Source organism: Callorhinus ursinus, unplaced genomic scaffold, assembly GCF_003265705.2.
Source record: "Callorhinus ursinus isolate GAN/ISIS: 27379988/994484 unplaced genomic scaffold, GSC_fseal_2.0 scaffold6, whole genome shotgun sequence".
Lineage (NCBI taxonomy): Eukaryota > Metazoa > Chordata > Mammalia > Carnivora > Otariidae > Callorhinus > Callorhinus ursinus.
This window is the reverse complement of record NW_027397068.1, coordinates 10,648,746-10,720,834: the sequence shown is the minus strand read 5'-3', so window position 1 is coordinate 10,720,834 and position 72,089 is coordinate 10,648,746. Positions and strand designations below refer to the sequence as shown.

The following is a 72,089-nucleotide window of genomic DNA, read 5'->3' as shown; positions in this document are numbered from 1 at the left end:
TTGGGGGACTCTAATTAACTCTAGGAATAGTTCCTGGCTTAGCTTAAGTAATGGCTGAGAACATTTAAATATTAGTGGTTATGGTAATTATTGTTAATTTTACAGTTTTAAAACATGCCCCTAAATTGTGTCTCCTGGGTTAATGTAGCGACATGGGACAGGAATCTCATCCCGGCCCTGACACTTTATCTGTGTCTCCTCAGACAACCCAGGTTCTCATCTATGAAATGAAATTGGACTCAGTTATGTCTAAGACCCATTCTAGAATAAAGATACCCCCACTCCCCCACCCAAGGATCCCATCTTTTAATTATCCTGCTTAACTGCTTCAATAAAATACTTTATTTTTAAAGCATGGTTTGGTAGTAAAACATGCTTTCCACTTTGATTTAGTTGATCACAGAGGGTGAGAAGAAAGGACATAGTACACTCTAGATTCTGATTGTTTCTTCCCAGCCCCATTTTCCTTTTGCTCTTTTATTTTCTTTTTAAATGTCATTTTCCTTATTTCTGATTTTTAAATGTAATACATCATAAAAGTTTACTCATCTGTGAAATGGAAACAATGGTACCTCTACAGCCATCGCACAGGTAGTGTGCAAATTAAATGAACTCAGTATAATGTAAACACTGGAACAGTGCCTGGCATGTAGTCCTGTACGTACTCAGAAACATTAGCTGATATCATTGGGATTATTAGCATTTTTTTACATGTCACCCTAAAAATCAAGAAAGTCAGCAAAACACAAAAATAATAAAAATTATTTATAGTTTCTGATCTCATCGCTATGATTATTGCTACGGAATAGTAACAATATGGTGGTGTGTGTGCTTCCAGACTCCTGTCTGTCTCTCTCTCCCTGGATGTAGGTATGTTCATGTGTGTGCTACAAATGTAATCTGTTTGTGGCCAGGCCCCCTTTGTGGCTCCCATGAGTGTTCTTTTTTCATCTTTAGGCCAGACCAATCATAAAATTCCAGTGCAAATCAGTGATGATGATTACAGTTTTTACTGAATGCTTTGAAGGGAGATAAAGACAGCATTGCATCCTACCCTACAGTGTAACAGTTCCTTCAAGTGTTTCAGCATTTCTCTTTCTCTCCTAGTCCCTCACCATCTAGCAGGGCCTCGTGTCTCCCCTCCTGCACGCTACTTCCTCCACAGCCACCCCAGCTGCCTCTGGACCCTGCTCACTATTTTCCTCAAAGCATGCAGACTTGGCTCAGCAGAACCCTCCAATCAGGCCTCTTTTGGACAAACCTCAACCATCTGTTGACTGTACCAGGGTGAGTCAGTTCTTCTGTGTACATGTACTTTGACACATACCAGTAGGAGAGGAGAGAGAAAAGAAAAAGAACCTGGCAAATCCAACCGGTTGGGCGTCCATGCACTGATTCTCTGACCCCCAAAGTGGTCTGCTTGGTCGCCATCAGCTCAGCAAAGCATACCCCAAGAGTTCTGGGATGAAGGTCCCAGGATGACCTTGATAGCACCCTGGTCCCTTCAACGTGTCCTTTGGATCTCTTAACCCAGGGAAAGCCCTCTGCTCACCTCTCTTCATTTACAAAAGTCTGGGGCTATGATGTGCTTTAAATGAAAATAATAGACATTACAAGTCCCCAGTCTCTTCTGTGGTTCTTGAAATACTGTGAGCATCTGTAATTTTGTGATGAGCTAAACAAAGCAGGTGCATCACCACCATCAAATTACTTGGGTTGTGATGTTTTAACTGGAAATATCGCCTCTATTCAAAAGTGATATTGTGATGATGCTTCCCAAGGTGAACCTGGTGCCACAACCCGGTGCCACATCAGCCCTTGCCAATCTGCTGGCCCAGAATTTTATATAATGGGCTGTCTTTCTATATCGATGTTGTGCAGATATCTACTATTTTAGTCTGCTCAAGCTGCCATAACAAAATACTGGAGACTAGATAGCTTGAACAATAGAAATTTATTGTCACACAGTTCTGGAGACTAGAAGTCCAAGATCAAATTGCCATCAGGGTTGCTATAGTGAGGCTTCTCTTCCTGGCTTGCAGACAGCCATTTTCTCACTGTGTCTTCAAATGGACTTCCCCCGCCCCTCGTGATCGGGGGCGGGGGGTGGGGGGGAGAACTGCTGGTTATAAGGACACCAACCCTATTAGATTAGGGCCTCATTCTTATGACCTCATTTAAACTTAATTATTCTCTAAAGGCCCCATCTCCAACTACAGTCACATTGGGGGTTAGGGTTTCAACCTATTAAATTTTTTGCGGGGGGAAAGCACAATTTATAGTTCATAACATCTACCAAACACCAGTAGTCCAAGATAACTATATAGCAGCAAAGCAGAGGATTTGTTTTGAATCAAGATCTCATTACGAGCTATAATGTTAAATATTTCTAAAAAGAGACATCTAAGGGACGCCTGGGTGGCTCAGTCGGTTAAGTGTCTGCCTTCGGCTCAGGTCATGATCCCCGGGTCCTGGGATTGAGTCCTGCATCGGGCTCCCTGCTCAGCAGGGAATCTGCTTCTCCCTCTATCCCTCCCCCCTGCTCATGCGGGCCCACCCTCTCTCTCTCTCAAATAAATAAATAAAATCTTTAAAAAAATAAAAAGAGACATCTATAGTAAACACATACACAGAATTAGACAAATTCTTCATAAAAGCTTTCCAAGTATTTTCCTTGAGAAATTAAAAATATACACTTATGATAACATTAGAATTTAAAGTGTTCATTTCCTTTCAAGAGAGCATTCCTTAAAAATTCTGTTTTTTCTTAGTGATAAATGTGAATCAGATTAAAGTGTTCCTCAAAAGTTGCATTTTACAGTCCTATTTGCTCTAATAAGTTTTTTATGCCAAGTAACTAAAATTTAATTATTGTCATTATAAGCTGCTTGACTTCACTAAAACTAGCTTCCTTTGTTATAAATGAATTTGGCTTATGAAAAAAGTTCATTCAAATTGAATTATGGGAGAAGAGATATTTAATTCAATATTTTAATTTTTTCAGGCAAATATGATAGCTGGCCAATTTTTAAAAAATCTAGAATGTCACTTATCATTTTAGAAAAGCAAACATATTATTCATTGCCTAATTTATACCAAATGACAACAAGGATGGTCTCGTGTTTTTTCTTATCAAATATCAGTTTATAATTGTACTGAAGTGTTGTTGTTACCCCAATGTTAGTTTCTTTCTCTGGTAATACATGACCATTCAGAGATCTGCAATTATGAGGACCCGCAATGTAGATCTATCATGTTGCTGTGAAAACTTTAAAACCCAGATTTGACTATAATATTCAACATCAGAATTTAACACAGAACCGGGTCGCCTGGGTGGCTCACTTGGTTGAGCGACCCACTCTTGATTTCAGCTCAGGTCATGATCTCAGGGTCATGGGATCAAGCTGTGTGTTAGGCTCCATTCTAGGCATGGAGCCTATTTGACATTCTCTCTCTCTCTCCCTCTCCCCCTCTGCCCACCCCCTCTGCAGCATGCACTCTCTCTTTCTCAAAAAAAAAAATTAAAAATAAAAAAAAGAATTTAGCGCAGAACGAAATTACTTGTGTAACAGTGTATACCACTATATTTGAGATGGGAATAAAAGGCTTAAAGTTATTACACTGGAATATCCAATGATTTACAGTCATCACTAAAAGAGACAGATCCTATGCCACATAATTTTAGAATACTAGAGAAACTATGAGAAAAATACAATGAATAATGCAATGTGTTTGAAGCAAAGGGGGGGGGAGGAAAATAAACTATGCAGCAGTAAAATTTTTTACATTGTTGTAGTCTTATTTAAATTTTTTAAAAATTAAGTCTGTGATAAATAAAATACACACCAAAAAAAAAAATATATGCATTTTTAGCCTGTGGATCACACACTGAAGGTGAAGTTAAAGAAAACAAACTATAAACTATATAAATAAATAGAATGACCACAGTTACCAATTCATGACCTAACCAGTCCATTCGTCTGCTTTCAATTAATGACTAAATAAGTTTCATGCAAGATCATATTAAACCTGAGTTTCTACATTGCACAATAGGATCATCTATCATAGCTGCTAATCTAAGAGAATTTGATCTTCAAATACCCAAGGCTGTGAAATAAACAAACTCCACATACTTTAACCTGGATTCCAGTTTCAAACCCAAAATTCTACGAAGTGCTTCAGATGTCCCCTTTTGACTTTTGAGTACTAATATTCCCATTAGCTTCATTGTATATTTTTAAATCAATAGAGAAACTCAGCAAGTGTTTGTTAGTCACCTTTGGTTGACTTGGTATCTGAAACAGTAATAATAAGTAAAGCTTCAGTAGTATTAAGGCTGGTGCATGCAAGGAAATTACATTGCTCTACAGATAATCAGCTTAACCAGTCCACCATTCTGACCAGACAGCAAGCCTATGGAAGTGGAAAAACCTTGAAAGCTGACAGAAACATCTTATGAAAGTATCAATTGGTCTGTAAGGTAAAAATATTATAGCAATGGATTCCACTTTTATTTTTTTAAAGATTTTATTTATTTATTTGAGAGAGAAAGAGGGAGAGCACAGAGGGAGAAGCAGACTCCCCACTGAGCAGAGAGCCCAATGCGGGGTCCATCCCAGGACCCCGAGATCATGACCTGAGCCACCCAGGCACCCCTCAAAGGACTCCACTTTTAGCCTCTGCTACTCATACCAGAGAAATTGGCCACCATCCCTTGCTATATGGCCACTTTTTTTTAAAACTTATGATGAAATATAGAATTGATCAAAAGAGAAATCTGTTCTGAGGAAATTTATAAGATTAACAAAGTATATAATATTATATTTTATTTATTTATTATAAGTATATAAAACACCGAATTTTTCTGAGTATAGAAGTATATATCTGGTTAGATAAGTATATCTGGTAGAAATGATATAAAAGATTAAAGCATCATGTGGCTATATATGTTTGAGAAATACTTTGTGTATTAATATGTTAGAAATAAATTGCACTGAATTAGCAGAGTTAGGTGAACATGACTCATTTGGTAAGGATGTGTCTTGATCAGCAAGATTCTTGGAAACACAGGTCTAACAAAAAGGATGAGACTCCACAGTTTGAAATTCCTGTAACCACAAAAAAAGAAGTGAAATTTGGGAGGAATTTATGCAAAAAACAGTGATTAAGATCAAGGAGAAGGGTCAGATTTGTGGATAAAAGGATGTTCCTGAATCTCAAGAACATTTGGGACATAGTGGGTGTTGTTTTTCCTGGTGCTGTGGTTACAACAGCATAAATAAACTAAATGTTCCTGGATAAGCATTATTCTACCCGTCCTACCCACAGGCAGATATACCGCACAGCTTAATGAAGCTTAAGCTTCAAGGCCCAAAAAGGGCTTAGAAATGGTTTCACATGATCATATATTTGAGTAAAATTTGAAGAAGATATTTTAATCATAGTCAGTTAAGACCACTATCTCTTTCCATTCTGACTTTCCCTCGGTCATGTCACATTGGAATGGCCATAAGCATGTTGGGATCCATTTAACGGGAAGTTGAACTAAGCATACATTTGGTTTGGGTTTAGCAGAATATAATTATGTGTATTGCAGTCCTTCTGTGTAGAGGAAAGTATTGCTAGCTGTCCAGGTGTAGAAATGGCTTACAGGAATATCCCTACTGTCTGCTACATCAATTCTCCTGGCATCCCGTCACATGAAGGTGCGGGGACAGAGGTCATATTGCAATGTGACCTTATCCTCCAAAGCACAGCACCGTAAGTATGTGGGTAGAACGGAAGAAACAAGGTTTGAAATTAATGGAGTTTATTGGAAGTCAGTTTATTGGAAATTCTTCCAAACACTAGATACGCAAAATTGTTAAGAAGGCAAGAGTCTGTTTTCATCTTCCTAGTCAAAAAAGAAGTTCTATCCTGTCAGTGATATACTCAACAATGCAATGTATACGATCACAAATGTATCATCGTTTCTCCCCCCTCTTTTGTTGGAGATTGTACATAATAGAATTTATCAGAATTTCTGTGTCTGTCGCATACAAACTTAGCAGGACTCTACACAATGAGTACATCTGCCTATGAAGCCATATGTTATATATGCATTGCAAAGTTATTGGATTGTGTCTTAGCATACCTGATGCATCTGCTCTTCACAAAGGCTGATGACAAGTCACTCAATGGGAGAAGATTTAATTGGCTCTTGATTTAATGCAAAATACTGGCATCAATAAGGATAATATAAAGCTCACTATATTCCACTGAGACAGGACATGGCAGACAAACTTGTTGGTGACTGTGTCCTATTCAAAAAGATTTAAGGTTTATCACTGCCCAAGAAAACTTGAAATGTCTTTAAATCTTACAGCTCATATGTGACAGAGGCTTTACTATATTTGACAAGAATTTTAAAAATATACATGACATTACTAGTCATGAATTATGAAGCTCAAAAAACTTTTCCAAATTATCAATAATAAAAAAACAAGTTTAAACAATCATGCTAAACTAAATCATCCTTATACAATCATCCAATATTACAAACCATTGTCATATGAAGAAGAGATCAAGGGTGCCTGGCTGGCTTAGTCAATAGAGCATGTGACTCTTCATCTCAGGGTTGTGAGTTTAAGCCCCATGTTGGTCATAGAGATTATTTAAAAAAAGAGAGAGAGAGAGGTGTGTGCCTGGGTAGCTCAGTGGATTAAGCATCTGACTCTTTAGCCCAGGTTTTGATCTTAGGGTTGTGAGTTCAAGCCTCACCCCATGTTGGGCTCCATACCCATCAAAAAAAAAAGAAAGATCAAAGTCTGTGGAGTAAAACAAAAAAGAACTAGTATTATAGAGAGATCCCAGGTACCTGTAATATATACTTTTTTCTGGATTTTCTGATATTTATAATATTTATCAACTTTTAAAAATTTAAATTTTTCTTTTATTAATAATCTCTATGCCCCACATGGGGTTCAAACTTACAACTTGAGATCAAGAGTCACATGCTCTATCAACTAAGCCAGCAAGGCACCCCAACTTTAAACAATTTTAACTGACTATTTCTATTCTTTACTTTTGTACCTGTAGTAATAACTGTTGGCCTCCTGACCTAACTCCTCTCAGCAAGACAGTGTACCCATCCCAGCTGCTGCAAGTGATGATCACTAAGGACTCACATCTGCACCCTGCTGCAGCCGACTGCCCATAGCATCGGGGAGCTGCTTTCCCAGAAATGACTGGGATGATGGACTTACCTCCATGACTGACTGATGCTGGGATGTAAAAGCCCCTGCCTTATAGCAGGGTAACACACATTCCAGAGCTCCCCAGGAGGTCAGGCCAAGGCTAGATATCTTCTGAAACCACATGTTTGCCTAGCTTCTCTGGCCCTCTCCTGCATCCCTCACTCCCCAGCAATTTCCTGAGAGCCAGCCTCTGATAAATTACTGCTCAAGAATCCCAATCTCAGGCTCTGCTTCTAGGGAACCCCACCTAAAAGAGTATCTAATTTTGTATTCCTTTTTCTCAGACAAATGCCCTAAACTGCAGAAGCATTAAGTCCCCCAAATTCTAGATTTATTTCTGGCCCTACTTATTGGCATCACTGCACCGAGAACACTCTGAGCTGGAAGATGGGGATCCCATTCAAGTGCTTTGAGGAGCAAGGTTGGGTTGCTCACTATTTTAGCAACTTTGAGGATTGTTCTCCCTGCCTCTTGCCACCACCAAAGATTTGGTTAAAGGGGTAGGATAAAAGGTGAATCAGCTAAGATTAGGTGCAGCAGCATTTAACCCCAAAACCCAACTTATAGATTTATTTCTGGTGTTAGGGCAACTCTGCAGCCACCAGGAACCAAGGCTCCTGTATCGCTGCTCTGCCATCCTCACTATGCAGCTTTCTTCCTCAATGTTTCCTCATGGGTTCAAGATGATTCCTAGTATTCCAGCCCTCACGTCCACATTCCAGGCAGTAAGAAGGGAGAAGGGTAAAAGGAGTATCCCTCATCTGAATCGGACCCCTTTAAGGGGGCATTCCAGGGGTCTCTCATAGCATTTCCCCCTGTGTGTCTTTGGCCAGAGCTTGGGCATGTTGCCACAACTAGATGCAAGGGAAGCTGAGAAAAGTTTTTTCAGAGAGGTGATTTGCTGCTAGAATACAACATGGAAAATGGCAAGCAGGTGGAGGTGTGGAGACTTCACAAAGCAGAGAAAGCTGAAATTTCAGACTTCCAGTCAGAAAAGCCAAAAAGCAAGACAAAACAACTGTGACATCAGAGGCACCTGTCACTTTGAAGTGACAAGATTAGATGTTAGCCCATATAAGGAGCAGCTAGCCCTCCAGATGCTGGCTCTAACATGGCAGAGCTGGGCAGCTAAACCTTTCCCATTCCAACAGAAGAAGACAGGTATTCTCATTGTAAAAGTTAAAACAGAGCTCCATCCTCAGCTGGATATTTTAGGGAAGTAAGGCATATGGTAAAATAGGGAGGTTAAGTTAAATTCTATGTATTGAGTTGTAAGAACCTTTAGTGCCCTGCCCCTACTCAGCTCTTAGAATAACAGCAGCCAGGCCTGTACCTTCTGCAGGAGGATAGAAGGGATCTCTCTCCTGAAAAATAGAACAACAACAATAACAACAAATTACCAAAAAACTAGCCCAGGAGACAAAAAGCCACAGATGCTAATATTTGAGTGCCTACAAAGTAAAACCTAAGTGTAAGTACAGTACAGTAAAGCCACCAGTTAGCACATTCAGCCAAGCTTCCCATCCATTTTTTTTGGTGTTTTTCTCTTAAATAAAGACAGAGAGCCAAGAATCACTAGAGTTTTGAAGACTTTCTCTGCCAGATCAACCCTATTGCCAATCTAAGGGCCTGTGAGCATGAATCCTTGAGATACCAGTAACAGACACCTCTTCTAATCCTGAAGCTCTCAGTTCAAGGGCATATGTTGGCTTCAGAGGCTGCAGGTGATTAAAAAAAAAAAGATTGTTCATGCTCGGTGGTCTGTGTTGGACAGTGCTCTATCTTGTTTATCATTCACTCCACGATTGATGGGGTACACCTAGTTCTCATGAGATGGTCTCTGAGACATATCAGGATTGGCTTAAGTGCAGAACTACTCCAGTCTCTCAGCAACTAAAATTACCCAATGCAGCCGCTCACCACTTTCCTACTGAAAATGAATTACTAGCTTACTCAACCACACACTGGTTGAGACCCACCACTATTGAGGGATGCCTATGACCAAAAATTCCAATACTTTTCTGGGTGATACAGAGAAACAATGGAATAAGCAAGGATCGACTCAGTCAATCGCATTGATTTAATGTGATTGATACATTCAGGAACATGTGAGAAGGCACAGCATGGGAGAGCTCTAGAGAATTCATGGGCCAGAGGCATCTACCATCTGGGGATGACATTGTCCCCATTGCATGCTCTCTCTCTAACAAAGACTGATGTTCAGAGAGATGTGACTAAGCTTCATTTATTGATGGCAATGTCCACATTAACTACAACCCTAGTAATAGGAGGCAAGAGGGTCTAGTTATATATAGTATGGCTGCTTGTACATTCCAATGTCTTTGTTTAGTTTCCCCTGAAAGCAGAGCCAGGGACTCATAAGTGCAAGTGACTTATTTGGAAGATAATGCCAGAAAACAGGGGAATGATATGGGCAAAAAGTGAAAGCCAATAAAATGTATATTACTGAATCACTAGACATAGCTAGAGATCAGTCCTGCCTGGGACCCTCTGAAGAACTCTATAGAATCCACTTGGAATTGTACACTATTGACAAACTATGCATATAATCAAATAAAACACAGTATCCATACTATGCATAAAGAAAAATAAAGTAAAATAGCTTTATAAAATTATATGAAAATAATATTTATAAAACAGTATTCTGAGGGGGCTCCTGGGTGGCTCAGTCAGTTAAGCGTCTGACTCTTGACTTTGACTCAGGTCATGATCTCAAGAGTCCTGGGATCAAGCCCCACGCTGGGCTCTGAGCTCAGCGGGAGTCTGCTTGAGGTTTTCTCTCTCTTCTCCCCCTCTTAAATAAATGAATAAATCTTTAAACAAAAATAAAACAAAACAAAAACCATTATTCTGAGAATTAAAATTCTACTGGACGTTACTTTGATCAAAGGAACGGTCCTTTAAGTAATATTTAAAATACTGATGAATGAGATTAAAAATCCTTTTGAAGAGATATCATTTTAAAAGTCTTGAGTTGGGATGCCTGGGTGGCTCAGTTGGTTAAGCATCTGCCTTCAGCTCAGGTCATGACCACGGGATCCTGGGATCAAGCCCCACATCGGGCTCCCTGCTCAGTGGGGAGTCTGCTTCTCCCTCTCCCTCTGCCCCTCTCCCTGCTTGTGCTCTCTTCTCTCCCCCTCTCTCTGACAATAAAGAAATAAAATCTTTAAACATAGATAAATAAATAAAAGTCTTGAGTTTCTGATGTTGGCTCCAATAGGTCATTCATTTGAAATTTAGATTAACTTCAAAACAGCACCAGTTTTTAGGATTCAGAGGTGGAGGAGAAACTCCAGCCCCAGAAGGGGGCTACCCATAAGTGCTTCCCAGGAAATGAGAAGGAAAATGAGGTCTCCAAAGGGACCATTTCCTTGAAAGAGGGATAGTAATGAACCTCATATTGGAGCGTAGGTGGGTGAATGTGGCCTTGGCAGCTCGGGAGGCCTGAGCAGAAGGAAAAAGCAGCTCACCTTTCAGACCAAGCCCACCCTTTGGAGGGATAATGAGGGAGCTGTTGGCTGGAAAAGCTTATTGAGATGTGACTCCTCGCTTAGTGACCAGGTCATTCTTATAACTCCATCATTTCTTCTTGCTTTGCGTGTCTGGATCTTTCTTCATTAAGTTCTTTTATGAGGGAAATAATTTTCTCCTTCAGGTTAGTTTGTTCTCTTCCACTTTCCGTAGGTGTCCACCAGGCTCTGAATTTTTGATGACCCTTTTTTTTAGGCCAGTATCCTCCAAAGATGGCTCAATACCTGCATTCCCCTTTTGAACAAAGTCAGGCTTATCAAGGAGTTGGCACTATCTTGAATTACTGCAGCTGGTGTTTTTGACATGTTGAGCCAGTGTTTGTGAAAGCAGCATTCTCTATTTCACATAAATCCAGCTTCTAGCCAACTGGACAAGTCTAAATTAATACGAGACCCACCAAAAGGCCAATGACAGATGCACACACCACTGACTCCCCACTGGAGACCACAGAGGGCAGGGTCCAGATTCCCATCATCCAGCCACAGCTCTACCACCACCACTTGTGGTTTCCAAAGGACGCCTGAAGCCAAGTTCTACAATGGCTTGAAGCCGTTTCATGGCACTGAAAGCCTAGAACAGAGTTCTGCTGAGTTATCATGTCTCCACCAGCCCTCCCACTAGCTCCATAACAAACTCCCCCTAGTAATACCTGTAAACATTTTGTACTGCCAACCTAAGCAGTCTACCAGTGGAGCTAATCCAGGGGAAGGAAAGATTCAATTTAAAAAAGCTTCTTGTTGGGGCACCTGGGTGGCTCAGTTAGTTAAGTGTCTGACTCTTGATCTCTTGATTTCTGCTCAGGTCATGATCTCAAGGTCATGAGATCAAGCCCGGCCTCCGGCTCTGTGCTGAGCATGGAGCCTGCTTAAGATTCTGTCTCTCCCTCTCCCTCTGTTCCTCCCACACCCACTTCCTCTCTAAGAAAAAAACAAAAGGTGATCAATTAGGTTTGTTTTTTAGTATAATTATGAACTTGTACACTTAAAAATATTTGATATGTTTTAATCCATTGCAGTTATTACTCTTATTGATATTTAAATTGTCCCCTCTTTAGCCAGTGTTGTCTTTTGAATCCTTTTCACATGACCCCAGAAAACTTTGACGGCTTCTTTCTTTCTGATGTGACAAAATATCCCAGACTTATCTTGTTCATTTCCTGCCCTAGACCTGGCATTAGCCCCTCTTCCAAAGTTATGGTTCCTTTTAGGAGAAAATAGTAGAGACTATAGTGTGGGCTATAGGAAGGACGAATGCTCCTGGGCTGGTCATTGTTTTTAAGTCTTTTCAGTGGACAAAGCTAAGAAATATCTTTTTTAAAATTAAGATATAATTGACATACAACATTGTGCTAGTTTTAGGTATATAATATAATGACTTGGTATGTGTATATATAATGAAATGATCACCACAGCAAGTATAGTTAATATCCATCACCACACAGTTACAAATTTTTGTTCTCTTGTGATGAGAAATTTTAAGGTCTACTCTCTTAGCAACGTTCAATATACAATACAGTATGGTTAACTATAGCCACCATGCCGTACATTACAACCCCAGGACTTATTTTCTTATAACTGGCAGTTTATACCTTTTGACTCTCTGCACCCATTTTGCCCAACCACCATCCCCTGCCTCTGGAAACCACCAGTCTGTTCTCCATATCTATGAGCTCTATTTTTTTTTTTTTTTTAGATTCCACATATAAGTGAGATCACAGAGTATTTGTCTTTCTCTGATTTAAGAAATTTTTTTTAAGAGAGAATATATTACAGGGCGCCTGGGTGGTTCAGTTGGTTAAGCATCTGCCTTCAGCTCAAGTCATGATCTCAGGGTCCTGGGATCAAGCCCCATGTCAGGCTCCCTGCTGAGTGCAGAGTCTGTTTCTTTCTCTCCCTCTGTCCCCCTCACCACTCAGACACACTCTTGTGCATGCTGGCTCGCTCTCTCTCAAATAAATAAAATCTTTAAAAATATATGTATATATATTACATGCAAGAGACTTTTAACTGATCTACTTGTAACAAGCTCTATTTCACTATTCCCTGAGATGTATTCTATGCATCTCTGTCAGAACCATCCTTATAAAACATAGATCTAAATTTCTTAATCCCCTGTGTAAAAACTTTTGATGACATCCCATTACCAAAAGAATTAAGACAAAGCTCCTTGGCATACACACACACACACACACACACACAGAACCTCTCAAAATTTAGCTCCTTATCTCCATTCCAACCTCTTTAGGAGAGTCCTTCTTCCTTCCCCTCTTAGTTCAGCACACCACACTACTCCTACCACACTGTGCCTTTGCTCAGCTAGTTAACTTTCTTCGAAGTGCCCTGTTTTTACCGTTCCTCAGTGAATTTATATTCACCCTTCAATAAATGGCTCAAACATCAATTTTCTTTACAATGACTTGCAGCCTCCCTTCCCCACAGAGAGCTAATCTGTTTCCATCATGTTCTACATAGTACTCTGAAATCTTTATGTACCACTAATGAAACTGTACTGTAATGATTTGTTTACACATGCATCTCTCCCTAGCTAGAACGTCTCCCAAAAGGTAGGACACTCAGCCATTAGTGGTACTATGGATGGTTTTATGTGTTACACCGATGCGGCATTAAATATCATTAAATATTGAATTGCATAGGATGAGAGCTGGTGCCCTTTTAATAATCTACATTAGGGAAAACATTTTAGTTTGGTGCTTGGGTGGCTTTAGCATCTCTCTATTGTGTGATTAATTTCCCTTTTTAAGAGATAGCAGACCTCAGTCTTGGAAACTTTGTAGATAAAAGTAATAGGCTAGAATTTACATGTTTTTTTTCTAAAATGATATTTTGTAATGATTACCCTCTGTGAAACTTCTAAAATTAATATTGGTGATAGAATGTTCTTTTAAAATAAAAGTAAACTAATTTAAAGAAAAATAATAAGCCTATTACAGTAAAGCAGTACATCATGGCAAAAATCTCGTAGGATATATGAAAATGACTTAAGTCTGGGAAACACTGGGCTGAGTCTTTCAGAATTATGAAGCGTAACTTCTTTTTTCATCCCCAGTTCCTAGTACTATGGTTAACGTACAATAGATCATCACTAAACATTTGCCAAATTAATTAGGAAGAAGCACACACCTCTAACATTTTCAAGACCAAGTGTCATTTTGGGGAATATGCAGCTAAAGTGATGGGCCTTCTGTAAGCCAATGTTTCTGAAAAAGTTAAATACTATCCATTGTTATCAAATAAATGACCTTTTAAATTATTTCCTATAGCTGCCGTGGAAGAAATCAACTTCATAAGAGGATACAATCATAGATTTTTCAACTGGATTGTGTGGAATAATGTTTTATAAGCCAAAGTTTGGGGCAATAGAAGAAAGTTTACAATACATTCTACGCCAATCATCACATCACTCTTCACCTTCAAGGTTATCCATGGTACATTTTAAGAAAAGGTAGACCAGAGCAGCTCTAACTAGAGGAGAGCTAGCACCATCTGTTGGGGAGTGAGTTCCCAGCATAAGAGGGAGTCACAATCAGGTGACTTCATTAATTCTGAATTTGTTTTTTCAAAGTGCTTTTCATAGCACAGATTTTAAGACACACGTACCCAAGTACAATTTAATTTTCAATCACATTATTTCTCTTTTGTGGTGAGGATAGACTGTAATTTTAAAAATGGATTAGATGGAAAGGAAGCAGTTGCTGCCAAGAACAATATATTAAACTCTGCTGTAGAAGAGGGGCTATAGTTATTCAACAATTGTCAGATTTTGCCAGTGGTATACTCCTTGGGAATTTCCTGGAGATTTAGAAAGAACATTAACTCTCCCATGCCTGTAGGATACCATTTGGTGCCTCAAAGCAATGATTAATTTACTAAATGGCACTTAGCTAAATTCTAGGACTTAGGGTAAATATGTATAGATTTGTGAGTCTGGTGACAGGCAGGGTATTTAGTCTTGACCTAAGCCTTTTCCCTACTTCTTTAAGAGTACTTCAAAATGCCAAGGAAAAGACAAAGTATAGTTTCATCGGTTACTCATCTCAACTGGTTTGATGACCTGGTCAAGACACTGGCCAAGCCTAGCATTGTATAACCTTCTTCAGTTGTCCATGCCTGACCATGTCCCTCCTCAGGTCTTCCAACTAGAAAGCAGATTACTTACACTTCTTTATACTTCATATTCGGAAACAAGAAAAGCATACATTTTTATGTAATATAAATAATATGGCTCCACAACTAAATTAGTAAATAAAAAATGTACACATTTAAGGTGTATATTTAAGGTGTATGATGATTTGATATATATATATGCAGTGAAACGATCACTACAGTCAAGATAATTAACATGTCCATTTCCTCACAGTTACCATTTCCACAACTTACTTTAAATCAATTCCAGGGGCACCTGGGTGACTCAGTTGGTTAAGCAACTGCCTTCGGCTCAGGTCATGATGCTGGAGTCCCGGGATCTAGTCGCATGTCAGGCTCCCTGCTGAGCAGGGAGTCTGCTTCTCCCTCTGACCCTCCCCCCTCTCGTGCTCTCTGCCTCTCATTCTCTCTCTCAAATAAATAAATAAAATCTTTAAATCAATTCCAGCTTTTTAAAAGGTATTTATTTATTTGAGAGAGAGAGAGAGAGAGCACGTGCAAGTGGGGGGGGGCGGCACAGAGGGAGAGGCAGAGAATCTCAAGCAGACTCTCAACCCCACCACCCTGAGATCATAAACCTGAGCTGAAATCAAGAGTCAGACACGTAACCAACTGAGGCACCCAGGTGCCCCCAATTCCAGCTACTTTTAAAGTTCAAGATTCTAAATGAAGCTTCTTTCACAGTTTAAAGCCCTTTCCTCAGATACTTCCATCAATAGGAACAGGAAAAAACCCACTCCTCATGCACTGTAAATCTTTTCACATACTCCTACAAAAGCTTTTCTTCAAACTATAAAGGAACTTTGTAGGATTTTTCCAATTATAAAATGGATTTCAAAAATAATCTGACAGTACCAAAGATAAGAAGAAGAAAGTAAAAATCAGAGTGTAATGCCTCCACCTAGAAAAGAATCCCATTTATATATGGACATATATATTATTTTACAAAATACATATTTTACATACATAATACATATTTTAGATACATAACACATTTTACATACATAGTACATATTTTTACAAATACATATATTTTTAACTACATAAGGTCACAGTTTAAAGATTTTTTTTTAATTTATTTATTTGACAGAGAGAGAGAGAGAGAGAGAGAGAGAGAATGCACAAGGGCGCAGGGGAGTGGCAGGCAGAGGGAGAGGGAGAAGCAGGCTCCCCACTCAGCAGGGAGCCAGATGCCATCCCAGGACTGGGATCATGATCTGAGCCAAAGGCAGACACTTAACCAAATGAGCCACCCAGGTGCCCCAAGTTCATCGTTTACATGAAGTTTTTACCCTACTTAATATTCAGGGAATAGGTTTATTAATAACTCATTTCCCACCAAGTCAACTCTCTTTTCTCCACAAGATCAGTATAGTGGGTTGAATGGTGGCCCCGAAAAAGGTACGTCTAAGCCCTAACCCCTAAATATGACCTTATTTGGAAAAAAAGGTCTTTGCAGCTACAATTAAGGATCTTGACATGAGATCCAGCCTGGATTATCTGGGTGGGCTCTAAATCCAATGACAAGTATTCTTATGAGACAGAAGAGAAGGTCCCGTGAAGATGGAGGCAGAGACTAGAGATATGTAGCCTCAAGCCAAGGAATGTCTAGAGGCAGCAGGGACTGAAAGAAGCAAGGAAGGATTCTCCCCTAGAACCTTCAGAGAAAGTATGGTCCTACCAACACCATGATTTCAGACTTCTGACCTCCAGAACTGTGAGAGAATAAATTTCTCTCTCTTTTTTAAAAAAAGATTTTAAGTAATCTCTACACCCAACATGGGGCTCGAACTGACAACCCTGAGATCAAGAGTCTCATGCTCCACTGACCCAGCCAGCCAGGCACCCCATAATTTTTCTTGTTTTAAATCACTGAATTAGAAGTAATTTGTTATGACAGCCCTAGCAAACCAGTACACTCAGCATTCCAAATTTCCCTACTATAAACCCAGCCTGCTCTCCAGCCTCACTTTCCTGTTCTTCAGCTTTTTACTCCTGATTGCCTCCTTTCAGTCCTATATTGCCTCAAAGTCTTTGCACATGCTATTCCAGTACATGGATTGCTCTTTTTCATTCTTCAAATACCTCCCCAAGACTTCAGGGAAAAGTTCAGTGACCCTCTAGCCCTGTTTGCCAACCACTATAAGGTCCCCTTTCAGCAGCATACAGCTCTTACCATAGTTTATGTGTTTATTAGTGTTATTAGATTCTGCCTCCCTGCCAAACTGTAAGCTCCATGAGACTAGGAACCCTGCTCACTCCCTACCTTTATATTCCCTGTCTAGCCCTGTGACTGCTGTGCCAAAGCAATTCCCTTTTGAATGAATGGCCACTGTTCCAGAAGTGTTTCTAGACCTTGGGAAGCTGTGAGCTGTGTAGGATGACCCTATTATTTATCCACCAAAATCGACCACTTCTGGGAATAAAAAGGGGTCCTATTAAAAATTACAAGTCACCTGGTTACGGTTCTGGGTAATAGGCTGTGCCAACCACAAGAGCAAACCTGAAGGAGGAGGATAACTAGAAAGGGCTGGGTTACATTTTGGAGCAAGGAAAAGAGGATACTTTAAATTTGCTTACTTGCCACTGCATTTTCAGTGCTTTCTTCTATATCATGTATTTATTTGTTCATTCGTTTATTGTTGGACCCTCTCTCTACAGTGTAAGCTCTGAGAGTTGGGACTTGGCCTGTAGTGTTCACTGCCATATCCCACACCTAGCACAGTTCCTGGTGCATAGTAGACACTCAATAAACATCTAAATGAATGTACCCAAAGCTTTTGAATAGTATGCCCTAAGGGAATAATGGATGAAGAATCAAAACACAGACAAACAAAACCCGAATCCTCACAGTTTGAAATCTTATTAGGATCAGGCCTAAAGGGACAGGAGTGGGAACAATTGCTAAGGACTTGGACTGAGGATGCAGGGACGAAGGTCCCGGTGGCCATCCAGCTGTTCAGCAGTTAAACTCAGTCTTCATCCCCACTCACTCCGACGACGCCCGTCATCCCCCCTCCGGATCCTTTAACCCCCAACTCAGCTTCAGCTCCTAGGACCCGTCTGGCCTCCACCGTCCAGACACACTCGGACCCCAGCCGCCCCGTCCCTCGATCCCTCGGACTCCAGCCTCCAGGCCCGCCCCTTCCCCGGATCCCCGAGGACCCCGGCACCGCCCCGTCCCCAGATCTCCTCGGAACCCGGGGACCCTCCGCACCGCCCCGTCCCGGATCCTCTCTTGCGCCGCCCCCTTCTTCTCAGATCCCCTCGATCTGCGAGACGCAGCTCGGTCCTCTCGCCGGATCTCTTCGGACCCTGGGACTCCCGCACAACCCCCTTCCCGGATCCCCGCGGACCCGGCACCGCCCCCTCCTCGGATCCCCTGCATCTTCCGGACCCCGCGCCGCCCTCTCCCTGTATCCCCCTCGGCTAGGGCCCCGCCCCCACACGGTCCGCACGGACAGGCTCGCGCCGCGCAGCGTCCCCCCCCCCCCGCCCCCGCGCCCGCCTCTGCGGCTGCGCGCTCGCGGGGCCGAGGCCGAGGGGAGGGGGTCGCGCCAGGGGCTGGCTGAGCTGCTGTGGCGGCAGCGGGAAACGGAGCGAGCCCGACGGCCGCGGGCAGGCCCGGAGGCAACTGAGGAAGCGGTCATGTCGCGCTACACGAGGCCCCCCAACACCTCCCTGTTCGTCCGGAACGTCGCGGACGCCACCAGGTGAGCGGCGGCGGCCGCCGCAGGTTGGCGCGCGGGGGAAGGGCGGGGTAACGGCAGCATCGCAGAGCCCGGTTGCGGCCCGGCGGCTGTGCCCGGCGCCTCCCCGCCGGCCCGGCCCGGGCCTTCAGCGGAGGCGCCCTTCCCGGGGGCGGTGCGAGCACTCGGGCTACTCGGGGCAGGGACGGGACTGGCTCCTCCGCCCTCCCGGCCCGCGTTCCGTCCGGGCGCAGCGCACACCCGCGGCAGGGCCCGGCGCCCAAGGGATCGGTCACCCATCCGCTGCTCGAGCACCGGCGGCGCGCAGGCTGCCGCTTTCCCGGTAGCCAAGGGCCCTCCCTGCCCCTGGCCGAGAGTGTTTTCGCTTGGCCCCTTTGTCGCCGGGCCCCGATAAAGCTGCGCGTCCTCCGTCCTAGATGAAGAATTGGGGATGGTGAGAAGGTATAAAATAATGCGTACCTTGGGCCTTATAATTTCGGTTCCCTCAGTCTGGTCTACTTACAGAGGATGCCGGTGACATTTTATTTGTTACACAATGCAAAGGATGGCTTCAGTGAATGAGATTTCAGTGTTTCTCTATAAAGTTCGGAATTCAGTATAAACACCCATGATAACGGTTTGGATAGACTTCCCTGGTCAAGTGTGATGCTCTCAGTCTACACAGTCTCCTCCCCGCCTTGAGAATTTTTTGTCTACATAGTGCTTAAACATAACTATTAAGGAATGACTACTTCATAAAGCACTTTCTCCCCTAATAGACACCAGAGGGAATGACTGAGTGGGACAGGGACATTAAGAGACGTTTCCATTTCACTGGGTTTCCTTAATTTACTCCCCGCTCAGCCTTCTTAGGTATGCAGTATTATCTTTATTGTACATAGGGAAAAGCTGAAGCTCAGAGTTTTAATGATTTACCTGGGGCTTCATGGCTACAAATATATTGGAGCCCTTGACTCCAGAGCCATATGGAGTAGTCATAATTTACCTTAGAGGAGTGAATTTTAAATATTTTTTAATTTGATCCCTACTATTATGTATGTCACAGCTATAGACTGTGAGTTATTATACCTTAATTAACATCTAAAAGATGCCTGTGTTTATATTTCTCCTCTCAACCTGTTTATCAATACATTACATAGAAAACAAGCAAAATTTATAATTTGGACAGGGTAAAAAAAAATTCCCACAATTAAACAGACCACTTGAATGCTAAATAAGCATCAAGCCTCCCCAGTGTGTCGTGGAAAAAAAAAAGAGGTTTCCAATTCTGATGGCCACCAGCCGGGGTAATATGAATGTGTGAAGTTGTCAGGTTTTAAGGCAAAATAGGATGGTGTGGACTTGTCGGGTCATAAGGCACAATAGGATGGTGTGGGCTGTAGCAAACAGAAGGGAATAGGTGCCATCTAAAGGGGACAGCAGCTGGTACTACTAGCTCCAGCTAATAACTACCATGTAGACATTTGGACTTGTTGCCACATCATCCTAATTTTCTAAAGAAGTCAGAAAACTGTGTATGTGTAAACTCTGTTTCAAAATGTTGGCGTTTATTAAGTTGAATCATACGAGATTCCCATGTTTGTTGATTTAAAAGCTATAAAATATTGGCAGTTTTGTATTTCAGCACACCTTAAAAATTTTTTAAACATTGTGCTGGCCAAATAAAACACATCAGCGGGTGACACATGATCTCTGATCTAGATAATCCACCATGAGTAACGAAGACTGAACACTGAGATTTGTTGATTTTCTTTTAATTTTTCACCACTTTTTAGCATTGCCCCTGGGGGCAATCACCTAGGTTTGTGTTAATGGAATAGTAACCACTAACATTTGTTGAGTATTCACTGTGTGCTATTCACTGTACTAAATACTTTGTGTATATTGTCTTATTAAATTTTGACAATAACCCTATAATGTATATTCTTCATTAATCTCATTTTACAGATTAGAAACTGAGGCTTAGAGAATTTTTTTTTTTTTAAGAATTTATTTATTTGAGAGAGACAGAGAGAGAGCATGAGCTGGGAGGAGAGGGAGAAGCAGGGAGCACTGAGTAGGGAGCCCAACTCGGGACTTGATCCCACGACCCTGGGATCATGACCTGAACTGAAGGCAGATGCTTAACCGACTTGAGCCACCCAGGTGCCCCTAGAAATTAAGTATCTTAGCTAAAATTACACAGCTGCTGAGTAGTTTTGTGAATGTAGAATCATTACATGTAACCTATATCAAAATCTTTTGGGGGGCTCCTGGGGGGGCTCATTTAGTTAAGTGTCAGCCTTCGGCTCAGGTCATGATCCTGGGGTCCTGGGATCAAGTCCCCCATCGGGCTCCCTGCTCAGTGGGGAGCCTGCTTCTCCCTCTGCCTTCAGCTCTCCCTGCTTGTGCTCTTTCCCTGTGTGCACGCTCTCTGTCAAATAAATAAATAAAATCTTTAAAAAATAAAACAAAAGCTTTTTTTGTATGAGATGGCATGCAGTATAACTAGCAATATGGCAACTAGACACATTTTTTAAATTTATTTTTTAATTTTTATTTTATTTTTTTAAGATTTTATTTATTTATTTGACAGAGAGAGACAGCAAGAGAGGGAACACAAGCAGGGGGAGTGGGAGAGGGAGAAGCAGGCTTAACGACTGAGCCACCCAGGTGCCCCGCAACTAGACACATTTTAAATTAGCTTTAACATTTAGTATGCTTATAAAGAAAATCACCGGGATAAATGTTAAAACAAACGGCATAAAATTATCTATATGGTGTGATTTCAATTATATTAATATATGAAGAAAGGAAAAACTATAGAAAATGAGCCTGGAAAGAAATCCATTTGAGTGGTTTTCTTTTTCCTGTTTTCCTGTTTTCAAATTTTATTTAAAAATGTTAGTTTTATAACAAAGCCAAACTTCATTTAAAATGTTTCTTTGCAGTAGCCATTTTAATATATGCCATAAAGCACAAGACATTAAAAGATATTATGGCTTAGCATAAAATTTGTTAGGAATGAAACTGAGTACAAGAACCAAAGAAAGATTTAAAAATTTTTAAAAGGACGCCTAGCTGGTTCAGTGGGTGGAACGTGCAACTCTTGATCACGGGGTTGTAGGCCTGAGCCCCACGTTGGTTATAGAGATTACTTAAAAAAATAAATACAATCTTTAAAAAAAAAAACATTTTATGATATATGTTTTTCTTTTTTTTTTCTTTTCACTGGTGAAGCAAAATCTGGATCAGGAAGAATACTTTAATATCTTTGCTTTTTTACCATGTAGAAGAGTAATTTTTTTAAATGTCAGATACAGTTTTCTAATGGAACAAAGTAATGTCCAAATCCCAAATATAACATTCCCATTTTGATGCATAATATCATGTCGGGTTGGGGAACAGCCATCAGATACCTTCTTTTGGACATAGCATTTTTTGGTTATAGTGTATGTAAGGATATTGATATTGATGGTATAGAAAAAGCATTAAACAGAATTCAGCAAGATTCATGAGAAAAAGTGTCAGCAAATTACAAATAGAAGGGAACTTCCCTAGTCCAATAAATGGCATGTATGAAAAGCCTATAGCTGACAAGATACTTAATAGTAAAAACTGAATGCTTTCCCCCTAAGATCAGAACAAGCCAGGGGCATCTGGTGGCTTAATTGGTTAAGCGTCCAACACTTGATTTCAGCTCAGGTCATGATCTCGGGGTCGTGAGGTCCCTGTGTTGGGCTCTGAACTCGTGTGGCATTGCCTTGAGATTTTCTCCCTCTGCCACTTCCCCCGCTTGCTCTCTTTTTCTCTTTCTCTAAAAACTAAATAAATCTAGGGGCGCCTGGGTGGCTTAGTCGTTAAGCATCTGCCTTTGGCTCAGGTCGTGATCCTAGGGTCCTGGGATTGAGCCCCATGTTGGGCTCCCTGCTCCGTGGGAAGCCTGCTTCTCTCTCTCCTGCTCCCCCTGCTTGTGTTCCCTCTCTCGCTGTGTCTCTCTCTGTCAAATAAATAAATAAAATCTTTAAAAAAAAATAAAATAACTAAATAAATCTTAAAAAAAAAATAAGCCAATGATGCCCACTCACACAACCTCAATTTATCATTTTGTTGCAGGTCCTAACCAGTGTAACAAGGCAAGAAAAATAAATAAAAGATATAAAAACTGTAAAAGGTAAAGCAAAACTTGCCCCTATTCTTAGGTGACTTGTGTACATAAAAGTACAGTAACTAATGAGTTTTAGTAAGTTATTAAGATACAAGATGAACTTATGAAAAGTCTATATATTAACAGCAAACAGTTGAAAATAATGAAATTTTTAAAACAATTATTGCCTTAGTATCAAAAAACAGACTTAGGAATAAGTTTAAGAACAACAACAAAAAAAGTAATAAAAATCTACAATATAGTGCCCCAAGAGAAATTAAAGAAGACTACATAAAACTACAATACAGTGCCAAGAGAAATTAAGACAACATAAATTGATAGACATACCATGTTCTTGGATTGGAAGACAAAATATTAACTTATCAGTTTTCTCCCAAATTGATTATATTATAGATTCAAGGCATCCCTGATCAAAGGCTGTTTAAAAATTAGAAACTGCCTGGCTCAAAAGAGTGTGCGACTCTTGATCTTGGGGTGCTGAGTTCGAGCCCCACACTGGGTATAGAGATTAGTAAAAAAATAAACTTTTGAAAAACAAAAAAATTGACAAGTTAATTCTTTTTTTTAATAGATTAACCTTTTAATTACATTTTTCTTAAAAAGCTGTGAGATTTCCATTTCTTCGGGAGATATTTTCACCACTGTGTTGTTCAATTCCACAGGTTAAGTTTTCTTCATTATTATTAAGAACTTCATACATGGTAGAGAGATTGCCATTCATTGCTTTTTCATCTTTTCGAAAAGACACAGGAGGAGACTTGCTAGACTAAAGCTGACGTCTTTAAAGGAATGCAACAAGAATATTGCCACAATGATTGTAAAGAAGCCACTCAAAGTACCAATGACATCATCAACAGGCATATCTTGCCACTCCTTAAAAAGAATAGCTGAACAAGTTAAAACTGATGTTGTAAAGAATACATAATATATTGGAGTCACAATGGAAGTATTGAATATATCCAGGGCCCTGTTCAGGTAATTAATCTGTGTGCTCACACAGACTATAAGGCTCAGCAGCAGAATCCAGGCCAGGGGATGTCGCAGCACAGGCTTTCCAGCAAACAGCTTTTTGATAGCAATGCCCAGGCCCTTAACACAGGAGATGGAAAATGCTCCAATTACAGAGCAGATTGTTATGTACACAAGAATGTTTGTCCATGGTGAGGTCCCACCACGAAGATGAGTATCAATGACACAGTGACCACAAGTGTTGCAAAGACCACAAAACCTGGATCTCCCAGCTTGTGGGACATTTCATTTAAAGTCTCAATTTTCTCTTCTTTGGGAGCATGAATGACCATAACTGTAGATCCTAGAATACTTAGCAAACATACAATTTTCCCATGAAGATTAAGTCTTTCATTTAGGAAGTATGAAGAAAGAATGGCACTTACTAGTACGCTGAGAGCTCCTAACGGAGTCACTAGGGTGGCTGGTGCAAAGGCATATGCAGCAAAGTTGGCTACCTCACCTGCTCCCATTGATAGCAATCCAGCCCACCACAACCATTCTTTAAGATGTGCATGGCCACCTTGACCTGCTCTCATGGAGCCTTTCCTGGCAAGTCGCAGAAGACCTTTTTTTTTTCAAAATGAAACTCCCGCCAATGAAAATGCTGGAGCTCATAGCCAATCCCAGACCAATGTAAAAGTCATATTTTCCATGCCCCTGGATCATTTCATTTATTACTAAAGAAGTTCTTGTGAGTCACATTGATCACAAAACAGAGAAACCACTGGTGCTGGAGTCAGGATTATGCAATCTTCAAATATGTAAGTTTAATATGGTCTCTCTTATGAAAAAAGTCTGGAAGCAGTTAGAGATGACTTATTCACTTTCATTTCCTTGTAAATACTCTTTATTCTCATTTAAAGTTTTAAACCCTGGCAGAGTAGCTCCGGCCCCAGTTGGAGGCCGGCCATGCGGCTTCCCCTCCACTATCTGGCGCTGGTCACCTCTGCTTACACGTCCACACAGGCTGCACGGGCCGCCGCCTCTTGAGCTCGCACGGCCAGCGCCTTCGTCGCCGTACAGAAGGTGAGAGCACCCAGGGCTGCAGCCGTGAGCGCCGCCTCCTCACGGGGGAGCGCCGAGGAGAACCTGCCCCAGACAACCTGCGACCCCTGCTGCAGCCGGGACCAAGGGCCATCGCCGAAAAGGACAAGTTAATTCTAAAATATATTGATATACAAAGGATCTAGAATACTCAAAATGATCTAGAAAAAGATCACTGAAGGTGGAAGACTTACACTACCTGACATAAGACTTACTAAAAATATATAGTAATGAAGACAGTGTGATATTGGCCTAAGTATAGACAAATCAATAAAACAGAATAGAATCCATAAATAATCCACACTTACAGAGTCAAATGATTTTTGACAAAGGTACCAAAGCAGTCCAGGGGAGGAAGGAAAAATCTTTTCAACAAATGGTGCTGCAACAACTGGATTCTTCATACTGGGGAAAAAATGAACCACGGCCTCCACCTCACATGATAATTTGAGCTGGATCATCATTTGAAATGGAAAAGATAACAATATTAAGCTTTTAGAAGAAAACATAGTATATCTTCATGACCTGGGGATAGGCAAAGATTTCTTATGGACAAAGAAAGCAATGACCATAAAAGAAAAAAGAATACGGATAAATTAGATTTCTCTAAAATTAAAATTTCTGTTCACTAAAAAAATACCATTAAGAAAGTACAATAGGCAAGCTACAGATGAGAGAAGATATTTACAAAACATATACATTGGGGCGCCTGGGGGGCTCGGTTAAGCATCTGCCTTCGGTTCAGGTCCCGATCCCAGGGTCCTGGGATCGAGCCCCGCATCGGGCTCCCTGCTCGGTGGGGAGACTGCTTGCTTCTCCCTCTCTGCTGCTCCCCCCTGCTTGTGCTCTCCCTCTCTCTCTGAAATAAATAAAATCTTTGAAAAAAATGGGCAAAAAACTCCAGCAGACACTTCACAAGGAAAAGTAGCACATGAAAAAGTGTTCAACATCATTTGTCATTTGGGAAGTGCAAATTAAAACCATCGTGAGATTCTACTTAATACCCGCTTGAATGGCTACAATTAAAAAAAATGACAAGTTTTTTGATAAGCACCAAGTGCTTACAAAGATCGGCACAACTGGAACTCATACATTGTTGGTGGGAGTATAAAATGGTACAACCACTTTGCAGAACTGTTTGGCAGTTTCATAAAAATTACATATATACACATCCTATTTAACTCAGAAATAACTGCTGGTAGGTATTAACAGGAAAGTATTGGCCCATACACATGAAAAGATGTTGTATCTAATTGGTTGTTAGGTAAATTAAAATTAAACAACAATAAGATACCCATTCACTTTTCATCCATCAGGATAAGAATTAAAAATGTTAATGAGGAAGTGGAGCGGTAGGAATTCTTATGCAAATGTTGAGTATAAGTTGATTTGGTCACTTTGGAGAATGTGTAGTGAAGCTGAAGATAAGCATACTCTCCAATTCACCAATTGCATTGTGATACATGCCAGGCATCTCACAGAGCTCCCCAAAGCACATGTATTATAATGTATGCTGCAGCACAATTTGCAATTAAAAAAAAAAGGCAGCATCTTAGATGTTTATCCACAGAAAGATGGACGAGTAAATTGTGGTTTATTAATAATACCAATACAGTTAAACTGAGTGAACTAGAACTACATAGAGAAATCACAAGGGAGGAGAAGGCAAGGAGCAAAATTATACAAATTGTCTGATACTATTTATATGAAATTTGATATATAAACATTTAAGTATGGATATAGTCATTTGCATAAAAGTAGAATTATGGAGGGATGCCTGGCTAGGTCAGTAGAGCCTGTGACTCTTGATCTTAGGGTTGTGAGTTCAAGCTCCATGTTGTGTATAGAGATTACTTAAAAAATAAAATGTTAAACAAAAATACAAAGTTACGCAGAGGAATGATGAACACCGATGATTGTTTCTAAGGTAGAAGAATATAAATGTAAACGTCTCATTTTAAAAAAAACAATTACTGAAAATGATGACAAGTGTTGAGATACAATAAATGCCGTTGGTGGGTACATAGGTGTTTGTTTTATGCTCTATTTTCTGAATGTCAAAATAGATGACACCAAAAATACAAAAATGAGAACAAAACAATAGCTAACAGGTGTAGGAGTGGTGACAGTGAAAGGGAACCAGCTCTTTTGAGAAGTTTGGTTCCTTCAGACTCCTGTCATCCTTGGCTTCTGGGATTCCAGTCCTCCATGACACACATTGCTCCAGCCTCCTTTTGTACTATCTAGGATCCTTTCCTTATCAGCCACTCATATTTGTTGATGGGATTGTCTCAGAAAATATTCACTTAAATTCTAGCTTTGCTGCTGGCTCTGTGTACCTCTGGGCAAGGTAATTTCTCTTATTCTCAGTCTCCTTGACTATTAAATGGGTAACAGTAATATCAAATGGTACTCTATTTTGAGTGCCTACTTTGTGCCAAACAACTACGCTAGGTACACTGGTGAAGACAGCCATTTTAAAAGTGATCCTCAACACTGATTCTCAGAATTGCCTGTGAAACCCTTAAAAAAATTAAACCTAACGGGGGCCCACCATGGGAGGGACTAATTGGGTCCAGGGTTAATGCATCAAGCTGGAATACCTTTTCTATAACATTTCCTTCACAAATGATTCCAGTATTCAGGAATGGTTGAGAATCATTACTCTCTTGCCCATGTTCCGTGGTAGCAGGAATTGTTTTCCTTGTTCTCCATCACATCCCTAGAGTTTGCCCATAGTAGGTGCTCAGTAAGTATTTGTTGAATGAATAAATGAAAGAAAAAGACATTGTCACTACCCTCTAAAGATAATAGTTTCAGGGAATGCGGACAATTAAATATTTTATAGTAAGTATTAAATAAAAATAATAAAAATATAAATTATGTTATGTCAATTGCACTGCCTTGTATATAGTGGACATTTAATCATAGTTGAATTCATATCTGTAGCTTAATTTTTTTTTAAGATTATTTTCAGAGAGAGCACAAGCAGGGGGAGTGGCAGGCAGAAGAAGAAGCAGGCTCCCAGCTGAGCAAGGAGCCCGATGCAGGACTCGATCCCAGGACCCTGAGATCATGACCTGACCCGAAGGCAGATGCTTAACCGACTGAGCCACCCAGGTGTCCCTCACATCTCTAGCTTTAATCACTGACTTCTAGTCTGGAGAAGAAAATAAAATTAATTTGTATAATCACAATTTTTAGTTGTTTACAGGACTCTTTTTTTTTTTTAAGATTTTATTTTTTAAGTAATCTCTATACCCAACGTAGGGTTTGAACTTGGAACCTAGAGATCAAGAGTCATATGCTCTGCCTGCTGAGCCAGCCAGGTGCCCCTGTCTATAGAACTGTTATGGATGTTCTACCATCACCTCAAATGCGGCTTTTCTCTCGCCTCCCTCTTCAACTTTTCTTTTCCAGCTGTCTAATTTTTGTCACTGCTACCATGTTTCTTCCATTTGCCCAAGCTAGCAGCTTTGCAGTCATCTTTGAGTCTTCTTTCTGCACAATATGTTTTGAAGTACTCTTACTTCTTCTGAGCCATGTTTTGTGCTCATAACTTGGTGTTGAACCTCTAAGATCTCCATGAGGCAGTAGGGCATAGTGGTTAAGAACATAGACCCAACCTTCGGCTCGGGTCATGATCCCAGGGTCCTGGGATTGAGCCCCGCATCGGGCTCCCTGCTTGGTGGGAAGCCTGCTTCTCCCTCTCCCATTCCCCCTGCTTGTGTTCCTGCTCTCGCTATCTCTCTCTCTGTCAAATAAATAAATAAAATCTTTAAAAAAAAAAAAAAAAAAACATAGACTAGTGTCAGGTTGTGGGAGTTTGATTCTAGTTCTGTCATTTGCTGGCTTGGTGACCTTAGGTGAATTCATCTGTCTCTGCCCTCATCTGTAAACAACCATAGGGTTGTTGTGAGAATTAAGCGGTCTTAAGGTGAGCAGTGGCTCGATTATAAATGCACTATAATTGTCAGCTATAAAAGCTAAGTATTTTGTCTCTTGAGTTAGATTGTTGCTCCATGAAGACAAATATGCTAAATATTCCTTTCGTACCCCCTCTTTACTACCCTATGATATATAGGAGGTTTAAAAATATTTGTCAAATTTAAGAATACAGTAGTTATTTTGCTTTATGTTTAAAAGTAAAACATCCATTTTTCTTTAAAGCCTGAGAAATAATTTTAGGACTTCTTTAGAATCTAATTCTTGCGATCTGAAAACAAAATGAACATAAACATGAAATTACAGTGAGGTAAATGAATGTGTTCTTAATGAAATAGGGTTAATAGAACTCTTTATTATTGACAATTGAAATATGGTGTAATAGAAATAACTTCCAAAGATGGATAATAACTTTCCTGGGTCATTGTTTCCCCAATCTGATTAAGCATAACAGCCACCTGGAGTGCTTATAAAAATACAGATTTCCAGCCCCTAATCCAGATCTTTTGAGTCAGAACCGCCAAAAGTGAGGCCTGAGGATTTTTCTTTTTTCTTCCTTTCTAATCCCTGGGTGATTCTTACGACAATTTTAGATAATACTAGTCTAGATAATATACTTTCTTTTGAAGGTTTCAACTGGATTTCCATAGGCAAAATATTTTAATCCAGATATTCATATTTCTTTGCCTTATTTCTAAAACACTTCAGGCCTGAGGACTTGCGCCGTGAGTTTGGTCGATATGGCCCTATAGTAGACGTTTACATTCCACTTGACTTCTACACCCGCCGCCCAAGAGGATTTGCTTATGTTCAATATCCTTTGTTTTACTGTGTGCATGTGAATGTACTGTATACGTGTGCAGATACGCATGTGTATTTAGGAGCATATGTTATATGAGATTAATATTGCCTAATTGTGTTTATTTCTTTATCTCAGAAAATCTAAAGCAGTCCACAGTAGCTGGCAAGCGCCCCCCAGTTTGAACCAACCTGTTAGCTAGAATCCAAGCATAAACCGAGCAGGCGAGAAAAAAGGCACCTAAAGTTCAAGCATCAAGGAGTAAAGAGGGAGGGTGGACACAGATATAAAGACCTGGAAGAGGGGAAGTCTTTATCAAGCAAAAGACAAAGCCAACACCAGGTTGAGACTTCGGCTTTCCTACATTTATTCAGAGTTCCAGAGTCAAAGCCAAGTCTGATTTTGTTGGTTCTTCGTCTCTTATAAAGTCCATCTTGCAAGCCTTAAAGAGTAAAGGTCAAGGTTCAAGATCAAGTGACATTGAGGTAATTGCCAAAGTCTCATTTTGTATTGCATTTCTTGAGCTTTTTCTGTTTTCTATTTAAAAAAAATTTAACCAGTGAACAACCTCCTGAAAGATAGCTATTTAGTCATTTTATATAGTTTATTTCCATTTTAGTTAGGTTTAGTATATAATTTATGTAGATAAGGAAGTTTAGTGGGATATTACAAACCAGTATATGTTAATTCCAGATGTTCACAAATTGCTTTTGTGTTTTTTTTATAATTATATCCCAAGCAGTAAGAACATAAAAGTATTTTAAAGTAGTAGGTTCAGAAGTAAATATCATTTTTAAAGGTATAATGTTTTAGGTGACATGTGTTTGTGCAGTTTTGTTTGTAATAAGTAATTTCTCCTAAATGTCATAATTAAAACACTTTTTAGTGAAAGAGTAATTGTAATTTCAGAATAAAGGATTTTGCATGCTGATTTTTTTCCATGAAAAACCTGAAAGAAGGGAGTGAGTCCTGTACAGTTTAATTATTAATACTAGCCAGGGTTGGACTTACTTTTTCCTCATAACCTGTTTCACATTATATATGCATACTGCAGCTACTCTAATGTGTATATTAAAAGTATAGTTACACGTTTGTTTCTGTTCTTACTTTTAGATAGATTCTTCTCAATCATAAGGGGGCATTTGTTTTCATAATAAAAGTGAAATTCTTTCGGATTATATATATATGTATATAGGAGATGTAAGTTTAATACTTGGAGTTGTTTTTCCTATTAATTTCATGTCACGTGTAAATAATTCTTTAAAAATAACATTTTTACTTGATATCTGACGTTCAAAGTATCCTTAACAGCTAGTCATATTTGAAGATGTTCGTGATGCTGAAGATGCTCTTTATAACCTCAATAGAAAATGGGTATGTGGCCGTCAAATTGAAATACAGTTTGCACAAGGTGATCGAAAAAGTAAGTGCGACTAAACATTAGATCTTATTTATTCAGCAGAATGAGTTTTAGCTATGACAGATTTTTCTTATTTCAAATTCTTTCAGAAAATACTACTACTAAAGTACCTGTTACTGAGGTTTTCAGGTAATAAATTATTTCATATTCTAGCACCAGGCCAAATGAAATCAAAAGAACGTCACCCTTGTTCTCCAAGTGATCATAGGAGATCAAGAAGCCCCAGCCAAAGGAGAACTCGAAGTAGAAGTTCTTCATGGGGAAGAAATAGGAGACGGTCTGATAGCCTTAAAGAGTAAGTACAAAATACAAGAGGATTGAAAACTTAATTTTCGGGCGCCTGGGTGGCTCAGTTGGTTAAGCGACTGCCTTCGGCTCAGGTCATGATCCTGGAGTCCCAGGATCGAGTCCCACATCGGGCTCCCTGCTCGGCGGGGAGTCTGCTTCTCCCTCTGACCCTCTTCCCTCTCGTGCTCTCTATCTCTCATTCTCTCTCTCTCAAATAAATAAATAAAATCTTTTAAAAAAAAAAGAAAAAAAAAAACTTAATTTTCTACTTTTTCTGGAAGACATTTTAAAGAGTGTTCAGAAACAGGCCACAAGAATAATCTTATTCAATATACATAAAGATCAACTTTTGTTAGAAAAATATGCTCTTAGGGTGCCTGGGTGGCTCAGTCAGTTAAGCATCTTACTCTTGATTTTGGCTCAGGTCACGATCTCAGGTTTGTGAGATCGAGCCCTGCATCCGTCTCCATGCATCCAGCTCCATGCTGAGTGTGGAGTGTGCTTAAGATTCTCTCTCTCCCACTTCCCCTTCTTCCCTGCCCCCCCTCCTTAAAAAAAAAAAAAGATATGCTCTTCTCTATTTGAAATGTATTGTTACTTAACTTGGGTTTATTGGATACCTTCCAGTGTTTTTAATTCATGGCAGATTTTAACTTTAAACCTTTTTAATAGAAAAATAATATGGGCTGAAGAAAAAAACAAATTTTAAAATGTGTACTTGACAAATAAAATGAGGAATTTTATTTTATTTTTAAAGATTTTACGTATTTATTTGACAGAGAGAGAGCAAGCACACAAGCAGGTAGAGCGGCAGAGAGAGGGAGAAGCAGACTCCCCACCTAGCAGGGAGCCCGATGCGGGGCTGGATCCCAGGACCCTGGGATCACGACCTGAGCCGAAGGCAGACGTTTAACGGACTAAGCCACCCAGGCACCCCAAGGAATTTTAAATAAATAAAATTTTCCTAACTGAACTCAGTAATTAAGAATCTTAAGTTCTGGGGCACCTGGGTGGCTCAGTCATTAAGCGTCTGCCTTCGGCTCAGGTCATGATCTCAGGGTCCTGGGATCGAGCTCCACATCGGGCTCCCTGCTCCGTGGGGAGCCTGCTTCTCCCTCTCCCACTCCCCTTGCTTGTGTTCCCTCTCTCACTGTGTCTCTCTCTCTGTCAATAAATAAATAAATAAATAAAATCTTTAAAAAAAAAAAGAATCTTAAGTTCTGATGATTAAAAACTCATAAGAAATAGAATCACTTGTGAAAGGAGGTTGAACCTAAAATTAATGTAAATCAATATATTTATAAAAGGTAAGTTATTTTCAAAGATAAATTCTAAGTATGGTATTATAAGAAGACATGAAAATAAAAAGTTTTTCGGAAAAAGATATTTGCGGTTTATCTATTTTGTTAGCCAGGAGTTTCTGTTACAATAATAGTAAATCACAATGGGAATTACTTGGTGAAGCTATTTAAATAATAACTGAAATTGTATTAGCATACCTAAATTCTTAAGTAATTGTATTTACCTTGAGTTTTAATGCTATAATTTTTTCATAGACATGTAGAATTTAAAGGTAAATTCTGTCCTTGCAGCGCCTGGGTGGCTCAGTCGGTTAAGTATCTGCCTTGAGCTCACTTCATGGTCCCAGGGTCCTGGGATTGAGCCCCACATTGGGCTCCCTGCTCTGCAGGAAGCCTGCTGCTGCTTCTCCTTCTCCTCCTGCTCCTGCTCTCTCTCTTTCACTCTCTCTCTAATAAGTAAAATCTTTTTTAAAAAAAGAAAAAAAGTAAATTATGTTCTTAAAGATCAGCACTGGGGCTCCTGGCTGGCTCAGTTGGTGGAACATGTCATTCTTGATCTTGGGGTCATGAATTCGAGTCCCATGTTAGGTGTAGAGTTTACTTAAAAAAAAAAACGACAAAACAGCATTCACACTAATATTCTCTTTCTGTGAGTAATATGCTTAGCTGGGGAGGGGCGCCTGGATGGCTCAGATGGTTAAGCATCTGCCTTCGGCTCGGGTCATGGTCCCAGGGTCGAGCCCTACATCGGGCTCCCTGCTCATTGGGAAGCCTGCTTCTCCCTCTCCCACTCCCCCTGCTTGTGTTCTCTCTCTCGCTGTGTCTCTCTCTGTCAAATAAATAAATAAAATCTTAAAAATACACTTAGCTGGGGAAAAACAAAAAATGTCTGTCAATTGTCCCAAATCACCATTGGAGTATCAGGAATATAATGAACCACATCTTGTAAGACAGTAATACTGTTTTGCTTTCTGCTCATTATAAGATCATTGCTTAACCTCCCTGACCTCAGTTTTTTCATTTGTAAAATTGTATTATAAAGAATACAGATCTTGGGGCGCCTGGGTGGCTCAGTTGGTTAAGCGACTGCCTTTGGCTCAGGTCATGATCCTGGAGTCCTGGGATCAAGTCCCGCATCGGGCTCCCTGCTCAGCGGGGAGTCTGCTTCTCCCTCTGACCCTCATGCTCTCTCTATATATATATCTCATTCTCTCTCTCAAATAAATAAAATCTTTAAAATAAATAAATAAATAAATAAATAAAATCTTCAAAAAAAAAGAATACAGATCTTACCTAGCTCTCGTTATATTCATAAGGATCAGATTTTGTGTCTGCATATGTGTATGTGTATATATGTAAATGAAGCAGAATTTGTATAAGCCTAACAAAACGATAAGTAAATACAGTATATGTGGTATTACCTTAGACTAAAAAGAGGTCTCTTATTTTGTTTTTAGTGGATATGGATTAAAAAACAAACTAGTGTTGCTATCCACTGGATTATGATGAGCTCTTTGAGGAGCAAGGACTTTTGTCTTATTCATGCTTATATCCCCAGCACTTAGCAATAGTCCTAGCTTATGTTAGTTATTCCATAAATTTTTGTTGAATTCATACTTCAATGAATGTATATATATATTCCTGAAAAATTGCTCCTCAGCTGCCTTTAGCCCAAATACAGCATCTCCGCCCTCTTTTCTTTTTCTATGTTAGATTTTTTTCTGAAGGATAATTTTCCCATTTGGCTTTCTACAACAGGAATGAAATTTAATAATTTCTTTCTTTTTTTCTTTAAGAGAGGGAGAGAGAAGGTGGGGAGGAGCAGAGGGAGAGAATCTTAAGCGGGCTCCACATTCATTATGGAGCCCGATGTGGGGCTCAGTCTTACCACCCTGAGATCCTGACCTGAGCCGAAATCAAGAGTCAGATGCTTAAACGACTGAGCCACCCAGGTGCCCTGAAATTTAATAATTTCTAAAAGCCTGTGCTCTTATTCCAGAATATATTTATACTGTCCAGTGTTCTTTATTCCTTCCTATAATTCCACACTTCTGAGATTCTTTTAGCCTAAAAAATTTTTAGTATTTCTTACAGTACAGGTCTGCTGGCAATGAATTCTTTCAGCTTTTGTTTATCTGAAAAAAATCTTCATTTTATATTCACTTCTGAAGGATTTTTTTGCTGGGGATAGAATTCTGTGTTGGCAGGGACTTTTTTTGTATTTACGTAGGTACATATGTAAGCAATCTCTACACCCAATATGGGGCTTGAACTCATGACGCTGAGATCAAGAGTTGTATGCTCTACTGACTGAGCCAGCCAGGCACCACTTTTTCCCCACTTTTAAAAATAATATTATTCTATTGTTTATTGAGAATTATAGTCAGCTGTCAGTCTTAATGTTGCTTCTTTGAAGGTAATGTGTCTTATACTCTGGTTTCTCTTCAAATCATATAAATCTTTCACCTTTTACTGAAAGATTTCCATGGAGACGAACAACTCTGGGTCTTAAACCAATTTTTCGAGGCCTTGTTTTAACACAGCTGTAAAATAAATAGATAAATAAAGGTAATGTGTCTTATTCTCCAGGGTTTACTGAACTGCTTGAAATTGCAAGTTGATACCTTTCATTAATTTGGGGAAATTCTAGGTCATTATCTCTTTAAATATTGCTTCTGCCTCATTCAGTTTTTCTTTCTGACTGTGTGACTGTGTACTGCATATCTCTTATGCTCTGTTATGGATTTCTTAAAATTCCTTTTCTTTCCTTGTGTTTCAGTAGATATGTTTTTCTAATAATCTGTTTTACAGTTCAGTTCACTTTTTCTTCTGCTGTATCTAGACTGCTGTTAAATTGATCTAATGACCTAAATTTCAGAAATATATTTTCAGTTGTAAAATGTCCATTTGCTTCTGTCTATAGATTGCAATATTCTCTTGAACTTTCTATCTTTAAATCTGTTTTGCCTGTCTTTTCTTCCTACTTGAACATACAAGTCATAGTAATTTTTTAAAATTCCTGTCTGAATAATGCCAATACCCATATTACTTTGGGTCGGTTTTTTTTTCTTTTATTTCCTTAGCTTTTAGTAATTTTTATCTATTTTTCACATACCTCATAATTTCTTTATTGAATGTTGGACATTGTTGATGAAAACTTACAACACTTTGGATGATAACCTCCAAAGAAAATTGTTTTCTTCTAGCAGGTGGAGTATTGGCAAATCACCTTGATCTGTCAAGGCTTGGTTTGAGGCATTGTTAAGGTTGATTTATTTTAGCTTTATATTTACTCTCAGGGGGTGGTCCTTACCTGTAGGATATGGCCCTTATGGGTTCTTAATTGAAAGCATGGGTTGTTACTCAAGGTTCCTTGACCTTTTAGGGGCTTGAACTCCAGCCTCTCTCCCCAGCACTGTGTGTCTGATAGAATTTCAGCTTAATTCTTGAATACTCCCAACTGCTGTATTTGTTGACTTCTTGGAGTCTCATCCTGTACGTGCACAGTTTAAAAGATGGCCAGTGACTTGAAGAGAATTTATAGGCAAATTTTAGGAGTTTTTTTTTGTCTGCCATTCTGAGATTTTGCCTCTTTAGTCCCAACCATTTTGGTAAATCTGAATCCTAACTTGCCTCTTCAGCTTAATCAAGTGGCCATTTTCTGGTTGGGTTCAGTTTCCCCCTGCCAGCATTTGGAAAATGGTCTTAGTTAAAAGAGCCATGGCTTGTAACCCCTCAAGTTCTACTAGGGTTGGTTATTCTCCAGTGCATTTAAATAGTTGTTTTATAATGTTATTTAGCTCGTGTGTGTGTGTGTGTATGTTTTCTGTGGGAAGATTAGTCTAATACACGTTCTATCATGGCAAGATTCAAAAGTCCTGCATCTAGGTTTTGTGTTTGTTTTTATAAGCATTATTTGACAAACTTTAAATAATTACTTTCTCTTTTTTATCTTTTTTTTCCTTCAAATTTTCATACCTCTTGGGAGTTGTATAACCCAGATTAAACATGCAGGGCATTTTTCAGAACTGACCCATATCATAAGATAAATCTAGCAAAGCAGAAATCTTTTGGTCATAGATTCTAGTATAACAAATATTACAAACTTGTTACTTATGTTTGAACTAAAAGTATGCAAAATAAAATCAAAATTGTTTCTTTTGGTTTATCCAGGAAAAACATAATATATATAGTGTATAAATTCCTGAAATTGCTGTTTCCTAACCTTTCATTAAATGTTTTTGTGTAAAATATATACTCTTAACATAAGGAATGTTTGCAGGTCTCGACACAGGCGATTTTCTTACAGCCAATCTAAATCTCGCTCCAAATCACTACCACGGCGGTCTACCTCAGCAAGGCAGTCAAGAACTCCAAGAAGGAATTCTGGTTCTAGAGGACGGTCAAGGTCCAAGTCCTTACCAAAAAGGTCTAAGTCAATAGGAAAATCACAATCAAGTTCACCTCAAAAGCAGACTAGCTCAGGAACAAAATCAAGATCACATGGAAGACATTCTGACTCCATAGCAAGATCCCCTTGTAAATCTCCCAAGGGGTATACCAATTCTGAAGCTAAAGCACAAACAGCAAAACACACTCATTTTCGATCACATTCCAGATCTCGGAGTTACCGTCATAAAAACAGCTGGTGAACAGCCACAGAAGAGCGCTACATAGTCTTGAATGTGTTATTAAACCTCTCATTATGTTAAATAAAAATTCTTCAAGGCTTATAGAAAATGTGAGTTACTTTGGGCATGTGCAACAAATAAAATCTCTCTAGTTCTGGGTTAAATAAGACTTAGTCTCAATTTAAAGGGCCCATACCACAAATTATGATGTGTCTGATCTGTCACCATTTTATGGACCGTTTTTTGTTTACATTGTGGCAGAAGGATACTTCTCAAAGGAAATGGGTAAAATGGAACTAATGTAGAAAATTCTACTTGGATATGAAGTATTAGTAATATTAATGATACCTTTTACAAAAATATTTTTTACTTTAAAGCACTTTTACTTTCATGTAAAAAGTATGACTGTATAATTACATAGGGCAGACTTAAACTGCTTGACGACATATGTCTCTCTTGTATCTTCTGTTTAAACTTGGGCCAGTTCCTAGTGGATATTAGTTCATATTACAAAATTCTGACATTCCTAAAAGTAGGATTTATATAGAGATCAAGCATTCAAAAGATACATTCTCTCCTGAGCTCAAAAAGCTTGTTTTTTTACTGTGTAGAACAGTATAAATAAGTTGACATTAAGTTGCATCCTGTACCATGTTCATTTACTTCAGAAGTATCAAAACGTTTTAAAAATACTGAGTTTTGAATGGAGACTACTCTAAAAATCATGTGCACACTCATAATCCAAAAATACTCATATTAAGCCTTATACATTTGAAGAGTGGTACATTTTGTATAAAAACCATATTTTATAACATTATTTCTACATACCTACTTTTCATCTACTACTTAATTTTTTCTTTTTGGAGTTCAGCTCAAGACTTTAAATTGTACAGAATAAGTCCTATTATTTTTTAAGGTGTTTAGTATCTTGTATTAAGGAATTCAAGACTGCATCCTCAATAAGCTTTGTGGTATTCAGATTTACTTTACACTGCCCTTCATTTTTATAAACCAAATAACTTTATTGATATTGCTTTTGTAGTAGTTAAAACAATTTCTTTAAAAATGTGTTTGTAGTTTACGTTTTTCAGAGGGTTTTGGTAGTATTTGTGATAAAATGGTTTTGCATATGATTATTATAGGGGATATATTTATAGAGTTCTACTTGTGTACTTTGTTGACGTATATTGAAAATTAAAAGTTCTCAGCCCATATAGTTAATATTTGTAACTAGAGTGCTTAAGAAAAAAAATCTGTCTTATATTTTTGGCATATAGGAGCCAGTGTTGCTTCTATTTTTTCTTTTAATACAAATTCCACTTTGCATTTTTGACCCTATGTAAGAAATAACTTTACAAAATAATTTATATGCTGGTAATATTTGGACAAGTACCATAAATTCACACATAAACTGTACAGTACTTTCTGAATACATTTTCTTTCTTTAATCATAATAGCAAAATCTTTGAAGTGTTCAGCTGTAATAAAATTTAGTCATAAAATTATGTGGCACTGTTGAAAATCTAAAGGATAGTCCAAAGAAAGAACAAATATTAATAGTGATGTTTCATATTTTCTAAATGTTTGGGTTTATCCACACATACATGCAGTAATTTGAAATACTAAGTAGGAATTGATTATTGTGTCTATACTTTGCATTTGATTATATCTTAGTAAAAAGTCAATACAGTGGTATTTCTGAAGATGCTTATCCTTTGATTTACCTCTGATTTGGTTTTCCATTGTAATCTTTAGGCTGCTTAGGAGGATACTATTTGATTTGATGGAAAAACTGGAATAATAATAGTTCAGACTTTTGTGAGCATTTACTTGGCACTGCTCTATAAGATTTACATTATTCACTCATCATCACAAAAGCTGTATGAGATAAACACCACTGCAGATAAGGAAAGTGAGATGCAGAGAGGTTCAGTGATAACCACTAGGTCACACACTATTAGACTTGGGAGTGGACAGTGGCTGGGCTCCAGACTGCCCCTCCCTGACTGTTAACGCTTTTTGGAAGAGAAATCTTTGACAGATATATGCTAAACTAAGATAATGTTTAGAGGGAAAGGAGAAAATAGAATTAGGAAAATAAATGATTATAAGCTTTCAGTGTAAATGGGTTCTGTGACTAAGTGGAAACTGACAATTGTGCTGGTTCCTTGAGAAATTGTCTTCTGGGTATATCTCTTCTAGGATTCACTTTTGTTATAGAATTGTTTCTTGGACCATTTAGGAGAGGATACTTAGGATAATATTGTTAATAAATAAAGCAAATGTTTTACACATCTGTGATCATTTCCTTTAAAGACAATATATTTACTCAGGTGCTTCTCAAGTTTAGTGTAGGAGAACTACCTGTCCACATTTGTTCAGGATCAGAGGATAAGTTAATGTCAAAGAAAATAAAAATGGCCAGTACAACTATTTGTTTTCTTTCTCCCCATGAATAATACACAATTTCTGGGGGCGCCTGGGTGGCTCAGTCAGTTAAGCCTCTGCCTTCAGCTCGGGTCATGATCCCAGGGTCCTGGGATCAAGCCCCATGTCGGGCTCCCTGCTCAGGGAGGAGTCCTTTTCTCCCTCTGCCTCTCCCCCTACCACCCCATCCCCTCGCTTGTGTTCTCTTCTTGCTCTCAAATATCTTTAAAAAAGTAATTTCTGTATAGCAGCTGATACTTGGAGTTGTAAACAGTGGAATATACCAAATTTTTTATTTGAAGCCTAGGATTTAATCTTGCACTGGGCTAAAACTTATTTTTAAATAAAAAGAACTAATTTCGGGGCACCTGGTGGTTCAGTTATGTGTCTGATTACGGCTCAAGTCAGGATCTCAGGGTTCTGAGATCAAGTCCTGAGTCAGGCTCTGTGCTCAGTAGGGAGTCTGTTTCTCCCTCTCCCTCTGATCCTCCTCCCCACTTGTGCTCACACTCTCTCTGTCTCAAATAAGTAAATCTTAAAAAAAAAAAAAAAACTAATTTCAGGACTTTACATATTATTTGTAGTGTTTACTTGAGGTACAGCTGTTACATTACAAATAAGAATGTCTACCTTTATTCTCATCTCACTCCAAGAGGCAAAATTAGTAAAAATTTGAAGAAGTATTTAGAAATACTTCTACGATTCCTCTAAACTATATTGAAATTGTAATTTCTTAGAATTAAACATTAAAATTTGTTTTCCAGACAGGTGGTAGAATATCTGGAGTATTTGTATGTAGATAAATATATGCTACTTAGGGGCACTTGAGTGGCTCAGTTGGTAGAGAATGACTCTTGATCTTGGGATGGTGAGTTTGAGTCCCACATTGAGGGTAGAGGGTAGAGTTTACTTAGAAAAAAAAATACACGGTACTTAGTATGGTCTGGTGCAGAAATGTTAACTTGGCATCATGGAACCAAAACTTTAGGTCTAGACCCGGTAGATTTTCAGATAAGTTCATGACTTGCAAGAGTTTAAGGACCAGTGGTTCAGTGAGACCTGGGTTTTGGAGTCAGAACTTAACCTCTCTTTGACTAGAAACATTCTCAAGTATTAAATGATGATTATGCACCTTAGCATCTAAATCCCTCCCTTGATGAATAGGGTATTTAGGATCGTATCATGAACTCTGGCATTGGTTTATAAGGGTCAGTTTAGGCCCTCTGGAAAATTTATGTCTTGTATGCCTTTAAAAAGATGTTTATATCACCCAGGTGATAGACATTGGGGAGGGTATGTGCTATGGTAAGTGCTGTGAATTGCGTAAGACTGTTGAATCACAGACCTGTGCCTCTGAAACAAATAATACATTATATGTTAAAAAAAAAAATAGTAGGAAGGTTAAAATGAAGGGGGTAAATCGGAGGGGGAGATGAACTATGAGAGACTATGGACTCTGAGAAACAAACTGAGGGTTCTAGAGGGGAGGGGGTGGGGGGATGGGTTAGCCTTGTGATGGGTATTAAAGAGGGCACACACTGCATGGAGCACTGGGTGTTATATGCAGACAATGAATCATGGAACACTACATCAAAAACTAATGTATGGTGGGCGCCTGGGTGGCTCAGTTGGTTAAGCGACTGCCTTCGGCTCAGGTCATGATCCTGGAGTCCCGGGATCGAGTCCCACATCGGGCTCCCTGCTCAGCAGGGAGTCTGCTTCTCCCTCTGACCCTTTCCCCTCTCATGCTCTCTCTCTATCTCATTCTCTCTCTCAAATAAATAAATAAAATCTTTAAAAAAAAAATAAAAAGAAGAAATTAAGTTTCCTTTAACACATTGTGAAATATTTTTATGATTTTATAAGAACCTTACAGGAAAACATTGATATTCATCATTGTCAGTAAACCTTCAAATTTTGGCCTTAAAAATATTAAATGTAGCTGAATTAAAAATACTAATGTTCTAGTTTTGTTAAGATATTCCTTACAATTTTTAATGTATATATGAAGTCAAACCATTTTTGGTATTGTTTTATACTTTGTAATTCCCTCCTCTTACCATATAATCTAGATGAGGGTTTTTTTTTTAATAAAAACAAAACATGATGGATGAAAAATTTTTGTTCTAAAATATCTCATATGAAGAGCACTTTATACCAATGTCTAACCTACCTGTTAGTAGTCAAATATAACTCTTTAAGAGGTGTTGTGGACCATACTTTTTTCACCCTTTATTCTGACTAAAAGGTTATGGTTTGTATATGAATTATGTCTACCATGGAAAGTGGAACTACATCTTTTAAGGAGAAATTTAAACACTTTTAGCTTTCCATTAGCACCATTGGTATTAATTCAGCATTAAAGGCTTTAAAGAGTAGGAACCAACCAAGAGTTAAGAATTTTACACCCCCATGCCCCCCTACTCCCTAATCACTTCAGTGCCAGCCAGCCCTTCAGCCATCCCCTTTCTTCTCTTTTGGGAGTCATACATATGTTTTTCCTTTCACAGCTTGAAGTTCAAGTTGTTCCACTTTAGATCATTTCTTTAACTTTTCTCTCCAACCATGGGCAGTTATTTTAAATCCCCTTCAGAATCTTTATAATAGTTTCCTCTTTATCATCCCTAATTAAAGTTTCTTCAAGCATTAACTTTTTTTATAAAATGTTTTATTTATTTATTCATGAGAGTCAGAGAGAGAGAGGCAGAGGGAGAGGGAGAAGCAGGCTCCCCGTCTAGCAGAGAGCCCAATGTGGGACTCGATCCCAGGACCCTGGGATCACGACCCAAGCCGAAGGCAGATGCTCAACCATCTGAGCCACCCAGGTGCCCCATTTATGTGAACATTAACATTATAGCTTGACTGTCACATTTCCCAAATAAGGCAATGCTTAAATACATTTTCCTCTCTCCAATCTTTCAGTTCTTATTTACAATGGCTTTGGTGTTTCAGTCATTAATTAGAGTTGTTCTATTAGAAGTGTGATAACCAACTAACCAGACAACCTGAAAATGCAAAGGAAAACATTCGGAAGATTTACGGTTTACAACCTCAAAAGATAATTTGTGTTGTATGCTACATCTAAGCTTTTAGAGTTGTTGGCATGTACTCAACTTACAATGTTGGAGTGAACTAGTAAGGCAGCTTTAATCTTCCCAAATTCTATTAACATTTTGTTACAAAATTCTTGTAAAAAAATAATTTTACAATGAACACCCATATACCCACTACCTAAATTCTACAATTAGCAGTAAATTATATTTACTTTATCACATATATATCCATGTATTTTCCAATTATTTTGCATTTAACAGTAAGATTTTGAAAACTGGAGTGTTCATAAATAGGGTATTCCAATTAGCTAAAGAGTGCTTGGAAAACCTTAGTGGAAGAACTTTCATGAACCTAATTCTCTTTTTCTTTGAAATTTAGGTTCTGTCTCAAGCATCAGATTAAAGGAACTTAATAGACACAGATGGTTAAGAAGTAAACAGTGACTAGGACCTTTGGAAAGCTAATGGAAAAGGGCAATCTGATCTTTGATATTAGCCCTTTCATTCTAAAATTTGAGAGCAATAAGTGCCTGATCACTTAAAGAGTAAGGCTAATTTCAACCATTGACAGCCTTTATTTCACAGCAGGATGATCCCCAAAATTGTAGATCTCCAAGGTTTTTTTGTTTTGTTTTGTTTTAAAGACTTTGTCTGTCAGAGTGCACAAGCAGGGGGAGCAGCAGGGCAGAGGGAGAGAAGCAGTCTCCTTGCTGAGCAAGGAGCCTGATGCGGGACTCCATCCCAGGACGCTGGGATCATGACTTGAGCCAAAGGCAGATGCTTAACCAACTGAAACACCCAGGAGTCCCTCCAAAGTTTTGATAGGAAGAACCAAAGCTCTCTGTGATTTGATGTTGCTAAGTACAGTATAATAATAATCTTCCTATTTAAAGATCTTCCTGTTAAAAGGCAATTTTGAGTTCAATTTAAACGAAACATTTGCATGTTGGAAATAATCAAAAGTCATCAAAATGTCTTCTACCTGCCATCCTCTCCTCAAGATTCTAGACTGCCGAGAACACATTTGTTGCTTTTGACAACTATAAGGTTAATCTCTAATTTTAGAAAAAAGGAACTATCTGTAGTAATTTAGGAGTAGCTGTGTATATATGACCAGCTTTGGAGGAATTTGATTAGTACTATTATCTTTACAACCAAATATAAAATACCACATATTTTCTGCCACTTTATGTATTAGGTTAGGAAAAATTACTTTCCTGAATCCTTTTTTATACATAAAAGTTATTGTGTGAATTACTAGAGAAATGAAGTATTTTCATCATTATTGTTTATCAATATCCTTTAAGCTATTGTATGTTCACAATACATGATCTAATTAAATGGAGCTTGAATAGAACATGTAGCCTCCTTTGACAAATGTGCATATGATTTTCTATGTAGGTTGCTTTTGCAAGTCCTCCCATTTTTTCTTTCTAGAGACTGTAATTAATGTCACATAATCTATGATAAACTATTCCTCTAACAGAAAGAACTTTAAATTTGTGTCACCGATTCTACACTAAGGGAACACTACTATAAACTCTGCTTTAGAAAATGAATTCTAAGATCTCAACAATGAACCCTCAGTAAATGCAAGATTATATAAATCTTAAATTGTAATTCTATCTGGGGTTATAGCACAAGTTTAAGTTTGACAAATACAATTCCTGGGTGTTACGAACATTACTTATTATATTTCAGCATATTTAATTTAGAATTCCAAGATAATTGCAAAGGATATGAAAAGTAACAATCTGAAAACTGTCAGAGATTAATTCAAAACAATCTAATCCAAGAGATTTAAAGAAAAGGGGTTTAGCTGAAGCACAAAATAGATGATTCCCTAACCCTTAAAAAAGAACCAAAACTCGGGCGCCTGGGTGGCTCAGTTGGTTAAGCGACTGCCTTCGGCTCAGGTCATGATCCCGGAGTCCTGGGATCGAGTCCCACATCTCCCTCTGACCCTCCCCCCTCTCATGTACTCTCTCTCTCATTCTCGCTCTCTCAAATAAATAAATAAATCTTTAAAAAAAAAAAAAAAAAGAACCAAAACTCGATCTACCCCATACCTTCAGGGAATCCTATCTAAAATTTCCAAGAAAGTTCCTTTCAAAGGTTAAATTTTTGTGTTGATAAATAGCATTCTATAAAATGTACTCTCAAATTTCCTTAATTTAAAGACAAGTAGTTTCTGAATTACACGATTTGTGTTTACACACTTCTGCCATCTCATCTCACAACACAGACATCCCCTTTCCACTTGAAAACTGTTGTATTTGGGGGGTTTTGATAGATTTATGGATTCAGGAGCCTGCTCAGCAAGGCAGGCCTGTGATTTTAAGATGCATTTAGTTCAGCAATGCTTTCCAAAAATTTAAATATATGGGAGGATGATGAGACTGTCAGCCTTTCCACACACAAGTATATACGTATGTTTGATTCCCTTTGATACCTGAAGCATGTTGTCAATTGCATAGAGGACATGGGAATTGAGATTTCCAACCTCTAAATTAAAGGATAATGTATTCAGCAATGTAATGGAGGGTCACTGGGACACGGGAGATGCACAAAAAGAGAAATAGAAGTATAAAAGGTTGGGGGCACCTACCTGGCTCAGTCAGTAGTAGAGCATGCAAGTCTTGATCTTGGGGTTGTGAGTTTGAGTCCCACAACGTATGTAGAGATCACTTTAAAAAAAGTTATAAAAGGTCAGTTTTACCTAGTTTGAAATCTTGGACTAACAAAAAGTAAATAAACTTTATTATTCCCGTCACCAAATGGGCCCCCCTGCTATCAGAATTCAGAACTTGAATTGGAACTATCTCCTAACATAGACTTTTACAGGTAGGTAGAGAACCAACCACCATTTAACAGTTTCAGAGGAAATACCTTTTTTTAAAAAGATTTATTTGAGAGAGAGTGCACGAGCAGAAGGGGCAGAGGGAGAGAGAATCTCAAGCAGGCTCCACACTAGGTGCTGAGCTGGATCTTACGGAGCTAGATCCTATGACCGAGATCGCGACCTGAGCCAAAACCAAGGGTTCATGTTTAACTGACTGTGCCACCCAGGCGCCTCCAGAGGAAATACTTTTTAATTCAACTAATTTACTGTCATAGGTGAAGTTCAGCGTCCAAAGGAGGCAGAAGGGATGAAGTCAAGAGTACTGGTAAAGGTTTTAAGCCTTGCGGGAGAAAAAGAGAGGGCACCTGAAAATATTTCAGTTCCATTTTCATGTTGTGCACTATTACCCAAACTGTACTTCTAGGTCTGAGCTGTCTTCTACTTGCTGTGTATTTCCATGTGGGTATCCTACACACCTCTCAACGTTCAACACGCAAATCAAGCTGCATTCCTCTGTAATTTGGATCCCCCTGCAGAGTTCCCTAATTGCTAGTTTTGTCTTCCTAATTAGCAATTTAAAAACTGTTTTCTTACCATCCACACAGTTGCTCAATTCTTAATTCTACCTTCAAAACATCTCCCAAGTAAGTCCATGCCTGGGTGTTCCCTCCAGTAATGTCCTTAGGCTCTTTTCTCTGATTTTAAACTACCAACAAATCCTTTTTCCTCAAGCTTTCCCTTTCCAAACTGTTCTCCGTATTTTCACCTGTTTTCTTTTTGAAGCAGGAATCTCTTTCCCTTGCTCATAAACCTTTGATGGCTCTGCCACGCTTGCAGAATAAAGTTCAACTCTTAAGACTTGACCCTCAGGTTATTACCGCAGTACACCTTTTTTTTTTTAAAGATTTATTTATTTTGAGAGAGTGAGAATGAGAGCGAGAGAGAGAGCACATGAGAGGGGGGAGGGCCAGAGGGAGAAGCAGGCTCCTCGCTGAGCAGGGAGCCCGATGCGGGACTCGATCCCGGGACTCCAGGATCATGACCTGAGCCAAAGGCAGTCGCTTAACCAACTGAGCCACCCAGGCGCCCACAGTACAACTTTCAATATATGTTCTTTCTTTGTACTTGTCTTGAGCTACTGGATACTCTGCATCTATTTCACACCACTGTCTACACCGAGTTTTACCTCTGACAATTATTTTCCTTTTCTTTCCATGTCAAATACTGTGTCAGATATCTTAAGGGCCAACTCAATGCTACTTCTACAGTGTCAGATTCCCAACTGGACAATCCCTACTCACCAGAATTCACCACTACCTTCTGGAACAATGACTTTACTTTTGTTTTCATCTCTTCAGGTATTTGTTGTAGAGAAGGGGAATGAATGCAGCTTGTATTTTAGTTACATTTGTCATTTCTTCCCCAGCCACCTGCAAACTTTCAGCTCTGCCATTTATCCTTGTATTTCCTGAACATACCTCACACAGAAGCCCCCACACATTAAACTGTAGACATGCTGCTCAGAAATGTCACAAAGGAGCTGAGAAATGTCAAACAAGGGTGGGGAAGGGTGGCTGAGACAGTTGTATTTTCCAAAGACAGTGACTCTATAGTAGTTTAAGAAATTTTTATAATCTTGAAAGGGGTTATCAAACCTGTGCAAGAATGAACCATTTTCTGGAATCAGACTGGGAGAGAGGTCAGATCTAAGGCAACCCATTAGTTTTAGTATTTACAACACATTACTAGAAAAAATTAAAATTGGTGACTGAATATTGAGGGAATTTTAAACTATGGTCTGAACTTCTAAAGTGAGTTTTCCCAACTATTTGTCAAGAAGGTATTTGCATCTATGTGAGCAGGAATGGAGCCTCATACAAAATGCGAACATCAAATACAAGTTCCTTTGCATCTTTAAACCCTTTCCCTTCTTTTCTAGAACGATGTCCCCACTCAAAACTTGTCTTTACTACCTCTTAAAGGCCTCAATCTCAAAAGCAGTCCCCCTTTTTTGTAATCTCAAGCCATTTAGTATCCCCCCCAAAACATTTCTGGAAGAACCAGGAATAAGGCAAAGGTGGGTGGCCTTGAGTGAGGACAACCCAAACCCTCTCCCAAACATCTCAGTGCTTTTGAAACATCCTGGGGGTTGAGGGACAGGGCATCCAGAGTCTAGCCTACCACAACCACAGCTCCTCACAACCTTATTTCACGGTCTTGGGTGGGTTGCAGGTCCATTGTGGGGCCTAATGCTGAGGGGCAGGAGCACTGGGGTAGAGCCTAGCTTTTGTTCCTTCTCGACACCATAAGTTGAGTTAGGGCTTTTAAAGAGGGCAGGTGAAGACAAAAGTGACGTGGGTTTTTTAGATTGTTTGAAATCACGCGTTAAGAGAAATACAAATGGGTTTTCCCCAAGTGTGGCACAACTGGATCCCATTTAAGTCCTACATTTGTGTTGCACTAGCTTTATATTAACACATTGTGAAGGAAAGGGGTGATTATATAGTCCAGTTGACCCCTGAATAACATGGGTTTAGGGGTGCCAACTCCTGTGCAGTCAAAAAAATCCACATAGAACTTGATTCCCTCAAACTTAAGTCTGTTGACCCAGTAAGTCAATTAAGACATATTTTCTACATATTGTATTCTATATTCTTAAAAAAGTGAGCTAGAAAAAATATTTACGGTACTGTACTATATACATAAATATCCGTGTCTAAGTGGACCAACAAGTTCAAACCCATGTTATTCAAAGGTCAACTACTGCTAAAGACCTGAATACTGAGGCACCAGGGTGACTCAGTCCACTAGGCACCTGCCTTTGGCTCAGGTCATGCTGCCAGGGTCCTGGGATCAGCTCCTTGTTGAGCGGGGAGCTTCGCCCTCACCCTCCCTCTCTGCTTGTGTTCCCGCTCTCAAAATCTTAAAAAAAAAAAACACCCTAGGGGCGCCTGAGTGGCTCAGTCAGGTTAGGCAGCTCAGGTAGTGATCCTGGGGTCCTGGATCAAGCCCCACATCCAGCTCCCTGCTCAGCAGATAACCTGCTTCTCCCTCTGCCTGCCACTCTGCCTACTTGTGCTCTGTCAAATTTAAAATCTTAAAAAAAACAAAACCGAAAACTTGAATGCTGGTCCTGATAAAATGTAGTCTACTTGCCTAGTAACATTCTAGTCTTTTAACTTATAAACCACATAAACCATCTTAAAATTGGTATTTTAACTTACAAACCACCTTTGAAAAGCATTGTTCCTGTCAATTTTTTAATGCTGTGATTTGATGTTTTATTACCTTCTTTTTCCTTTATCTGCCTACAAAGACACTAAAATACTTAGCAGGGAGATTAATGCAAATAAAAGTTCTATGGTGTTACTGTATCAGCAGTACGTGTCACTTTATCAGCATTAGTTGAGGTATCAAATTGTAAAAACTGCAGTATAAAATATCCTACATACTGATATATGCAATGGCACTTCACTATAGAACGTAATTTCCACTCACATATAAACCTCTCACCCTTTTGCAATTATGAGCCCCCTTTACCGTACTAGTTAAAATATATACCTGAAGCTGGTAACTGCTAAGTGGTTGCTTTATAAACCCACAAAACCAGTTACAGGAACATTGGAGGAAAAATATTTGAAGACCTCAGTAGGAGAAAAATAATTGTTAAATTGGCCTGCACTACAGTGTCTGTTGAAACCTAACCTACAATTAATGATATTACAAGGTGGAGACCTTGGGAAAGGATTAGGATATAAGGGCAGAACCCTCATGAATGGGATTATTACAAAAGGAGCCTGAGAAAGCTCCCTCAACCTTCCTGCCATGTGACTTAGTAAAGACTTCCCATCTATGAACCGAACCACAAGTGGGCTCTCAGACACTAGATCTGCTGGTGCCTTGATCTTGGGACTTCCTGTGAGAAATTTATAAGCTGCCCAGTCTTTGGTATATTGTTACAGCAGCCTAAAGGGACTAAGGCTGCTAAATAGTTATCTTACTTTAATACCAAAACTATTGAACTTCTAAGTTTTGCTAATACCTTTGAACAGTATGGTCTGTGGTGTAACTCAGCCAATTTTGTTTACTCTTCATAAAACCTATTACTTTATAATAATCTATTTCCAGAATTTTGCAAGGTTGAAAGCTTACTATATTTTGTTTAAAGTTTCTCTAAATGCATTTTTTAAAGCAAGCTATATGTAACTTATACGTAATGTAAATAGGCATACATTAACAAGAATAAAGCATTTTATAGCCAGGGCCAAGGAACGGTTGGCTGGTAAGTGCCATGTAAACAAGACTGCAGGCACTTCTGTTAACGAGTTCAGATTTTGCGGCAATGTTTTCATACCCTCCTGGCACAGCTCATCAGTAACAATTCTAAGGTTGTGCCCACACCAACCACCTTTGCACAGCCAGAAAGTCTCCCCTACTGTGTGAACCAAATGTGTAAGACACTCTTCCATTTACCCTTTCTTGGAAGGATGGTAGCACCTTCCTCATCTATTCCACCTTCAGAGAATCATATATACCCTCAACACCCTTTTTGTATGTCTAAGTACCGCCTAACTGCTCAAGAAAACTTTCCTTTTGTTTCAAGATAAACTTTAGCTTTCTAGAACTAAAAACCATACAGGGAAAACTAGTGCTTTAGAATCTTAGAACAAAGTTTGAATTTTAAACTACAAATACAGAAGCTACCATACTTATCTTTTAGCAAAAACGTCAGGAGATTCCAAATCTCCACCTACTATTTTAATATAAATTATGCTTGCTTTGGTTCAAGAACCACCATTCAAAATCAATATAAACTTAGTACACCAAACCAAGTGTCGTTTTCTTTCACTGAAATTATAGGATTAAGTCAAATAGTATTTATGAAACAGTTCATATATAAAAATATATTCTAAATTATAAACTGATCAGTTGTACTTTTCACAACTATTTCCATTGTAAAATGGGAATTCCTCCCCTTGGAGGTAGCAGCGTTAAATTACTGGACTCTCTAAATTTCAGAGGAAGGACAATTAATATAATACTAAGACAATTAGTCCATAAAATGGAGAAGTTAAAATCCATCTCCTAGTCACACCAACATGAAAGTCACACACACAGAGTCAAGACTAGTATAAAAGGGGGGGCCAAATTATATTATTATTTTAAAATTTGATTACAACCAATTTTGTTGGCATTAAAATTAGAGGTATTATAAATTTGAATGGATAAACCAAAAACCAGAAATTAAGTTTGGTAAAAATGGGAATAGGAGTTTTCCAGTAATTACAGATTAGAAGGCAGAAATCAATTTAGAGAAACACAGACAAACCCCATGTTTACAATGATTGTGCCACAGATTTAAACTTCAGTAGTGCATTAGTAAACTGTTCACATTTAGATCTTCACCTTGAGATTAGATAGCTGTTTAAAAAAATCCCAGTACCTTGTGCAAATAAATCGGTCTTCCGTGTGCCTTAGCACACTTAAAATTTCTCCATTGTATATATACAAAACACCTACCATTTGGTAGGGCAAAATACATAACTTTCATAACAAAACTATAATGTACCTCTCAAGTATGAACAATATACACATAATACATGGTATACAGTATTTACAAAATATAAAATATAATACAAGTTGTTTATAATTTTTTAAACTCACTTTTGCACTTGAATGTTACAAGGCAAATTTCCATTTCTGTACCAATTTTTTTTTTCAAGATTCCAGGGATTTTGAAAAAACTTACAGACATACTGCAATCTGAGATCTAAGTTTGAACTTTTAGGAGCGTTTTTAAGTGTACTGCCATCAGCTCCCTATTTTGGTTGGAATTTTCAATAGTGCTTCCCATCCAGTGACTGGGAGGCTTTGGAAGAACACTAGGAGAAGGTGGATCACTAAACTTTGCCCCAGCGTAATTTTCCTTTTGGTTCACTTCAGTTAGAAATGCTGATTTCTTCAAATGCATATTTTTAATGTTCTCAGTATTTTTAAAAGGCTTTTTTTCCTGCTTCTGGATTAAATCAGATGAAACAGAATCCTGCCAAAAGTTATTTTCATTTCTTTTTGCAGAGGTGATCTTGGTTAGTGGTAAGTTATATTTGCTTTTCTGTCTGTTTATCTTTGGTTGTTCACACAAGTGTATACCATGAACAAGCTGGCCGTGGGGAATGGCAATTTTCTCCGATTTTCCCATCTTTGATTTTAAAACCTACAAAGACAAGGAACATAAAAGTGAATACAGTCTCATGATAAAAATTAGTCACAAACCTCACACCATCTATTTGTTTTCTTCTCCTGGACTTTAGTTTATGGTCTTGATTAAACGTTATGTGCTCACTGCACTTATCAAATAAGCACACATCTAATTTTACTACTAAAAATATAATCATTACCATCACCAGTATGCAATGTAGGGAGTCAAAGGGAAAACCCCAAGTTCATCTTCCTATAAGGAAGAATAATGAGCTACCTTCCAAACATACACAAACTGAAGGTGTGTCAGTGGTTTTACACTAGGATGTGTCTAAGGTTCACATGCTTTCATTTTGACTAGCTGAGTCTGGTTAAAAATAAGAAACAATGTTTATAGATTACTATGTTATCTTTTAGTCAAATCCTTTTAAAATTATTCCAGATATTGAACTGATAAGAACAGATAATACACAATAGAAATATGATTAGCAGGAACTAGATTTTAAGTGAGTGTTTTAATAATGGTTACTAAGTACACAGAAAAATTATCTCCCAGTTTCTGAAAACAAAATTTCACAAACTTAAATACTAATCACTTTTTATCATCTTTCCATATACTTACAGTAAATATATAATCAGGAAAAGGTTTCCACCCGCACCTACTTCCCTGGTTTAACTGCTTCAAGAACTTTGCTACACCAATTCTAATCACCTTCCTAACTTAAGTGATCTTTACAGGAAGCCATGACCGGATGGAAAACTATAAAGTCTACTTCCCTTCCAACACTTGTAATATGGTAGGGAAGCGGGACAAAAAAATACAAAAGCTGGGGCACAAGTTAACATTCCATGTAACTGCCAGAATTCCCTGTTTTAATAGTTCTAGAAAAGAATTACTACTTGTTAACCAGGAAACAAGAAGTACAAAAGCAGGGTATTAGCTTATCGCTCATTATTTCAGGGCCGTGGAATTTTAAAATTTCAATCTAATGCAAGTCATCACGGAGGTCAGATTTTTTTTTCAAGGGCACAGCGAGAGAGAACCTGCAAATCTCTCCAAAAATTCTCCCAACAAAACATGGCTGTTAAAAATATGTAGTGTTTTATTTTTTTAAGATTTATTTCCTTTTGCGAGACCGCGAGCGCGCGCGCACGGGGGAGGGAGGGCAGAGGGAGCAGCAGGGAGCATTATGAGGGGACTGGATCCCACGACTCCGGGATCATGACTTGAGCCAAAGGCAAACAAACGCTCAACCAACCCAGCCACCCAGGAGCCCACTTAATTTTTTTTTTAAGATTTTATTTGTCAGAGAATGAGCACAAGTAGGGGGAGCTGCAGGCAGAGAAAGCAGCGGACTCCCCGCGGAGCAGGAAGGCCAACGCAGGGACTGGATCCCAGGACTCCAGGATTATGACTTGAGCCACCCAGGCGCCCCACTTATTTTCATTTCTTATTGAGACAGTAGACGGGAAGTCTCTGAAATTGAAAGGTTTTATTTTGCTATAAAGGTTAACTTCAAATCATTCTAGCGATTTAATCTCGTTCAAGTTTCCCAACAGCATGGCGATTGGGTGGCTTAACGTCAATTCAACTTACTTTTCTTTCTGAAGTTTCATCATTCTGGACACAATAAAACTACCTTCCACTAATAAAGCCCACTACATCAGAGTGTAAACAATTCTCTTCATCTAACAGACGCAAAAACTAGTCATCTAAAAGACTGCCGCCGCTCCTGCCAACTTTTAAAGTTAAGAGTAGAGCTAAGCAGGTTGGCCGGCGAGGGTCAGAGTCCCAGTTGGGCCAGCGCCGCACACGGAGCACGTCTCATCTCAGCAAAAAGCAAGCCGAAGGGAATGGAGCCGCTTGTAGCCCACTCCAAATCCCACAACAGGGAGGTGAGAGAGTGCACGCGCGCCGCGGACCCATCTTGGAGCTTCCAACGGTCAGGTAGTCGAAAGCGGTCGCCCACCCCTTCCCCTACACCACGGCCACACGGCCTCACCTCCTTCATGAGCGCCGGAGCGCTGCGCACGTAGCGCGCGCTGACGTCAGCCTCCCTCGGGCCCCTTCCATCCCCCACCCCACCGCGCGCCCGAACACCGAAACCCCCTGGAACTGCGCCAGCCTTCTAAATCGGGGCTGTTGCTGGGGCGCAGCCGCTCCTCTTATTGGCTAGCTCCCGGTAGCCAATCAGCAGCGCCAGCGCATGCCTCCCCCTCCCCCTCCCTCCCCCGGCTAGAACAGAGCGGGCGTCACGGAAACTTCCCTCCCGAGTAAACAGCCGCCCCTCACCCCGGCCCCCCCTTCCCGACCCCTCAGTGCAGGGCCCCAAATTCCAAAGCCCGGCCGTGGCCGTCTAAGGGCCAGAACTCAACAGTCCCCACGTCCCCCTCGCGGCCCTTACCTCTCTTCTGAACGAGGGTTGGCCCGGCGCCGCTGGCGGCAGCTGGCCAGAGAAAGGGCTCGCTTCCTCAGTTTGGGTTGCGGCCGCAGGACCCGGGGCCAAATTGGCCGCCTGGTCCGGGACTTCCTGCGCTCCGCTCGGGCCCGTCGCGGGGCTCCGCCCGCCCTCGAGGCTCGGCCGGTGCTGCTGGTACTGATGGAAGCGGCTGGGGAGCTGCCCTGCCGGGCTGGCCCGCACCCTCTTCTTTCGCCGCTTCTTTGGCGCTGCCCGAGGGGTGCCTCCCGCCGTAGCTAGACTACAGTTGGACAGAGGTGCAGGGGCGCGAGGCTGCGGGGTCAGACAGGGACCGTCTCCCCCTAGGAAGTGAGGGAGGAAAAGGGTGGGGGGCAGTGCCCGGGGATCCGGGATTCGGGGTAAAGGCGGCGGGGCCGTGGTCACCATCGGGAGGGCCCCGAAGTAACCGCGGGCGGAAAAGCCCAGGGGCGCAAGGCGGCCGCCCAGGACAAGTGGCTCCCGCTGCGGGACGGAGACGACGGTCATAGCTCTAGGAGGAAAGTGGCTCAGCAAGAAGAAAAGGAGGAAGTGAAGCCAGCGATCACAGGGCGGCGGCGGCGGCGGCGGCGGCGGCGGCTGCTGCTGCTAAGAGAGCCCGAGTGGAGCGCGGACCATGGTTCGGGCGGTGGCGGCGCAGCAACAAATAGCTTCAGCCTCAGCGCCGAGTGTTGTTATCAGAAGCTCCGCCCTATGCCCGCCCACCTCCTTCCAAGAGCCCAATCAGAATGCGACAGAACATGCCACGCCCCTCCGGCGCTCCCTCCACCGCCTCCGAGAGACACACACAAACAACCAGCTTGCTGCAGCCCCGCACAAAGAGCGCGCACTGCGCAGGCGCTGCCAACGGGCTCTTTCGGGAAGAGTCGGTCCCGCGAACAATGAAGTTCCGTTTCAGCCCCACCTCCCCCACCCTTCTTCTTACTCGCCCCCGCACCTTGCCCCGAAGGCAGTGGTCGAAGTGCTTGATCTAGGCTGAATTTGGAAAAGGGGGTGGGGGCGGGAGAAAGAATCTGGAAACGTCAAGGCCACTGAAGCCTCCTTAGCCACTGACCTTGGGGATGTATGTTTTATTTCAAGCCCAACATTAATAACATTATTATAATTTTTAAGATTTCAAAGTACGTTATAGGGGTTTCATTCTTCGCAATTGTAAGAAGATCAGTCCACATTTAAGTTCTATTCGGCGAAGTGTGACTTATTTTTTTTTTTTTCATTTACTCGGGTTACCAACGCGGTTCATTAGCCACGGTAAAGAGAGTAAGAATTAAGGAGTGACTGAGTGAAATTGGCTCCTTAGCATAGAAAGAGTTCCCCATAAGTCCGTAATTGAGCAATGGAAATGTTACTGTCTTTATACTTAAAGGACTGTGAGACTTGGGGATCACCAAACGGTGCCTGACACTGAAGAAGAAGCAAAGGAGGAGGCTTGCGTCTCAAAGGGAGAAAGTGAAACATATCTGCAACATAGTGTGTTTTGCTCGCTGTGTGTTATGTAAATCTCACGCTCATCATCTCTCCGCACTGTGCTCACACACACAAAGTATCATGGCTATTTTATCAAGTAATTTTGTGGCAGAAACTGTTCTTTATGTAAATAATGTCATTTGAACTTCACAACAACCCTAAGGAATGGGTACTATATTTTATCCCCATTTCATCAGAGAGTAAACAGGCTTAGAAAGGCAAAAAGTACTTGGCAAACATCGTAGTAAGTTAATAGAATTTGAACTCCAGTCCAGGGATGGCAAGACCAAAGTTTTAACATCATCCATACAACCTGCCACACGAGATTGTAGGTCTTTGCACCACCACAATAATCTTACACTTCTCTGTATCCTTACAGCCTCTAGCCAATGTTTTTCAGCTTTGTAGTGCTTGATAAATGTTTTATGATTAGTAACAAAGTTGGACAGAGGGAATATCTAGAATAATGCTTCCAAAACTTTACACAGATGGTATAATCCCCTTGTAAATTGAGGAAGATCTGTATAAACTTTTCATATGACATTCCGTCATTAGTGATTGCTGGGTTTTATCATTTTTGCTAGATTTTACTCATTCTTGGGTTTCCAGCAGGTTACATAGTAAATGCTCATATTCATTGGATGAACGGGAATCCTATACTTCCAGAGCTGTGACAGATCTTAGAGGGCCCTTAATTCAAATCCTCTGGTGTGCAAATTGAAGTTGGGTTCAAGATCAGGAGAAGAGAATGGCCTGGCAAGAATCGGTGAAGAGCAGGCAAAGATTATGGAGACTATGGAATAACATAGTTCTTTTGTTTTTGTAAGAGTTTAAAAAAATAAAAATTAAAAATTTTTTAAAATTGTTTTAGTAAAAGTTTACACTTTCTCAAAGCACTTTTTCATCTAACTCATTTTATTCCTACCCTAATCGTTTAAAATAGATAGAGATAAGTTGTATTTGACCTATGATGTAAATAAAACCTCTAAGGACAAAATAACTTACCTAAGGGTCACAGAATGAGTCAGGGACTAAATCCCTTCAACTCCTAATGCCTAAGTCCTCTTTTCCAGTAGGTCCCAAGGCCTAAAGTTTGGTTTTATCTGGGGATAATATTACACTGTCCTGGAGAATAATTTACCCTCCAGGGGGCTGCTAACTGGTAGTCAGTTCAGAGGGGCCCCTGATGGAAACACCTATGTTAGAGTTATTACGTGGTATGTAGTTTATACTTTTGAGGCCTAAACGGTAGGCCTCATGTAAAACCCTGGATTCTGTACATTAAGAAAGGTAGCCTTGCAGCTGTGGCCACCTGGGTGATGTGTGCTAAGCTGGTGCCCGCCACAAAGAGGGAGCTGGAATGGATCACCAGAAGAGAACAATCCAGGTTTTATAAACCACATTAGTGGATTTCATGTTATTCTTTGTGTATTGTTCCTATAGATCCTTTATCTTTAGGAAAGCCTAATTTTAATACTCAAACCTGGTTTCATCTGTGCTATATGATACAAAGGAAGAGGTCCGAAGCTCTTGTCTGGGCCCAAACGGCGAATCATGGTGGTAGCAAGACATTCCAAAGGTAGGGCGCCTGGGTGGCTCAGTTGGTTAAGCGACTGCCTTCGGCTCAGGTCATGATCCTGGAGTCCCGGGATCGAGTCCCATATCGGGCTCCCTGCTTGGCAGGGAGTCTGCTTCTCCCTCTGACCCTCTTCCCTCTCGTGCTCTCTATCTCTCATTCTCTCTCTCTCAAATAAATAAATAAAATCTTTAAAAAAAAAAAAAGACATTCCAAAGGTAAAGTAAGTTTTGGGAGGACTCTCAGGGGTCTTGCAGACTTTTGTTCCAGTGCATGTCTTGGTTTTATTTTGAAGTCAACAGTTTCTTTAGAGGAAATTGTTTTTTTGTTTGTTGGTTGGCTTTGGTTTGGTTTTTGTTGGTTTTTTTTTTTTAATAAACAATTGAAAAGTAAACCAGGTAGTAAAGAGCAGGGAAATGAGGTAAAACACCATGTGTGATATAAGCAGCTTACGTGCATTAACACTTCAGAGCTCTCTGAATTCCTCTCCTCTCTCCCCTGTCGACCTTTGTCTCTTACATTTTACTTCTGTCCTTCTCTCTCTTTCTCTGCCTTGAATACCATCTTTCTGTCCTTCTCTTGATATTTTTCTTTTCCCTTCATCGTGGCTTTATTTCCATTTCCTCTACCTGTTACTGCTTAGATCTTAAATGTCTCAGCTCTAAGGGACACGTATGAAAAGAACAATGTATACGTTCCTTAATGCTCAAATTATTCATCTTTCATATTTATGAAATAAAATTCCTCTAAACACTGAACACAACCAGGAAATCAAAATGTTTACACTTAACAACCCCAAATTTCCCTGACATTTAAGCAATGACCACAAGCCTTATTTTATCAACATAGTCTGAAAAATTTAATTGAAATTATTTGGTTTATATTTAGAAGCAAACAATATGCACAAAATATCACAATAATGACAATATTGATATTAAATTGCTACTAAAGTACTATTACCACAGGTTGAAATCTTTGTTATCCCTATATTTATATCTTTCTAGGGTGGCAGTAATTTTACCACATTTATTTCTTAAACTTTCCGAAGAGGGGCAGCAGGCCTGTGCAGGTTGTTCTTTGGCCAAAGGGGGAAGGGAGGCCTGAAATACAGCTCTCCCTCTTCTTTTAAAAGCCATTCTTTCCTGGGGCTACCTGGAGGAAAAGAAGTCTTTTTATTATTGGTACAAAGATGTCAAAGGACCAGTGGCAGCCCCAGGGTATAGTAATATTATAGAGACTTGATTCTATTTCACACTAGCTATAAAACCAAAAGAAAAAGCATGTTATTTAGACCAGCTGGGGTTTCAACCAATTTAATCTTAGTCGGGTCTTAGGCTTGGGTTGTGTCTCCTTTCATACACTGATAAAACTTTTTAAAATCCTTGCCATTCACAAGATGCAACCTAATGCTTCTCCTGAAATGAAGTATTTTTTAGGTTTCATTTGGCCACCTTACAGAATCCAGTTTCTTATCATTACATAATGAGATAGATTGTTCATTTTTTGCAAACTGATTTTGTCTCATTAATTTGTTACAATTAATAGGATCATTGAAAGTTTTCACCTTTCATGAGACAGGGAGGGAGTCTACGCAATTAGATGTCTTCAGGACATTTGGCAAATTATCATCATGAAAAACACTATGGAATTCACTTTCTACTTGATCATTTTGCTACCCCAGTCCTGATTAAATGTTGGATCTCCTTTCTACCCAGTTGTTATGTGTAACAAATGATGTGGAGCAGTTCTTTCTGTTCTTTGTATAGTTAATATTTTTTTCCAGGACTGCTTGGCGATTCCCAATTTCTTCTCTTCATCCTTTCCTACTGTTGCAATTAGAGAAAAGGCATGCCTGTGCTTTATAAACTAATATATGCTTTAGATTATTTTTTAAAAACCCATACATATAACTCTGTATTTATTCAACTTTTTAAAAAATTAATATATCTATATTATCACAGGCACTATCTTTTTTTTTTTTTAAAGATTTTTTTTTTTTTTAAGGAATCTCTACACCCAATCTGGGCTCAAACTCACAACCCCGAGATCAAGAGTCACACCCTCCACCAGCTGAGCCAGTCAGGCACCCCACACTATCTTTTATAGCCAAACTACCTATGACTAAATTTTAAACTTTTTTCCTTTGGAGAATCATTATGGACTTTCATAGATTAACATAGTTTCAATCATCTATGATCATTTTCCTTTTTTTTTTTTTAAATCTTGGCCAGTAAAAGTCCTTTTAAGATGGTTCTATTGTCTCTTCAGCACTTCTCGCAAACATTTTTGAAAACATTTCAAACATTTCATTTTGAAAACAAGATTATCTTCCTCTTTCTCTAACCCAAAACACAGAATGAACTATTTTATAAAGAACCTTAGTTCCTTTAAGTGAAGAAAATATTAGTGGAAAAATCTGGGCATCAGGGATGAATATGAGATTGTTCTTGCATGAGTACGGATTGGGATTAGAATAATAGCACTGCTAGGCCATTTTTTGGACAAAATTGGAAGACATTTCAAAGTCATGAGTCTACATTGATTTTTTATTTTTTTATTTTGATTTTTTTAAAGATTTTATTTATTTATTTGAGAGAGAGGATGAGATAGAGAGAGCATTAGAAGGGGGAGGGTCAAAGGGAGAAGCAGACTCTCCCCTGAGCAGGGGGGGAGCTGAAGGCAACTGAAGGCAGATGCTTAACCGACTGAGCCACCCAGGTGCCCTACATTGATTTTTTTAATTTCTAATTCTAACACTATGAAATCATTTAAAACATTTAATCCATTATAAAAAAAATTAAATAAAAATAAATAAAAAAATAAAAAAAAATCCCTACTTGCAATTACTCTTGATCAAGTCATCAAAAACTTAATGCCAGTTTTGTGTGTGTGACAGAGTGCACTGTGGAATATTAGCACATTTTTATTGCTTTATTGATGTATTTTTAGTTAAGTAGTGTTCTTACAAGTATTCCAGAATGATTTTCTATATCACAACAAATGGAGAAGGGCAGAGAACCACAGAAAAGAAGAATTAGGACAAGCATTTTATAATTTACCAAAGTTTGAGTAAAGCTACTGCCCCCCCCCCTTTTAAAGAAAGCATTGTCTACATTGTTAGGTTTTTTTCATTGCAGGAATTCACTCAGGTTCCTAAAGTAATGGCGTATTTGTTTTTTTTTTAAGATTTTATTTATTTATTTGACACAGAGAGACACAGCGAGAGAGGGAACATAGCAGGGGGAGTGGGAGAGGGAGAAGCAGGCTTCCCGTGGAGCAGGGAGCCCGATGCGGGGCTCGATCCCAGGACCCTGGGATCATGACCTGAGCCCAAGGCAGACGCTTAACGACTGAGCCACCCAGGCGCCCCAATGGTGTATTTATTTTAAGGGTAGGCACACATAGACAGACATAAGGAAGACAAGACACCTACCAGGCCTCATAGGATCCAGTGAAAACCTTCATATCCAGAACTCATGGGAGACAGAGGAATAACAGTCTGGTGCCTAACTGACCTGGAATGAAATCTGGAAACTCGAAATTTATTCAGGATCCCATGCAACCTTAGTTACTAGGTTATTTTGTCACTCCTTAGCAGAAGATGTTTGTTGAGGGCGCCTGGGTGGCTCAGATGGTTAAGTGTCTTCCTTCGGCTCAGGTCGTGATCCCAGAGTCCTGGGATCGAGTCCCGTGTCGGGCTCCCTACTCCTTGGGGGCCTGCTTCTCCCTCAGCCTCTCTCTCTCTCTCTCTCTCTCTCTCTGTCTTTCATGAATAAATAAATAAAATCTTTAAAAAAAAAAAAGATGTCCGTTGATCCTTACTCTAAATGTTCTGACATTCCCATGACTCCACTACTCTTTCTGTTTGTGCTGTTTGTGTATTTCCACATCCACTATCACTACCAATTAACTCACCATTTATCTAAAGTTCAAATTCCAGAGAGAGAAAAACTGATTGGTCCAGTTTGGATTGGTCCAGACCGGATGATTCATTACCATCATCTGGGTTCAACAGAACTTTCTTAACTCTCTTCCTAGACCTCCTCTTGGTGGCTCTTGGCGAGGATGATGAAGCAGGATGATGAGGCATCTATGAATAAGGAACTACTTAGGGCCACTTCAGGGATTGTGGACGTGACAAGCAATGAGAAGTTTGGCCAGCCCAATACATTTCATAACCTATCTTACAGTTCTAAAATATCTCTCTGCTTGTACCTACAATTCCGAGGAATTCAAGGGAAGTGAGAGAACCTATGGAAACTCTGGGGATCTCTGACTATTCTTAGAAAACTGATTTCTAGTGACACTGTCCCATCATCCTTGATGAAGCAGCAATTAGCTGGAGCTGAGTGGAGGCTGTCCTTTCAAATAAGGCCTGTGCTCAGTCAGCTCATTTCACTCCTTTACTTACCTGAATCTTTAGGCAAATACGCCAAAAACTCCTCTAAAGATAGATTGGAGGCAGTGAGAGAAATGGCAATAAGAGCTGTGAGGCACCTGAGGACTCTGGCTAACATAGTGCAAGGACATGGAAGGGTGAACTTGAAGATAAAGGCCTGAGACTTGGTGACTGACAATATGAGTCCAGCCGAGAGACCAGGCTATGTGCGGGATGTTTGAAACTTCAAACCTGACTGATTTGGAGAGAAATCATAGCTTTGACAAGAACGTGAAAATCCGGAGGGAGCAATTTAGGGAGAAAATATAATTGCTATGATTTAATAGGTGTTCTTTTTTATTTTCTTTTTTAGTAAGGTTTTATTTTTGATGTTCTTCACTTTAAAGCCAAGTGAATCAAAATTTTGTTTTGTCTCTCAAAAACAAAAGAACCCTAAAATAATTAAGTTGTTTTTTATTTGCCTACGAAGCCCTAATAGAAAAAGCGTTCTTACTCCTGTTCAGTGCAAAAACATGAAAATCCATCTGTTTAATCAGTCTGGTTATCTTTGACTATTTCATGTGACATTTCCAGAAGATAGGAAAACTACTTCTAAGAAATTTAAGATATAGTAAAGAGAATGGATTAAAACATATCCTATTAAATCTTCTTTATATTTCAGGTCCCCGAGTAATTGATTCAATCCAGTCCTTCTAAGCAGCTAAAAGTCCATGAGGAAAACAGCATATTTCATTTTTACAAAGTACTCCAGTGCCCCAATTTTTATAGTATTTGAACTTAGGGTGATATGATACTGTAGAATTTCAGACGCTAGGGCTCTTTCAACTATGTGATGTTAAAGGTTCCAAAAGGAGTATTTGTTTCAGAGAAACGCTTGTGATTTTCAAGCCTGAATGAGACTATATAGAGTTTTTTCCCTGTGGTTTGTAGCCTCAGAACACAAAAAGGAAAAATGAGACTTGGCCAATGATTTTCTGCTAATTCTTCCTAAGAAAGAACATTTCCATGTCCTTAAAACATCCAGAAAGATTTAGGATTTATACAAAACAATCAAATCAACATTGCCTGAATTATCTTTACCGTGTCTTTATTTAATCCTTGAAAATTTAAGATTTGTACAAGAAGATAAAACTAACATTCCCTGAGTCATATCATTTTTTTTTTAAATTCCTGAACAGACAGAGAAAGACCAAACAATGTTTGGATTACAGAGCTGAAGAACAAGCACAACCAACTTCACCAAGGAGCTCAGAATGAAGCTGTGATGTTGATATTTTGCCAAGTTTTCTCCGAGATATTGATTATGACTCACAGCCAGATATGACTCATTCCTATAAATGCTATAGCTAAAATGATGTCACCAGCTTTTTGAGTTTCAGAGGAGAGAAGAAGGTGATTTTGTGGCTTAACTAGTAAGTTAGCACATTATACTTATTCCGCCTATGTATAACAAATGCATATATATGTGATTAGGTTAAATACTAACATCAGAGGTTCTTTAAAATATAGCCCAGCCAGATCATCCCATAGTGATGCCCACTCACCAATAATGTATGCCATGCACACAGAGCTTACAATCAGCCTCTTATTGCTGTACCCTAAAATGGATGCAGTCAGGCAAGGATCACCGTATTTTTAAGGACCCAAGCAAGCAAACAAACAAGCAGGAATAAAAGGAAAACAAAGATGACTAAAAGCCCCCCTAATTAATAGCCTGAGCGTGTTAGGAGCAGAGTACATCTATGAAACACAAACAAGATGGTCTAAAAAGGAGACAGTTGGAAAAAAAAAACAAAAAGAGCTCTTGAAAATTAGAAATATCATGGCAGAAATACAAATATCACTTGAAATAAAAGAAAAAGTAAATTTAAGGCAATCTCCCAGAAAGTAAAATTTCAAGATGAAGAATTTGAAAAATAGGAAAGAAAAGGAAATTAGAGGATCTGTCCAGGGGACACAAATTCTCAAATAAAAATTTGAGAAAGAGAAAACAGAGTAAATGGAGGGGGGGAAGTTTAAAAAGAAAGGAACCATACAAGTTTCCTAGAACTGAAGAACGGAGTCTGCAGATTGAAATTGCTCGCTGAGTGCTCAACATAATGGATGAAAATTGGCCGACACCAAGAAAGGTAATAAGGTAATAATAATAATTTTTTAAAAGACTTGATTATTAAAACCTTTTTATGAGAGAAATAGCTCATACATAAAGTATCAGAAATGGAATAGTATCTGAAATATCAGCCTGAAGCTAGAAGAGAATGGAACAATGACTTGAAAAATCAAGGATAGGGCGCCTGGGTGGCTCAGCTGGTTAAGCGACTGCCTTCGGCTCGGGTCATGATCCAGTCCCAGGATCGAGTCCCGCATCGGGCTCCCTGCTCGGCAGAGAGTCTGCTTCTCCCTTTGACCCTCCCCCATCTCATGCTCTCTCTCTCTCATTCTCACTCTCAAATAAATAAATAAATAAAATCTTTAAAAAAAATAAAAAAATAAAAATCAAGGATAAATGAATGCCAACTTAGAAATCTGTCTCCTGCTGTTCCGCACTGAATGTGCGTGTCCCTCCAAAATGCATATGCTGAATCCCCGCCTCCTAAGGAGAAGGTATCAGGAGATGGGGGCTTTGGGAGGCAATTAGGCCAAGAGAATGGAGCCCTCATCAGTGGAGTTAGTGCCCTTCAAATGGTTATGAGAGAGCTTGCCTCCTTTCTCTGCTCTTTGCCATGTGCAGATACAATGAGAAGTCTATAGTCTGCAACTTAGAAGAGAGTTCTCGTCAGAACCCAAGCAGGCTGGCACCCTGGTCTTGGACTTCCACCCTCCAGAAGAAACAAATGGTAGCAAATAAGTGTTAGAAATAACTGTATGTTGTTTATAAGCCACCCGGTCTATGGTACTTTGTTCTAGCAGCCTAAACTGACTATCAATCAAGTACAAGGGTAGAATAAATATCTTTCAAATATATAACAGGTCAAGAAATTTACTCAGTGCACAGTTTTTCCCAGGAAGCTACTAGAAGAGTAATTTCATGAAAGAGAGTAAACCAAGAAAGAATAAGACATGGGATCCAGGAAACTCCTCCTGCACAAGAGAGGAGTGAAGGGAATTTCCAGAATCAGGGCGAGAAGTGAGCTCAGGGCCACAGCTGCACAGGTGGCCTAAGGAGAAGGTGGCCCAGACTGCGGTAGGAGGACAGAAGATTCTGGGGAGGAGAGGAGGATTTTCAAGAAAAAGACAGAATCGATAGAACCCACAATACGTTTGAAAGAATTGAGAAGAGAGGTGCTTCTGGCAGTGAGCTTGGGGATGAATAAATGCGGGGTAAATGGAAAATGAAGCAAAGAAAATGAAGTCAAGGAGAGAGCAAGGCAATTGTTAATTCCAAAGAAGAGCAAAAGTACAAGAAAGAGTATAGTCATAGTACAACAGATCACCTGCAAACCACCAAATATCAATAGAATCCAAACTTACGCTATGACTATATTAGGAGGATGGGAAAGGAGAATATATGTATATAATTGTGTATATGTATGTATATGTAAGTGGGTTCTGGATAATAATACAGCTAAAACCTCATCTTCAGGGCGCCTGAGTGGCTCAGTTGGTTAAGCGACTGCCTTTGGCTCAGGTCATGATCCTGGAGTCCCGGGATCGAGTCCCACATCGGGCTCCCTGCTCGGCGGGGAGTCTGCTTCTCCCTCTGACCCTCTTCCCTCTCGTGCTATCTCTCATTCTCTCTCTCTCAGATAAATAAAATCTTTAAAAAAAATAAAACCTCATCTTCATAGTAGAAAGTCATTGGTTTATATCTTAAGCCAAAAAACTAAATATAGCACTATTAGCATTGTATTTTAAAATATGAAGGTTGGCGCGCCTGGGTGGCTCAGCCTGCTGAGCGTCTGGCTTCAGCTCGGGTCATGGTCCCAGGGTCCTGGGATCGAGCCCCGCATGGTGTGGGCTCCCTGCTCCGCGGGGAGCCTGCTTCTCCCTCTCCCTCTGCCACTCTCTCACTCTCTCTCAAATAAACAAATAAAATCTTTAAAAAAATTAATAAAAGAAAATATGAAGGTTAATACTAAATACCAGGTAAGAGGGTTGAAAGGCTTCAAGCGGGGAGCAAGGGCAGGCAGCGGGTCCAGGAGCCCTCTGGTTTTGTTTTAGGCCTTTAGTACTTATTTTACGTTTAAAAAAAAATACATCGTTCTTTTAAAAGCAGACTGACAGGATTTTAAAGTTAAAGCGAAGGCATAAAGGCCTAAGTGTGCAAGGAAGGCACGGGTAAGAAACAGAAAATAATCCAGAGAAGTTGTACAATTAGACAGAGGTCATAGTGAGAGGGGCACTGGGACCCCGCTGAGCAACTGAGAATTCCCCATCTGTGCTGCGGGAAGCCCAGAAGCCATGTGAGTAGGGACAACATCTGTAGGTGAGTGTACTTCCGAGAGGCTAGAAAGAGAGGGGAGGGACACTCAAAACCAAAAGACTGGGGCGCCGGGGTGGCTCAGTCGGTTAAGCATCTGCCTTCGGCTCAGGTCATGTTCTCAGGGTCCTGGGATCGAGCCCACATCTGGTAAAATAGACACACAGAAGAGGAGGAGGCAATGTGACCACAGAGGCAGAGATTACGAGACGGCCACAAGTCAAGGAACACCTGGAAACACCAGAGGTTGGAAGAGACAGGAACTGATGTTCTCTCTGAGAGCTTTCAAAGGGAGCCACCACCCTGCTGTTGGAACTTCTGGCTCCCGGAACTGCGAGAAAATAAATTTCAGTTGTAGTAAGCCACTAAATTTGTGGTAATTTGTTATAGCAGCAGTAGGAACCTAATACCATTGGTAATATTACTTTACCTAAATGTCCTAAAACACCTAAAAACCTAAATATCTTATGTATGGGGATTAGAGGTTTGGTTTCAAAGAGAAGAAACCATACAAACTAACTCAAGCAAAATGGGATTTATCTATTTATCTATCTATCATCTATCTATCTATCTATCCATCTATTTATTTAATTTTTAAAAGGGATTTATTGTAAGAATGCCAAGCTCAAGGAATCCATGGGAAACTAACCAAGCATGAGTGGAAACATGAGCTCTGGGACACCAACACATACTAGTAACTCTTAAAGTGCAGATTCTTTTCTGTCCCATGACCAAGTGAACTATGGGAGTCTCCTAAATTCCCAAGAAAAGGCTCTGAGTGACCCAGCTTGTATTTGGTATCCACTCTTGGCCCAATCAGTTTGAAGGGAGCTTCAAGCAATTTGTAACTTGTTTGTTTGTGCTTTCAACTAAATAGCTCTCTGCTATGGATTTTCTTTTAAGTTTCAAGAAATTAGTTTGTGGGGGTTTTTTTTAGATTTTTATTTATTTATTTGTTTATTTTTATTTGACAGAGAGACACATCGAGAGAGGGAACACAAGCAGGGGGAGTGGGAGAGGGCGAAGTGGGCTTCCCGTGGAGCAGGGAGCCTGATACGGGGCTCAATCTCAGGACCCTGGCACCATGACCTGAGCTGAAGGCAGGTGCTTAACGACTGAGCCACCCAGGGGCCCCAAGAAATTAGTTTGTATTGAAAAAGTTTGCATTGGAAATTTTGCACTATTTATTATTTTGATTTATTCCCTTACTTGCCCCTGAATTATTTTTTTTAATTGTGGTAAAATATACATAACATAAAATTTGCCATGTTAACTAGTTAAAGTATACAATTCAGTAACAGTACAATCACAGTCTTGTGCAATCATTATCACTACCTAGTTCCAGAACATTTTTATCACTCTGAAAGAAAAACCCCTTATCCCTTAAGTAGTCACTCTCCATTTCCCCCTTCCATAGCTCCTGGTAACCACTGAACTGCTTTCTGTCTCTAGGAACTTGCCTTTTCTGGACACTGCATTTAAAGGTAATTGTAGACTATGTGGCCTTTTGTGTCTGGCTTTTTTTAGTGAGCATGTTTTCAGAGTTCATCCATGTCATAGTGTGTATCAGTACTTCATTCCTTTTTATGGCCAAATACTATTCCATTGTATGGGTATACCACTCTTGTTGGTATAACCATTAATCAGTGGACATCTGGATTATTTCCACCTTTTGGCTATTGTGAATAGTGCTGCTATGAACATTCGTGCACAAGTTTTTGTTCTTTTGGGTATATACCTAACGAGTGGGATTGTTGAGTCATATGGTGATCAGATGTTTATTGGAGAACCACCAAACTTCTCCAGAGTGAATGCACCATTCTACATTCCCCCCAGTCCAGTTTCTCTTCATCCTCCCCAACATTTGTTTTCTGGTTGTTTTTTGTTTGTTTTTGTGCTTATAGCCATCCTAGTGAGTATGTAGTGGTATCTTATGGTTTGTTTTTAAGTTTATTTACTTATTTTTAGTAATCTCTGCACCCAACGTGGGGGCAAACTCATGACCCTGAGATCAAGCGTCACAACTCCGGGTGCCTGGGTGGCTCAGTTGGTTAAGCGGCTGCCTTCGGCTTAGGTCATGATCCTGGAGTCCCGGGATCGAGTCCCACGTCGGGCTCCCTGCTCGGCGGGGAGCCTGCTTCTCCCTCTGGCCCTCACCCCTCTCACGTACTTTCTCTCTCATTCTCACTCACTCAAATAAATAAATAAATCTTTAAAAAAAAAAAAAAAGAGTCACAGCTCCACCGACTGAGCCAGCCAGGCTCCCCCAGTATCTCATGGTTTTGATTTACATTTCCCTAATGACTATTTATGCTGATCATCTTTGCATATGCTTATTAGTCACATGTATATCTTCTTTGGATAAATGTCTGTTTAAGGCCTTTGTCCAGTTTTTGATTAGGCTATTTATCTTTAGTTGTTGAGTTGTGTTCTTTATGCATTTATATAAACATCCATTTATATATATATGCTAGGCCCATATTAGACATAATATTATTGTTTTTTTGGCATTTATTTTTGTTTGTTTTTTTTTGTTTTTAGTGAGCTCCATGCCCAGCGTGGGGCTCGAGTTCACAACCCCAAGATCAAGAGTTGTATGCTCTACCCACCGAGCCAGCTCGACACCTCTATATTATTGGTTTTTAAATATGGCTGCAGAAGCTAAATCTCCTTCCATTTTTTGGTCTGGGTATTCTCAAACAGAAAAACACAAGGTTTTGGTTTTTGCACATTCACTACAGACTAGAACCCATATTTGAAATAAGCATCTAAGAATATCCTGTGCTCCTTCCTAATGACTTAGTAGTTGCAGCTGTAGAGTGCTATTTGTCATCTTCTGCCCTCTCAAATTCATCTTGGGGTACCCCATAGACAATCAATGACATGTCTGTTTCAACCTTTGGTAATTGCAGGTTATTGTCATTTCCCCTTATTATTTTGCCTTTTTTTCTTTTAACCGTTTTGAGATTATACTTCAAAGTTCCTGTTTTTGAACACCTATCCGTGTTTGGTGTGGAAAATGTAGTTTTTCAGAATTATAACACTCAAAACAGGTATATAAAAATATGACTAAAAGTCAAGAAAATCAAGAATCTTTGATATTTTGTATTTTTAGGAAACTGACTATGGTGGGAAGTAGAACTAAACACCTCTAGTAGGGATGCCTGAGTGTCTCAGCTGGTTAAGTGTCTGCCTTTGGCTCAGGTCATGATCCCAGAGGCTTTGGATGGAGTCCTGCATTGGGCTCCTTGCTCAATGGGGAACCTGCTTCTCCCTCTGCCTGCCACTCCCCCTGTTTGTTTCTTTCTCTCTCTGACAAGTAAATAAATAAAATCTTTAAAAAAAAAATAAACACCACCTAGTAAATAAAATAGAAACAAAAGTAAATTAAATAAAATAATGGCAGCAGGAAAATGAGCTGATTTGTGTGAGTTAATGATTTTTAAGTGGTCAAAAGTTAAAAGCCACAAAATAAAATTGTTTTTTTTTCCAAAAAGAGCTCTGAAGCTTCATGCTGTGAAGTCACATGCTCAGCTCATTGCTTCCAACGGTCAGGTATAATTTCTCTCTCTAAAGTCCCCTCACCCTGATTACTTTGGCACCACTGTAATACTGTTGCCACCAGGTTCTCAAAAGTGTCAAGATTTCCATTTACTCAGCGATACGGTTTTTCTTTCCTTTGGACTTTTAAGATTCTGCTTACCCCAAATTTTTGAATAATATTGGCATTTCAGAAGAGGGATCACATGGAACCCTTGGTGTCTTACACTTCTGGAGCACCAGCACCTGCTCCCAGTGATATGCATCTTAATTCAAAAATGAGTCTTTTGAATCCACTTACTTTCCAAATGAGGAAAGTGAAGTAATTTGCCCAAAGTTTAGAGTTAAGGATGGAACCTAATGCACAGAATGGGAAAAATTATTTGCTAATCATATATCTGACAAGGGACTTGTATCCAGAATATATGAAGAACTCTTACAACTCAATAATAAAAAGACAAATAACCCAGCTTAAAAAATGGGCAAAGGATACGAATAGACATTTCTCCAAAGAAGATATATAAGTGGCCATGTGTTCATGAAAAAATGCTCAACATCATTAATTATCAGTGAAAGGCAAATAAAAAACCACAATGAGATACCACTTTACATCCACTAGGCTTGCTACAACAACAACAACAAAATGACAGATGGTGAGGATGTGGAGAAATTAGAACTCTCATTTATTGCTGGTAGGATTGTCAAATGGTGCACCTGTTTTGGAAAACAAGCTTGTCAGTTCCTCAAAATGTTAAACATAGTTATTTATAACCCAGCAATTTCACTCTTAAGTATATAGCAAGAGAATTGAAACAAAATATATATTTACACACACACACACACACACACACAAACTTGTACATAAAATAGCAGCATTATTTATAATAGCCAAAAAGTGAAAACAACCCCAATGCCTGTCAGTTAATGGATGGACCACCAAGTTGTGATATAGCCATATAATGGAATAATATTCAGCCATAAAAAGGAATGAAGTACTGATACACTCTATAACATGGACAAACTTTGAAAACATGCTCAGTGAAAGAAGCCAGCCACAAAAGGCCCCATAATGTAATGTTCCTTTTATATGAAATGTCCAGAAAAGGCAAATCTATAGAGACAGAAAGCAGATTAGTAGTTGCTAAGGGCTGGGGAAGAAGGAATGGGGAGGTACTGCTAATGGCTATGGGGTTTCTTTTGGAAACAAAACAAAATGTTTGTTTTAATAAAAATATTATTTTATTTTATTTATTTATTTCAGAGAGAGAGCATGTGAGTGAGCACAAGCATGAGTGGGGTGAGGGGCAGAGGGAGAAGCAGGCTCCCCCCTGAGCAGGGAGCCCAATGTAGGACTCAATCCCAGGACCCTGGGATCATGACCCAAGCTGAAGGCAGACGCTTAACTGACTGAGCTACCCAGGCGCCCTAAAAATATTATTTTAAAATTAGGGTGTCTGGGTGGCTCAGTCGGTTAAATGGCCATCACTTGGTTTAGGCTCAGATCATGATCTTAGGGCCCTGGGATTGAGCCCCATGTTGGGCTCCACACTCAGCAAGGAGTCTGCTTGAGGTTCTCTCTCTTCCACTCCCTCTGCCCCTCCTCCTGCTCATGCTTTCTCTCTCTCTCTTTAAAATGAATACATAAATCTTAAAAAAAATGTTTTAAAATTATATTGTGGTGATGGTTGCACAATTTTATAAATATGCTAAAACCCATTGAATTGTAAACTTTGAAAGTGTGAATTTTGTGGTATATGAATTTTTCTTAATAAAGCTGTTATATTAAAAACACAACACAAGAACAAAAACCCCAATCCTTGTTTATACTTATTCATTGAGCTAATAGGTAAAGTGAGTTTCTGGAGAGACACAGAAGTCTTCTCTTTCTGTTTGGAAAACTTCTCTGTCTGGCCTCTCTATTAATTTATTCACCTTGTTATTTTGATGTCTGTCAAGTTTTCCACTGAAATACTCTATATTCCTTCCCAGGCACTGCTGTCCTGATCTAGGCTAAAAAAAAAAAAAACAAAAAACAAAACCTGTGTAAACTTTTCCATTTGAAACAGATAAAAGCAGAGCTTCTTTGGTTGGAAATGATGTGGAAGACCTGGTATGTTAAACATCCGCTTCCACGTATAGTCTGATTTTGTTACAAAATGTGTAGTAAAGCAAGCTCTTTAGCTGGGACTTTTTCTGAATAAGGAAGAATATTATTAGACCATAAACTAGTAACTTTCTTTATCTAAAACTATTAGTGGGACTTTAAAAAAAATAAGCAGGTCCTGCTCGGTAGCAAAATGATAAAATATATATATATAGCTTTTAACACTATATAAAAGAAGATGTGTCTTTTAGAATGATCTGGGGAGCACTCCCATTAGATAGGTGGATATAGGTTGCTATGCAGAACGTCTAAAAACTCACAAATAGGGTGCCTGGGTGGCTCAGTCATTAAGCGTCTGCCT

General features: G+C 39.6%; 2 protein-coding genes, 1 non-coding gene and 1 pseudogene across 8 annotated transcripts; 2 read left to right on the top strand and 2 right to left on the bottom strand.

Moving 5' to 3' along the window:
• The first annotated feature begins 18,462 nt into the window (after nt 1-18,462).
• On the top strand, nt 18,463-37,355 carry SRSF12 (serine and arginine rich splicing factor 12). Of its 5 annotated transcripts, none has more exons than XM_073893629.1 (5): nt 18,463-18,663; nt 29,516-29,622; nt 30,928-31,029; nt 31,180-31,321; nt 36,898-37,355. In XM_073893629.1, the coding sequence occupies exons 1-5, from the start codon at nt 18,599-18,601 to the stop codon at nt 37,265-37,267; spliced, it is 786 nt and encodes a 261-aa protein (XP_073749730.1). In that variant the 5' UTR covers nt 18,463-18,598; the 3' UTR covers nt 37,268-37,355. The 5 variants fall into 5 exon arrangements, with proteins under 5 accessions (XP_073749730.1, XP_073749731.1, XP_073749733.1 ...); XM_073893630.1 differs by lacking the exon at nt 18,463-18,663 and adding an exon at nt 18,698-19,101; XM_073893632.1 differs by lacking the exons at nt 18,463-18,663; nt 29,516-29,622 and adding an exon at nt 29,952-30,091 and having other exon boundaries at nt 30,906-31,029.
• Nucleotides 21,214-26,471, bottom strand: LOC112816130 (magnesium transporter NIPA2 pseudogene; annotated as a pseudogene).
• On the bottom strand, nt 29,933-54,894 carry PNRC1 (proline rich nuclear receptor coactivator 1). Of its 2 annotated transcripts, XR_012378497.1 has the most exons (4): nt 54,172-54,894; nt 51,233-51,782; nt 45,335-45,413; nt 29,933-30,048 (listed from the first exon to the last, which is right to left on the bottom strand). XR_012378497.1 is itself a non-coding variant. In XM_025862499.2 (2 exons), the coding sequence occupies exons 1-2, from the start codon at nt 54,709-54,711 to the stop codon at nt 51,339-51,341; spliced, it is 984 nt and encodes a 327-aa protein (XP_025718284.1). In that variant the 5' UTR covers nt 54,712-54,894; the 3' UTR covers nt 50,458-51,338. The 2 variants fall into 2 exon arrangements, 1 of the variants encoding a protein (XP_025718284.1); XM_025862499.2 differs by lacking the exons at nt 29,933-30,048; nt 45,335-45,413 and having other exon boundaries at nt 50,458-51,782.
• On the top strand, nt 35,044-35,160 carry LOC112819498 (U5 spliceosomal RNA). Its single transcript, XR_003206873.1, has one exon. It is a non-coding gene; the product is annotated as a U5 spliceosomal RNA (small nuclear RNA).
• Nucleotides 54,895-72,089: the final 17,195 nt, after the last annotated feature.

Coding starts and splice junctions, on each gene's coding strand:
- SRSF12 (XM_073893629.1), top strand. CDS start 18,599: ATGTCGCGCTACACGAGGCCCCCCAACACCTCCCTGTTCGTCCGGAAC. Junction 18,664..29,515: donor AACGTCGCGGACGCCACCAG/GTGAGCGGCGGC, acceptor AAAACACTTCAG/GCCTGAGGACTTGCGCCGTG. Junction 31,322..36,897: donor CGGTCTGATAGCCTTAAAGA/GTAAGTACAAAA, acceptor GAATGTTTGCAG/GTCTCGACACAGGCGATTTT.
- PNRC1 (XM_025862499.2), bottom strand. CDS start 54,711: ATGACCGTCGTCTCCGTCCCGCAGCGGGAGCCACTTGTCCTGGGCGGC. Junction 51,783..54,171: donor AACCCTCGTTCAGAAGAGAG/GTAAGGGCCGCG, acceptor TTGTCTTTGTAG/GTTTTAAAATCAAAGATGGG.